The sequence below is a fragment of the Cyprinus carpio genome, chromosome A16 (assembly GCF_018340385.1).
Source record: "Cyprinus carpio isolate SPL01 chromosome A16, ASM1834038v1, whole genome shotgun sequence".
NCBI classification, from domain to species: Eukaryota; Metazoa; Chordata; class Actinopteri; order Cypriniformes; family Cyprinidae; genus Cyprinus; species Cyprinus carpio.
In genome coordinates, this window is record NC_056587.1 from 14,373,441 (window position 1) to 14,445,529 (window position 72,089).

A 72,089-nucleotide genomic window follows, 5' to 3' on the forward strand; every position below is an offset into this window, starting at 1 on the left:
TATGTATAGCTTACTTGTTTGCAAAATAAATATATAAATGCACTCTGTGTATGTACTGTATATATAGAATACATTAATTTAACATAAATATGTGCAACTAAGCCATATTTGATCATGTATAGCTTACTTGTATGCAAATATAAATAAATAAAATAAGTAATTAATAAAATAAATACAAATAAAATAAATTATTCTGTTCTATTCTATTCTATTCTATTCTAACTTGTTTGCAAAAAATAATAAATAGAAAAAAATAGGAGGGTCAGGCTCTCACAAACCCCCCAAAATCTCTGCTTAATACCAAACAGTCAGCAACATGTGTGGGAAGCAACACATGTGTAGGAAGTATGTTTATGGTTATGAAAAGCCTGCTAATGAACTCATTTATACTCACTTAAATGTTGTTTAAAATAGCTTTTATGATACCCTCTGCCCCCAGTGATAACAGCTAAAAAAATGTCCATGGCAGGGGGTTTCTCAGCTCCCTTTGTGTCTTTGTGCAAGACACAGAGACCCTAGGCAGGGCGAGGCATCTAAGCACCATCTGCTCCCCCTTGCTCTGGGCAGCTTACAAAATGTCTCCCTCAAACAGGATGAATGAGATCCTGGGTGGGGCAGGAGGAGACTGGCAGAGCATGATACAAGCACTTTTGGACAGAGATAAGGCCTATACAGGAAAATATTAGAGAGATATTTAACTTAGGAGCAAAATATATCAAATAAGCGTATTTAATGCAAATGCATGCCAGTAATTGTTGTATTCTCCTCATTTGAAAGTCACTTTGGAAAAGAGCATCTGCTAAATTAATGAATGCAGTGAGTGTAATATGAATGCATTAATGTATTTAAAATAGTCAAAACAACTGATTCCCACATTTGCTTTTCTCAAGCAGAGACCAAGACCATTTAATGGCATGGAAACAAAAACCAGCAGTAAAAACCAGTCAGCTTGATCACATGGCTGCGACTGTCAGCTCTGCCATTTAGCTAAAGTTCATGCACTGACAGAGGATTCACTGAGGCATTGGAAGAATTAATTGCCATATTGCTTTGCTCCAAAAAAATTTAAAGCAGGTCACAGACATGTCGCTGCTTTGTTATAAGAATTTATTGGGCTGTACTGTTTAGTCTAGGCCACTTGTTGTGACATGACTAACAAAGGGGTGACGTCAGGACTCGCTTGTTCCATTACAGCCTCATCTTAAGTTGTCATCACAAGTATATCTGGTCAGTATATATCATTTATTTAATAATAAAAATTCTTATTTTCAATTAAAAAGAAGAATAAAAATGGCGTCTGAAATAATAGGCTAGTCGAATTGTCCATTTATAATTTATAATTTATTTTGAGAAATAACCATTTAACACTTTTAATGTGAATGCAGTCATATATTTTATGCAAATAATTTAAAAGTAAATCACATAATTTCTATTGAAATTATAGCGTACTACATATCCCAGAATTTTCTATTCGACGATCATTGGTCACATTCAAATGTGACGTAACACGATTTGGTCCTCCTTTGCGCGAACAGTTGATGCTGAGGCAGAGAGGGATCTGCGCGCGGTCAAACCCAGCTCTGATTTCCACTGCATCCAAAGGTGGGTGTGTTTTTTGTTATAGTTATTGTCAAAAATTCATATTTTTGCCCTACATCTCAACCGTTTCTGACGTGACAGAAGGAGGAGGCATCTAAAGTATAAAAATTCAAAGATTTATGCATATAAGGGCATCAGAAATAGAGTTAACGTTCCGTTACCATAAATAAATAAGTCCATGAATTTAAAATTAGCACTCGCAGCAATCTAACTGCTCGTCGTTGCGCGAACATTAAGGTTTTGTGTTTATCGTCGTTTAATCGGGAGAGAATTGTTCAAACCGTCGAGCTCATCATTAGCCGTCTGGCTCTCGTTTAACTTAGTTGAAATCTGCTTGTTGATTTAGCCGTTTTGCTAGTGCAAAATCTATTCTATTGTCAGCCATAGACTTCAACAGTTTTCTGTTTTACCTAAAATCTTAACAACAATCCCAGTATATTATACAGCCCACAGTACAGTGATGGGTGATCTAATGGGTCTCGACGTCTTTTGTCTTTGTTATTTGTGTGCATTTACCAACCGTGCTTTCAAATAATATTATTTACCTTATAATACATCAATAACATCGATTAATAAACATATGGAATTAGGCATTTTGCATGTCAAGACTGAGATTATTCTGTACAATGGGCAGTGCAGTTGTGTCTGGTATGAAATGGGAGAGATTAGGGTGTGATCTGGTTTGCTGTAAACGGGGATACGCCAATACCTTTATTTGTAAATGTTGCATTCCATATTTGCATGTTTCTTGAACATTATTAGGGTCTTATTGATACGTAATTTAGTATAGTTTGTGGTATTATGGATTTTTGAAGGCTGTTATAATGGGGGTTCAGGGTGTATCTCGGCCATCTATTGTCTCCAGATGGTTTCCTGCATCCCATCGGATAGACACTGGGGCTGGAGGTTTATTTTCAGCCATCAAGAGATGATATGTGGTCAGGTCATTTTTAAGATGACACGTTTGTCTTATACTTAATATTTGACGAACCACTTCAGCGAATTAGGCTGTCTTTGTTCGTTTCTTACACAATATCCCCTTTGTTTTAATCTCTCAGTGGCCAGTTGGATCTCATTACATTATGCATGATGCTGATTTGTTTGTCTCTACATTTCACCCGAGTGTACACCCTGCATTATATATTTTAATTAAACTGTTATTGTTTAATTAGACGATGATGACAGCACGTCTGAATAGATGGCTTCTTGTGCTGGCAGTGACTCGTCCTCTTCTTGGCTTCCAGCATAAAGAAGGATATATTGCTATTTAATAGACTTGTTCCCTTGTTTGACCTTATGTATTCCAGCTTGTTTCCTTCCCATAATATCATTCACTTATTATGCATGTCTATTGTGGCGACACCACTCCTTTAAGTAGTGTATTTTAATTATATATTTATTTATTAGTTATATGTATTATTTCTTGTATATTCCACAATAGGCACACACCACACAAAAATATTTCACAAAAAACAAAAAAACAACCACCAAGAATATTTTTTTTTTTTTCAGTGACAGAAAAGATGCGTTTTTGAGACTTGTTTTCAATATGTGGGGAGGGACAGATAGTTAAGAGAAAAGATTGTGTAAGCATGATTAAATCAATGTTAGTAACAAAACCTTTGCATTTTTTGATATTATTATATGTATTCATTTGGCAGGTGTGTGACACTGTTGAGGTTGGAAGTGCAATGGCGTCCTCTGGAGGTAAGATGTGAAAATATGAGCAGCTAAGCTCCAGTATCGCAATCAATATGCTTCACTATAAGGTAGTTTAAATGAAAACATTCTGCAAAGAAAATCAAGCATGGATTATTAAATGCAATGGCGTATGGTTCACAGACATTCAGGTTAAGGAACTGGACAAGCGTGCCTCAGGACAGGCTTTTGAAGTCATCCTGAGTCCTACGGCTCCAGATGCCAAAGGAGAATTCCCACTTTCCACCCCCAAGAAGAAGGAGGTATCTCTGGACGAGATCCAGAAAAAACTGGAGGCGGCAGAGGAAAGACGCAAGGTAAGTGGTCATTTAAGGATCCGTTGCATAGTGACTGTGCATTCTGTTCCTCATTTGTTTACCTTCTCATATAAGAACCACGAGGCAGAGGTCCTGAAGCACTTAGCTGAGAAACGAGAGCATGAGAAGGAAGTCCTTCAGAAAGCAATGGAGGAGAACAACAACTTTAGCAAGATGGCAGAGGAGAAACTAAACCAGAAAATGGAAGCCAACAAAGAAAACCGCACAGCACGCATGGCAGCTCTGAATGAGAAATTCAAAGAGAAGGTTTGTAAATTGATGAATACATACGCATTATATGTTACTTTGTAAAGTTTCAGATCTATTGAATTTCCATTATGTTAATGGATGTATATTTCTTTATTTTAGGACAAGAAGCTCGAAGAGGTACGAAAGAACAAAGAAACAAAAGATGGGGCAGAGGGTGAAAACTAAGTTTCCGCTCTCATTTTCCTTTTCATTTAGGGTATAGCATTGTTTTTTTTTAATGCATCCAAAGATTTCTTTTTTGTTCCATTAAATTGGCCAGTTTTCCGTGTTTGGATCCATGTACTTGCCACTTTTTTATTAAGGGGTTTTGGGGAAAGCTGATGCACAACATTTGATCAGTTTATGTGTATTCAGTTCTGTCTTTCATCATCCCCACTAACCTGTAGATTTGTCCAGTTGCAGCTCTATAGCGTTTAAAATGAGCAGTGTTTTACTGATAGGGAAGCATGCCTGTGTTATGCATAGGTCTATTATATACTTGGTATACTGCATTGTGCAAGTCCACCTGTTCCCTTGTATGTCAGTACTGCCATCCTATGAGCTTAATAAAGTTGCACAGTTGTTTGTTATTGTACCAGTTTTGCCACTGCCTCTTTGTTGAACTGTCAGTCAGCCGGATTGTAATGTGGAGTAAAAGAACTTCTTAAAATGTGTACACTATGAAGATAAATGGCAGTTTCTGTAATCTATATGAAAAATATGTTTTGCCAAAACAATAATCAGATCTTTTTGGACACTTTTTGATGTACTCTTTATAATCTGCATGAGATTCCTAGTGTGAAAACTAAACATTTCATTATCCACACGCCTTACTTTACTAGATCATACTTTTATAGTAATTCATACTCAATATGCACTAATAAAAAAAATAAATGCATTCCAGTAAGTACTTGCAAAGGTTTGAGTGTTAAAAAAATAATAAAATCTGTTGCTTGAGAATGTATTTCAACCATACTGGCATCTAGTGGTTTTGAATTTGTCGAACAGATATTAGACAAGGCTTTTTTGAAAAATGGTCTTAAAATGATTTGAGCAAAAAAAAATTAAAAAAAATAAATAAAAATCCTGATGTTGACAATGACAACTATTAGTGATTTATCCTTTGTTGCCAAAACAGAGTTAGAAGCATGAACATTTATAGCAGTTGTAAGCAGCTTTGCAGTGATGAATGGCTTGTTGTCCAGATCACTTTTTTTAAAAATAAATGATAGCTTATTTCCAAATTCTGAACTCCCTTAGTAGAAGCAATTACATGCATCCAAAAAAAATTATCATGTCCAGTAATATGTTGTGTAAATAAATGTTTTTTTTTTTTTTTTTTTTTTTTTTTAATTGAATAAAAAAAAAAATAAATGAAATCATTTACTTGTGTGTTGTAGGAAGGGGCAAAAATTTCAAATGTCAAAATGACCTTCAAAGCACCCACACATTGTTATGACCCAGTATGAATCATTCAATCACTCATTCAATCAGAGTATTATTGATGGAGAAGCCTATTAATATGAAAAAAAAAAATTAAATTTGCCACTAAAAGGACAAGTACAACAAGAATTCTTTAAATATTTTCTTGTTGACAACTTTATTGTTGTACAAGACTGCAAAGTGCATGGGAATTTGTTATTATTACTTGTCTGATGAAGTAATATTTTGCCTTCCTGTGTCTAAATTCACAACGTGGACCTTTGTTTCCACTGTTAACATCGAGTTTGACAAGGACACATTGTCAGCAGAGTGCCTGTGTGGGTGATGAGATAAGCTGTCACATAGCTTAGCATAATAAAAGAACAACAGTACACTCACATTGTGCACATATTAGACAATGAGTACATTTAAACTGACTATTCAGTAAATTGCATTTTTTTATATATATATATATCTTTTGTGTTATACCACATTGGCATTAACTTCGTCCTTTATTAAAGAGGGCATGTAGGCGGTATTAATAAGAAGAGGGTAGTTTCACATTTCGCAGCCCATACATTTTAGAGGGTGTTGCCACCTTTAAGGTTGTTTCCTATTGGCGAGTTACTCTAGACGGAGGCGGGGACAATGGTCTTCGGCTTTTCTGATTGGACAGTGTGCCTGCCCATCAGGCATCTTTAGATTACGGCCATCTGACAGCGCTACTGCAGGGAGCTGACAGGAGCCTCTCCCGCTCAACAATTTTCGACGTAATATTTTTTCTGTAAATAAAGTTTCTTGGTTTAATTACGTTTCCTCAAGACGCATGTGAAGGCGCGGTTAAATGCAGTTCACTGACTGAGGGGATTGTCCTCTAAAAAGGTAAACCAGTTCATTTACCGATCGTAGGTTTAAGGCAAGATGAAAGCCAAAAAATTAAATGCCCATATGCACTGTATATGCTTTTAGATGAAGTTTCAGAAACAGATATAGCCTTTGTGTAGCGCGTACGCTGAGAAGAAACTGGGAGAAGGAAAGATCAGTATAACCTAAAATAGATTATCGACATTTGTTAAAACGTGTAACGTTACAGAACAGGAGACAAGGAAGAAAACGTTTTGAGTTGGTGCTTTCATCTGTTAGACGTTTAATTTCCTCAAGACATTTCGTTGTTGCGCTTCCGGGGTGTCACGTTTCTTTTTGGGATTTTACCATAGACTGTACGAGAGAAACAGCTTGAGGGTGTGGGAAGGGTCTGTCTTCTGGGATGCCATCACTAAAATTGTCCACAGCCTTTCCCCCCAAATCTCTTCGTTTCAAGAGATGCATTATACCTCTCTTCGTTTCAAGAGATGCATTATACCCCCCCCCCCCCCAGACCTTATGTATCCCAGACATTATGATCGATAATTTTAGTTTCATCAGATTCGTCCTTATTAATACATGTGCTCTTTACGCAGAGAGCTGATGTTACGTAAGCGGTAATGTCTATTCATTGTCCAAGAAGAAACGCCCCGTTTTACATCACGTACCTTAATTTCAGGATAAACCAGTTTTGGGTCTTTGCAATACTTTTGCATCCATAACATGTTTTTACACAAAATAAGGTTTTCAGGATGCTTCTGTTTGAACACGTATCATTTTGCATACATCGATTAGATTGTGGCGTCGTTTGCATGCATTCATAAAGAATGGAAATAAGACAAAAAAACTAGGCCACGATTTTAAAGAGCAGGTCATATGGTATTTTAAAGTGTCCTAATATTGTATTGGAATCTCATACAACAGGTTTAAATGCATCTAAAGTCAGAAAACATTGTAATTTTCTAAAAATATACATTTGATATTAGAGTCATTTGCCAATGATTTCGAAACTATTCATTCCAAGCAAGTTCGGAGCAAACCCCTCCCTTCCAAAAGCCTATTCTGTTTTGATTGGTCAGCTGGCAAAGCCTGTTGTTCAAGATTCAAGATTTTTATTCGTCACATACACGATTATATAGAGCATATATAACCAGCAGTGAAATGTGAGTGAGAGAAAGCAAAAGTTAGTAAAAAAGTAAATAAAAACACAATTTAAGTGGAGCGACCTGGACGGCGTCTGAACTCGGCGGCGCCATCTTGGATTAGCTTGGCACAGAGAGGAGTCCTTGAGCCAGTTAGCCAGCGCTACCATTGACAAAGCACCTTTACATAAAACAATAATATAGTGCTCCAATCCGTTCTTATAACAATGACATAAAATACAAAAACAGTTATGCAAGCGAATAGTGGCCACTAGTGATGTGCGGGTCGTCTCATAACCCACGGACCCCATGGGTAACCCGCGGGTCGGGTTGGGGCGGGTAAAGAAATTGGCACTTTATTTGCAGGGCAGGTTGGGGCGGGTCATTAAAAACAAAATTGCGTGCAATTCCCTATAGCCTTTATTAAATATTTGGAAAATATATTTTCATATTTTATTAGGTTCTTTGATAAGGTTACAATATGATGGTCTACGTAGCAACGTAACTTGTGTGATGTCCCCGATGTGCGGGTTGTCTCATAGCCCACGGACCCCGCAGGGCAGGGCGGGTAAAGAAATTTTACTTTATTTGAGGGGTGGGCTGGGGCGGGCCAAATAATTTCATAAAAGTGGGACCCGCGGGTTGGAAAAAAATCCGACCCACGCATCACTAGTGCCCACAGCTAAAGGTTAGCTGCTAAACTGTAAACACTTTTTGTGGATATGTTAGCCGAGTGCTAACGTGACTAACTGATGAAACAATACAGTTTGTAAACCAAAATATGTCTACTGTAATGTTTGAAGAACGACAGACAAAAGACGCTCTGTCTTAAAGGTGCTGTATGTAAGTTTTTGACTCTACTAAAGCATAAAAATACCATTATATGTTTGCAGATATTTAAGAAACATGCTAAGTTAACATACTTGTTTTTCTGAAAAACAATGCTAGAGTCAGTTATTCTCCTTTGAAAAATGTGTGTTCCGGGCCAGAATGTCTGTCTTGTTTTGGTTTGTGAAACCCTCCCACTGCAAGTTTACCCAATTATATCTCGGCACACCGGGTTGCCGGTTGCCGGTAAACACAGCATATTTCATTTCAAGTGTGCTTGTTCCTGTTGGTGTCGTCAATCTGGCAACCTGTGTGTGCATCAAGTCTGAGGAGGAGGGGCCGGGTGAAAAAAACCCTCTCCAATATTTTGAATTCGGACTGCAATACCTAGTTCAACCACTCGGTGTCAATCCTACATACAGCACCTTTAACTTTTAGTCAGAACACAGGACACAGGTGTACCAGCCTCGCTTGTCTCTCCCGCATTAACCCTATAACTGCCATGGCAGTAAAATAAACAGCAATTTCACAATGATTTTAAAGTCTGTTCGCTACACTACATTCTTTATTTTTAAACGAAGTAATTAGAACAACGTCAGTCTACAATAATCGACACATTCTTAGGTTCAGAACGAATTATCAGAACTACGTAAGTAAGACAGTAATATATTGCTTTACCTGGAAACCTAAAGCTGCACTAGGTATACTGTACATCACATATTGGCACAAAAACTTTAATATTTTGTGCACTTAATTGAAAATGTACACATAACGTATCGATCGTACTTACAGGTTGTGGTTTGGAGACGCTTGTTAGTCCAAATTAAGAAGATTAGAAGCCAATGAAGATAAAAAGCCAGATTAGAGAAGCAGTCCTCGGTAAAATGACAAGCACACAACAAAAGGTTCGAATTGTATTTCTGTGGTATCCTTGAACACAGCTACTAGCAGAAGTGTTTGTAGGCAGGTCAGACTCTGTTCGTATTTCGCGGGCAGGCAGGGATTATGCAAATGTGTTACCCAGTGACGTATTCCAGTAACAGGCAAAAGATTCGAAAATATGATGACTTGTTAAGTCGATTCAGAACCGACTCTTTTGAGAGACAATATCTTTATTTATCATGCACTTTTTTGATTAACAGCTTTGCAGATTGTTTTCATTTAAGGATAACTATGCAAAAAAAAAAAATATTTTTTCAAAAACCCATATGAACTGCTATTTAAAATGCACTCTTTAAAGCACAGATGTTTAAAAATATAAGGATTTTGCAACTTCTGCCACTTTCATGTCCTAGGGGTTGATTTTTATTTAAACTAACAGGTTTCAACTATAAGTTTACATTTCAATTTCTTGGAAACTTTTTAATACGCCTTCATGATTTTTTTTAAATGTGTATTTTTTTTTCAGTGCATACTTTAAACCTTAAACTATAATTTTTTTTTTTGATGTTCAAAACTATGAAGACCTAAAATATTTGAAAACCTTTTCAATATTCTTTAAAAATGTATTTCTGTAAGTTTTATTCTTTCTTTAAGTAATTTCTACCATAAGCAGTTCTGCCCCAAATAAAGTTATTGTGAGTTAAAGTTCTATATTGTGAGTCATTTACAATCAATCTTTAATTTTGTTACATTAGACATTTGTTACAATGCAAGGGTAATATATATAACTGTTGAATACTTTTCCCAAACAGATCTCACAGAAGACTGACGCTTAATTAGTCCTCACCATGGCGACAGTTGTGATGGAGCAGATTGGGAGGCTGTTCATCAACGCACAGCAGCTTCGCCAGATCCCCCGTTTCCTGGAGTCAGCCTTCCCTAAACTGCCTTGTACTGTGATGGTGAGCGATGTGCCGTGGGTTTTCCGTGAGTCACACATAGTCACGGGCTACAGGCCGCCTGACCAGAACTGGCGCTACTACTTCCTCACTCTGTTCCAGAGGCATAATGAATCTGTAAATGTGTGGACACACCTGCTGGCCTCCCTCATTATTTTAGTCAAGTTTCAGGAGCTGTCTGAAACTGTGGACTTCCTGCGGGACCCACACGCCCAGCCGCTGTTCATCCTGCTCCTAGCCGCGTTCACCTACCTGGGCTGCAGCGCGCTTGCCCACTTGCTCTCGGCCAAGTCTGAGCTTTCCCACTACACCTTTTATTTTTTGGACTACGTTGGCGTAGCCGTATACCAGTATGGCAGCGCCCTGGCCCACTTCTATTACGTCATTGCAGAAGAATGGCACGCTCAAGTGCGAAGCTTTTTCTTGCCAGCCGCGGCCTTCCTGGCCTGGCTGTCCTGTACGGGCTGCTGCTACGGCAAGTACGCCAGCCCAAACTTGCCCAAATTCATTCACAAGCTATTCCAAGTGGTTCCCTCGGGCCTGGCCTACTGTTTAGACATCAGCCCAGTGTTCCATCGCATCTATAAATGCTACAGCTCTGAACAAGTCTGTGCCGACCAGGCGGTGGTGTACCACTGCTACCAGGTTCTCTTCTTTTTGATCAGCGCCTACTTCTTCTCATACCCCCATCCTGAGCGCTGGTTCCCAGGACGTTGTGACTTCATCGGGCAGGGCCATCAGATCTTCCACGTGTTCCTTGTGCTCTGCACTCTAGTGCAGATTGAAGCAGTGCGACTGGATTTCAGCGAGAGGAGATCTTTCTACGAAAGTCTCCATGGAGACTTGGCTCATGATGCAGTGGCTCTTTTTATATTCACAGCGTGTTGCAGCGCTCTCACTGCATTCTATGTGCGCAAACGGGTGAAGATGTATCTAGAAGAGAAGCAGGAATAGATATCATGGCAGGGACACTTGGCTTGCACATGTAGGAAGGATTGAACTGGTCTACAACAACTGAAGCAACTAACAATGAAGGTCCTTCTTGTTATCTTTTCAGTGTATGTTATATGTGTCGTTAATGGTTTTATGTGGCCTGGTAATGCATTTTGAACCAACCGCTTTCAGTTCACCAAACTAGTGATATGCTTTAAAACCACATTACATTTGAAGAATGGATTGCCCACTGAAAGGTGCTGATTTGTTTGACGAGTGCCATTACAACCTATTAAACCTGGTTTACATGAGGTCTGTAAAGGGATGTCAGCATTTTTGCTGACAGGTTAGTTTGCATACAGGATAGTTTAGGTAGACTGGATCACTGGAAATGTTCATACTTGCATTGTGCCTCTAAATCCAACTTCATTTTGGTGCCATGTGCTGCTCTTAACTATGTTACGCACATGGTATTTATGCATTTGCCAGACATATATTGCATTCAATATATGTAGTAAATCTAAATAGACTTTTTTCCTTTGTTCCCTGGGAATCAAACCCATGACCTTGGGGTTGCTAGCACCATGTGCTACGGTTTGAATTACAGGAATGCACACAGTAAGTAAAATGTCAGTAAATAAAGTTCCCATGCGATTAGACCAGTGCAATTAGCAAAATGTGGAGCTCAGATGAACTCACAGGTTAAATTCACAGGTCTTTTAAAATGATGACTGAAATATTGCAAACTTAATAAGGAATACCTTACTGAGAGGTAACTGATTAATATATATATGATTATTAATATATATATATATTAAATTAATCATATCAAATTTTCCACTTTGCAGTGCTTTTTAGACTCCAATTTTCTGTGTTGGCTACTATTATCTCAGTAAACCAGTGCAAATTAGTGTCAAACTGACTTCTGACTTGCCTTACAGAGTGTCCGACCCATCCAGTGCCACGTTGAGGTTAGTTTATAATTACCTGCGAATTGCAATCCATTGGTTTTGCACTGCCAGTGCACACTTCCCTAATGTATAACCTGTGAAGAGGCCTGAAATACTGGATGTTGTGGAAAGGACAGTAGGATGTGATGTCACTGGATTGCAGTATCAGATCGATACTGATTTCAGATGCAGCCCTGGCTGATTAATACTTTAAAACAAAAAGGAAAACGCTGCGTGTTCTGCTCATCTTTATGCTTCAAATTTATTAGAAAGTCAACACTCTTTGTTTGGAAAATTTTAAAAGGTCAGTTCATTCAAAAATGAAAACCCATCATTTAGTTTCTTTCTTGTTGTTCCAAATCTCAATGATATTTTGAAGAATGCTTCAACTGTTGCCCATACTATGAAAGTCACTGGGGTTCAAAAATATCTTTTGATTCCTTCATTTAAATTTAATCAAAAATATATTTTTATAAATAATGGCAGAATATTCATTTTTGGGTGAACTATCCCAGCCAAAGTGGCTTTTGAGAAACTGATGAATTATGTCCATTACAGCTATGATGTCTCCCGTTTGTCATGAAAATGTTCCTTTTGTACACAAGGGCTATAACTATGGCCTTTACCTTTACTCATGCCCTGATATGAATGCCTTTGTGTGTTCTGTGCATATGTGGATTTTTCTATTCGAAGTTCAGCACTTTATTTACAAGAAGAGTCTGAGCATCAAAACTAATCTGTGTTAAATGTATATTCTAATGTGCCTGACTACATGCATGCGTCCTTGAGTGAGTATGCATACAGGTGCTTGTCGTGAGTGTGTGTGCATTTTTGAATGTTTATGTATACCTGTGTGAGATGGCTACTGAAGAGAAAGGACCTGTCTGACCTTTTAATGACCATGAAATGCATCTAGCTGTTGTATCATGAATTGTGCAGCTCCCCTTGTCTTAGCCCTTGTTCATAAACCAACACAGATCCATCAGATAGAAGGTAGAAGGATGATCTATTTTCCCATTGAAGTGATTCATATTCCCTTGAGATGAATATTGTGTCACTAGGCTGTTGCTGCATTAACCAGGAAAGGTTCTGTGCAATGTAGCGTAAAAGCTGGTTTATGATCCGGTCCCAGTAAAAGAAGTAGCGTTTGTGAAGTAGCAAAAACGCAAAGTCATGATAAATGGTGACCAGCATTTATTTTTGCAAAGAGGAACATGTGGAGAACAAAAAGGGGCCATTCACACAGAATGCATTTCTGCATTTGAAAATGCTAGACACGAGGTAATTGAATGAAAAAAAAGAGATAGGTTTAGAGATGCTTTTTTTTTTTTAAAAAAAGCATAACTTATTTTAGCACTGTGTTTTTAAAATGCTGTGTTGAGCTTAACACTACAGAAGACTCAAGAAAGATAATCTTCTTTTAGCTTAAGCACTGCATTTTTAGAAAGTTAGTTCATGTACGATGTTGCAGAAGATGCGAGATGCAAGCAGAACGGTCAAAGACACGCATCTGTCACATCTTTATAAAAGAAAACCAATGAAAAGCAATACAGTGGAATACAGAATACAAAGAGAGCAAGGTGTTGAGATTTTTAAATTGCACTTAACATGACACAGCCTTTTAAAAACATGGTGCTCATGCACGAGACACTGCAGAAGACACAAATGCAGCGCATGTTTACATAGCACAATAATGTACAAGTGTATTTTTGCATTTGAAAATACAAGACGCAGGGCAAGGTCTGTGGCATTTTTTAAAAGTTGAATTTCTTTTAACTTGAGCGCTGTATAATTAGAATGCTGTGTCATGTGTGAGATGCTGATAAAGACGTGAGATGTAGTGCATATTTACAAAGAAAAACAATGGAAAAGCTGCACAGTTGTATGTAAAAATGTGTTCTATGTGAATGGCCCTTTAGTGTAACAGCACCAGCAGACAACAATGATGTCACAGACTGATGATGTCATCAAAGACTGGAACTTATGACTGGCATGTTGTCAGTTGGCTCATAATGATGATTTACAAGGCAAATATCTCAGAAAATGATCGCATGGTGGGTGCTTTATTTAATGAAAGACCATAATTATAGGAAATTGTTTTATAATATTAATTACATACTGTAGATATTAAATGTAAACTGTTAACAGATATGTTGTATTTACTGCTGTACCACTGTTTAAGAAATTAACATACCATTTGAAATCACATAGTAGAGTGAACAGGGAGCCTCCAAGAGATGATGTCACTGAGAAAGACAATAGATGAGGTCATTTCCTGGCATCACCGGGATTTGACCTAAAGCACCAGTTCCCATGATGCTCAAGTGGAATTATACGGAACTCTCTAAATGATTTCTGCTAAACTGCGAAGTGTCTCTTTTTTAAACTGTACTAATCTACTCACCACTTACAGAATCTCAAAAGACTTTTCTATCTGAAACATGACCATGTTTAGAGTTTGTTTTAACGATTGTTTTTGTTTTTGTATTGCACTTATGTAAAGAGGAAGAACTGTTCAGAAAGTTACTTTAGAACCTCTTGAATTTCTTTCATCACTTGGACTCTTTTTTTTTTTTTTTGCACGGAGCTGAACTAACACTCATGTTCTGCTACAGTGCAGAACAGGAACAATAAAGACTGGTGATAACCTACCTATAATGTTGTGTGTGGAAATGCCTGTGTTGATGTACTGTTGTATTTAAGTGAATAAACAACTGTAAGTCCCACCTTCCACTTAATTTCCTCGTGTTTCCTGTCTAGACAGAAAAGTATACAAAACATTGTATAGAGTTCTTCATACATGGGAGTAACAAAACACCAGTTTGATATATGCAGACAATAACAAGTGAGTAACTTGTTCATTATTATGAACAATAAAGCTATTGTAATCTATTCAATGCACAACTACAGCAACTGTCATGGTGTCAAATGAAGTGAAAAAAACAACAATGTCAGATTACTTCAAAGGATAGTTCACCCAAAAAATGAAAAATCTCTCATTATTCACTTAGTACAACATGACAGTGAGTGTTTTTTGTTGTTGTTGTTTTTTTTTTTTGGTCTGTATATGAATTAACAGTTCACAAGCCAGTAAATTAGTCAAATAGAAGCTTATTCCATTAAATCATCACTCTGATAATGTTTTGAAGCAATAAATCCATACCTTTTAGGATGGCATATATGCCAATTATATTTTTATCTAATTTTCTAATCATTTCTAGACAACAGCTTTATTTAACAAATTTCCATAATATATCTGACTTCAACTGTGGTCTATGTCCAACCAATACCACCATATCCCAGAAAAAGTTAGTGTACATTTTTTTTATTTGTTTAATGAAGCATTGTACCATGCTATGACAGTTTAAAAACACTGCAATGAAGTAGTTAACAAGGCAAACACTTCCAAATGATTTTATTCTTGATTTTTTTAATTTTTTTTTTAAGTGACGTTAACAATAAGACATTTCATTTATTCAAGACATTCATGAGAGAAATTCTCTCATTCTTAGATTTTTCAAGCTGTTAAGCCAGTAACAGTGTTCAATAGAGCTTGGTGTTACACTGTGTATTTGAAGTGTTGAAAATTTAGAATTATATAGTCAGGAACAGATATTGGGTAGCATCATCATCTGTGAAAATGGGCAATGCTAAATTTTAAATCAGTTATGTTTTGCACTGTATTCGATCATTTTCCAGTAATATATATTATGAAACAGCTATGGCACCACAAAACCAGTCATAAGGGTCAATTTTTCGAAATTGAAATTTATACATCATCTGAAAGCTAAATAAATAAGCTTTCCATTAATGTATGGTTTGTTAGCATAGGACAATATTTGGCCGAGATACAACTATTTGAAAGGTTAAATGGTTCATCATCTTGTTCATCATCATCATCATCTTAATGCCACTCAACACTTTATTAATGTGAAACTGAACTCTGTAAAAGCACATGCATCTGCCACAAGATGGTAGTGTTGTCAAAGACAACACTGAACAAAAATAATGTTTTTGCAAGCTGAATGATGGAACACAAACCTTTTCAGCTGTTTATTATCACAACACACTTATCTAAAACAGCATCTCTATATTACTTCAAAAGATTGATTGTGTCACCTACAAACCAAGGTTTTCACCTGCTTGTGCTATTTTAACATGCATATATTCCTATTTGAGTGGTTTGCTATTCTCTTTCTTGTGGAAATGTTGGATATGAGTAACATCTTAACATCAGACCTCTCTAGAAAAGTGCATGGCCTGATGCGCAGCATTCAAGGCTCTGATCACATACAACTGGGCTCCGAGGTCCATTCAAGTCCAGGAAGGCTGTTAACAGTCTAAAGCATGTCACATGAAACAAGGGCTTTATCTCACACATCATATCTTTTTTAAATTTAATATATGCTTTATAAAGAATGGTTTGTTTCTTTCCACTCAGTTTCTGTTGTTCTCTCGCCCCCCTCTTTCTTTCACTCGGTCCTGAAGACAAACGCCTGCTTGTTTACCCAGTGCATAATATTTCAAAACACTGATTCTTAGCTGTCAATTTGCCTTAACGCTGCAAAACATAATCAAATAACAAAATAAACTGATTAAAAATCTCTCTGTGACGCTATAATCTGTAAATCTGTCTGAAACAGAATTGTGTCATTTCATTTTAACATGTCATTCTTGCATCAGAATTTTGGTGGACAGGAAAAGCTTTCATCTTCAAGGCTCAAAAAATATCTTTCTCAACCATGACCAGTTCAGCAGTATAAACTGATTCTGGGCTCCTTTATCATCTTATACATCCCGAGTCTCCGTTGATTAACTTCCCGATAGGTTACACAGGGGTTTGATTAATGCTCTGATGACTGAGGGATTGTGGGAGTGATGTTCAGAGGTCAGTCAAAGTGGGCTGACTCATGTTGACGAGGAGTTGGCTTTTCTGCACTGTAAAAATACTGTGCAACCCGCTAAAATTTAAAACCTACGTTTTTAAGTGGTGTCAAAGCTACAACCTGTACTGATGTGTTTAGTACACTTCTTAAAACCACTTTGAATTTAACTACTGATGAAGGAAATAAAGCTCTGAAAACTTAAAAATCAGTTAAAAACACTTAAAACAGGTAGAAATGACAAATAATTTTGTCTAATTAAATAAATGGAAACAAATTAATTCATAACATGATATACAGTATATATAAATAGACTCCGCTTACACCATGAAGCTGAGCCCAAATGCAGTTTATTTCATGATTCAAAAAGTGTACAAACAAAACGAAAACTTGAAAATAAACATGACTTTAACCTAACTAGATAAAGCATGGAAGATGAATCTCACAACAGTGGACTACAGCATCAAAAGAGGACAAAGCTAGACAACAATCCATGGCAAAATCAGGGCTATAAATACAATCTACGAATGAGAAAATGTGCACCACTTAAATATAATGAAACCAATGAGAATGAAACGCAATTGAAAACAAAAGCACATGGCATAAACACAAGGGAAACTAAAAGTTATTTATTTTATTTATTTCAATTTTCATTATTCTGTTTTTACAATTTATTAATTACAATATTTGTTGGTCAAAACAATGGTGTTTATGAATGTTACATTTTTGCTTTTTCATTAATTATTATCTTTTGTTTGAAAATAGCAAATTTAGCTGCAACCACCAAGTCTCTAATAGGTTAGGTTTATTTGTGACAACTTGCCCCATATATGTGTGACAACATGCACCAGTGTAGTAGTAAAGTAGTTATTTATTCATATTCATTTCATTTATTTTTTGTTTTTTGGGAATTTTGTTACATGCTTTTGCCATTTTATTTGTATTTTATTTCTATTTAGCTTCACTTTTATTTCTGTTTTTTTTTTAATCAATTTTAGTGCTTCAACAGACTTATTTTATTTAGTTGGCAAGGCAACATTTTATTTTTTTTCCATCTAATATTTTACATTTTATTTCAATGAACAATTTTTAAAACAGATTAAGTTACTACTATTAATGCATGTTCAATATTTTATTTTAGAAACCTCACACTGAAAAATAATCACTAGAGTAAAAAATATAACAATTAGGATGACTTATACAGTATATAACCTGCCTTATATATATAAAACAGTTTAAAAACTTATTCCAATGACAAATATATAAAAAAGTTGATAAATAATACATTCAGACATTGATGTGTAGACAGCACTGAATTCATAAACACACACCCAAGCACACACACACTGTAGTTAGACTTTTCAATTACGGGAAAAGGTGGCTATAACAGAATCCCTGGAGAGAGATAATGAAAAGGTAAAAAGGTAAGAGCAATTACAACTTTGTCATGTTCTCCTACACAAATTAGCCAATTGGACCAGTGCTGCTGAAAAACATTGGATTGGCATCCATGGTACCAGCATTATGTGTTTGTTCATGTGTCATCACTTCCTTTTTACTCACATAGCAGCTGTACGTAATGCAATATGAGAACCAGTAGGAGTGAGAGTGTATTCACAGAGGAGCCATATTTTCCAGCAAATCCATCCGAGGAAATCACTGAAACTTAAAGTGTAAATTGGCTCTTGCCATATATCTGTGCACTGATTAATTCTCTCTGTTGTATTATATGGTCAGAGGGCTCTAAATCATACAAGTGAGATGGGTATAATCGCCTTGCCGGCTGCCTCCTGTCTTCTAACTATCAATTCCCTCCCTTGTCTCCATCAATTTTACTCTTGAAATGTCCTCTTACTTCACTACCTTCCTCTGTCCAAGGAACCTTGGCTATCTGCACATTCACAGCTCCTTTTCTAAATGTTCCATTTGGTCTGTCAGACAAATAATTTAACCAAGGTTGGCAAGGTAATATGAAGAGGTTTGCATCTCCTATCATGTGGCGTAATTAAAGATCACGCTAGGTCTTTGTTCAAAGTTATTAAATTGCAGGACCCTTCAATGTGACAGTCACCTTACCTCTGGCTTTTCTGCCAGGCGGGCTGCATCTTGCCTTAGATTAGACCTCTTCCTCCCTTTGTTGTTACTGTGTTTCCATCATGTCCCACCTTTTCATGTTCTCACTGAGAAAAGCACAAAAGCAGAAATCAATACATTCTTCAAAACTAATCTGCTCATGCCAAGATGATATAAGAAACCTGGAGAGACGTTTAGGAATGCAGCTTACAGACGTCGTGAGAGGCCCTCTGGCTCAACATGATACAAAACTTGTGCTTTCATAACACTTAAATGTGCCCGAGGCTAGTGTTTGATCCACAGGGTATTTGGCTATAATGATAAACCGCCAGAGGTTTAGGAGGTCTTAAAAGTTTTAGAGACCACCAGACTTGAGGTATGATTGAGCTTACTTACATTAATAAGGCATTGAAAGGTTTAATTTAATGGGACTCATTCAATAACGTGCATAAAACCTGTGTGAGAACATTCTGAGCAAAAATCATGATTCATCAATAACATTGCTCCTAAATTAGGTCAAAGCACTAACTAATGCAAGTTATTTTTTTCTCAAGAAATTAATACTTTTATTGATATGCATAAAAGACACATTAAACTGATCAAAAGTGACAGTAAAGTAATTTATAACATTGAAAATAATTTATATAAATAATCAAATAAACGCTGTTCTTTTGAACTTTCGATTTGAAGAATCCTTAAAAAGTGCATCAACGTTTCCGCAAAAATATTAAGCAGCACGACTGTTTTTAACATTAATAATAAAAGGAATGTTTCTGAAGTAGCAAATCTGCATATTAGAATGATTTCTTAAGAAACGTGAAATCATGTAACAAGTTTATATAGAATTTATCGAAAATATATTAAAATAATAAAAAAGTTATTTTAAATTGTAAGAATATTTCACAATACTACTGTTTTACTGTATTGATCAAATAAATCTATAGCCTTGGTGAGCATAAGAGACTTCTTTCAAAAATATTAGAGAATCCAACCCAATCTCATGAAGCAATGATTTTGTATGAATTCATGTGATTTGTATGAAAAAAAAAAAAAATAGCACAAAGATTCAAACTTGAAACTCATACGAAATCATATGGAAATGTTCAAATCATTAAAAATTTCATAAAAATTAGCCACCAATTTGCCAAAACGTAAAACAGTTACAAATTCCCATTAGAGTGCATTGACAAAATCTTAACGATCCCAAAGTTTATACTTACATACTTTAATATTCTAGATTTAAATATAATACATTCCATATTTTTTATGTAATAAAATATATTTTCAATATATAAATATAAAGCATATATTAATCATGTGCATTATAACTCTGGGATAGGTCCTACATAAAAATATGTGTAGTCTAGAATGGCATTCATTTAGAATAATTAGGACTCATGTGTGATAACCTATTCTGTGGCCATTTGTATGTCATTTATAAGCAATTATTTACTGACTGCAGACCACAAGGAAGTGGAAACATTATTCAGTTGTACAGAATGAATCACTAGAAAAGGTGAAGAAAATGTGTTAACGCTCAAGACTTGGGGGGAATCATGTAATGCAGTTTTCACCCATTTAACAGTTGGAGGAGATTTAGGATCCATGGCAGAATCAATGCAGAGAGGATAAAGTGCTTTCGTTGACCACACAGCCTGAAGATCAGTGTAAACATTACGGGCATTTAGCTGTCTAATGATTGTGCGAGGGGGTGTATTTCAGCTCGTCGCTGAGAGGTGCTCTGTCTTGTTTGACTTAAATGACATGGATGGCCTCATTAAGACAGAGGGCATATGCTGAGATGTTATTCTTTCCAATTATTGCTTTTAGTAACACAAAACTTTAAAATGAACATTCCTGTCCGAAAACAGGCACAGGTTAGAGCAAGCATTTCCCTCACCGTTTCATTTCTGGAGGTAATCAAAAGGCAGACTGACTTTGTGAAGCGGTGAGCGGATATGATCAATACCAGAATATGAGGTCACTTGTCTCCAGTGGACTAATGATGCATCCAGCACCTACTCCAGAACCTACTGTACATGCTATTTTAACAAACAAAACAAATGATAACAATGCGTCATGAAAAGGTGTTGACTACACTGTAACATGAATAATTACTGTGGAATATAATGCAAGGAAAATGTATTCTTTGATCTTCTGAGCTGAACAAAAAAGGCCTGCATGTAGGTAATTAATTAATTATTTTTTTTTTTTAACCAAGCTTGAATTTCATACTAAAGATTTTATTTTGAATCTCACAGAATGTCAGGCCTGAAATATAGGCCTATATATATACTGACATATTAGGCAATTATGGCATATTGACTATATATTATATAGGTTTTAATGGTTTATTGTACATTAATTATTCCAGTTCAAGTTTGGAAAAATAATGTTTTTTTTTAGTTTTTTTTTTTTACTCTTTTGCTTAGCAAGGTTGTGTTTAATTGTTCAAAAAATACAGTAAAATAGATTGTATTAATATTGTATCAATCATGTAAGAATGATTTCTGAAGGATCATGTGACACTGAAGATCAGAGTATAATGGCTGCTGAAACTTCAGCAATACATAACATTTTTAAGTATATTACAAAAGAAATTATAATTTTTTTAAATGACACAAATATCATTATTTTTAAATGATAATTATATTTTAAAATATTACTGTTTTTTTCTGCATTTTTGATCAAAAATAAATACAGCTTAGGAGAGCGTAAGAGACTACTTATTCCAAACTTTTGACAGGTAGTTTAAATTACTTTTACACTCAATTTATTTTACATAACGATTACATTTTTTTTTTTTTTAAATAGTATATGGTATTTATTGGTGGTTTAATATAATTAATATGTATACTAAATCACAAAAATGCTAAAACTTGCTACTTATTTGTGACAATTATTGACATTTCAACTTGTCATGTCCCTCTTTTGGTGAATCATTGGTCATTATTTAAGCCCAAACTCTGCGTTTAGTCACTGGATCTTTACAACGGAATTTGGAGTTACCTATAAACTGATGACAAACAAAAAAGCAGGTCCAATATGTCTCAGACAAAAGTTTGAGACTATGAGATTAATGGGATGATAGGAGATACATATCCATTTACGAATCAAATATTCCAAACCACAAGACAGCCCAGTAGAGGGATACCACTACGGTTTCTGTTAGTTTGGACTCATCACCTTTTGCCTTAGTTTGTTTGTTGTCACGGACATGCATTGTGTTCAGCTGTGCACTAATTAATCACCTTAATTAGTGCACAGCTCATTTCAGTTCACTCTGTTTCAGTTCATTTGGTCTGGTCTCGTCAACTCTACCCTTACCAAAAAGTAGTATACTTCAAGTTTATTTTATTAAGTATACTTAAGTAAAGTTCAAGTATATTTTTAAGTATACTTTATGTAGCAAGTATACAAATATCAGTGTTCTAGAAGTATACTTGTAAGTGTACTGTTTCAGCACTCCTTGGGACTAAATTGGCCCACTTTCTCGTATATAAAAGTTTACTTTTAAGTATACTTTAAGTATAACAGTAGCAAACTCTGAGTACACAACTAGTTTACCTCTATGTTTGTAGTTTGTACTGCAATCATACTAATAGTGAACTTATAGGTATACTGATAGTTTATTAGTTAAATACTTAGTACACTTTGAAGTATAATCTCAGTTAACTACTAGTTTAGTAGATTTATACTACAAGTTTTCTTTAAGTGAACTTTACATCATACTTTAAGTATACTATTTTGTTATATGAATATCTGAAAATACAAAACATCCAAAGAAAGTGACGTGACATACAGCCAAGTATGTTGACCCATACTCAGAATTCATGCTCTGCATTTAACCCATCCAAAGTGCACACACACAGCAGTGAACACACACCTGGAGCAGTGGGCAGCCATTTATGCTGCAGTGCCTGGGGAGCAGTTGGAGATTCAGTGCCTTGCTCAAGGGCACCACAGTCGTGGTATTGCTGGCCCGAGACTCGAACCCACAACCTTAGCGTAAGGAGTCAAACTCTCTAACCACTAGGCCACGACTTACCCCTAAAGAACAGGGTATCTGCTTGTACACAAAAACATTTTATTCTAGCTTCATGCATTCTTTTTTTAACACTTAAAAAGCTGAAAAAAGACTAAATTGGATTCAGAATGACAATCAAAACGTAGATGGAGTCGATCAACACCCCAAAGCTTGACTGTAATTATTATCTCTTCATCGGTCGAAATTTTATTCTATAACGTTACAGTTTTGATGCTGTTTCATGTAAGATGATCTTGTTAGATTACATGTGTTAGTATCTGCTGTTTCTATTTCTTCTTCACTTGTGTACTAGTGCCTTCTACCATATAACAATGAAAACATGGATTCTAGGAGCACAAGTATAGCTCAAATATATTTACACTTTTTGTATGTACAGTATAAGTCAAGTATACTTAAATGTAATTTTAAGTATATTTCTGAGGAGTACATAAAGCCCATTTCTGAGAAGTACATAAAAAGTAAACTAAAAGCATACTTTCCTATTTTTAGTTTAAAAGAAGTATACTAATAGCACACTTGAATAAACTTCTTTTTCGTAAGGGTACCTTGTGTTTAAGGATTACCCGTTTGTTGGATTAAAGACTTTCTAAACCTTCATCTTCATGTGTTTATTGACAGCGTAGTGTAACAGGTATATTAAACATCAGATTCAAAGAAACTACAAATTCCAACTTCCATCTCTCCCCACCACAAAGCAACACGAGTGAATGTTGTCTTGCCTTTAACTCAATATTAATTAAAACACTTATGTAGGACACCGGCCCACTGAAGATATATTTGCCAATTTTTCCAAACAACATTAAAATACATTTTTAGGCTAAACTTAAATGAAACCAATAGATTGGGTAGAAGGATTGCAGGAGGATTTAGAGAATTACCATACTAAACAGAACCTCGGGGAACTTTTGCTCTTGGGTCACTTTTATTTATGCATGGCTTCATGTAAGAAGTGCTCTGAGGTAAGCTGACAGGAACTGATATCTGTTTTTAAGGCCCACGGCATATTGCAGGCTGTTTCATCTGTGTTTACATGGCACACATATCGAATATCTCCTATTCATTTTGACAAGATGGCACAGATTGCAAAAAGGCACTTGAAACTGCTCAAAATTATGCTTACATAAAACAACAAATAAGCACTGGGAAAAATCTGAGTAAACAGACCCATGAAAGGTCCTGTTCACAGCACAGACTGCACTTATATATATTTTAGTTTGTGCTCTTCCACACCTTTGCTTGCTTGGCTATTCCACCAGCTCAGCTAATCAGCCATTCTGCCTCCTGATCAGGCCAATTCATCATGGGAAAGATGAGAGCTGGCCTGGAAAAGGTTTGGAAGAGGAGGTGAGACACACAATTCTATTTGAAGGTCGCCGACCTGCCAAACATCTAAACAGAAAAAGGAAAATTAATTTGCTGCCACAAAATCCTTTCTTGTGAAAATAAGCAAATGCATTTTTAAAACAACAGCGACAAGTGAAAATAGTTTCTGTTTTCCCAATCCACTTCAGACTGATATTTGAGAATATTTTTTTTATATGAAACATTTATTGTGGTTGCTAGCTCTTCTAATTTGATTGGCTGAGTGCCGTGCTGACATTTAACATTCAAAATCACTGCTTTTATTGTAGTACTACAGCACTCTTGCTCCGGTAATATTTCTTAATTGACCTCAAAGGCTTGTCCTCATGATTCTTGAAGGTCTAATTTTGTTGAGATGTTTTTAATGGAGTTTTGTTTATCTAGTAATCAAAAACACATTAACCGTCAGGAAGAGCTCAGTTGTTTGGATTTCTTGTGATTCAGATACTTATTTCCATTCATCTAAGATGCTTCAACAACTATCAGGAAGCAAGCACATAGTGGCACATTCAGTAAATGCTTGTACCGCTTTTGCACAGAGCATATCAGTACAAAAACCTGCATTTTATTTACTCAATACTCATAATTACATAAAAACAGGTGCATATAACTATATTTAAATGAATGTCATTCTTTTCTGCATAAACATGCACACTTTTGTGTAAATTAAGCTCAGTGTAAATCAAACTTAATTCCTAAATCTCAATTAGCATCAAGCTATTACTGTACAAACAATAGTGAATGATACTGACAGTGGCAGAATCGATACAAGGACTTTGCTTGTAAGCAAACACACATCAGAAAAAAATACACACATGGACACACAATGTTTAGACGCATTATAATTAACCACAACTAAGTATCAGACCTTCAACAGAAAAAAATCATAAAACTCTCATAAAACATTCATTAAAACATTCATAAAACAGCAATTCAGATCTGACTAACCCTGACAAAACAAAGAATTCAACACCGCTATAAACAAAACTGAAAAAAAAACACTGTACAATTAAAAGTGAGGGAATTATGAATAACCTCATTGCATTACATAACACACACTATATGACACATGCACAAAATACATCATGCATATTTTGTTTTGCTTAAAAGAAATACTGTAGAAAGAGTACCAACTATGCTATAAATGGCACAAAACACTCTCTACTTATTTACACCAGATCAATCCTAGAAGTACATATATGTCAACAAATTATAAAGCACAAACCAAAGTGTAACCTAACTAACTGTGTCATAGCAAATTAACTGTAGCATTAATTACAATAGCAACTATATTTTGACATTGTCTGAAGATGCCACTGTGTTGTAGATGGTTGCCAGTTTGCAACTGTATCACATTTATATTGCACTTGTTTTTTATGCTTGCTCAAACTTAATAGTCAGGGCTCCCGTTTGCGAATAAAATGGCCGCAAAAAGTAAAAATTTGTGACAATAACATCTACTGTATATGCAGTTTAGATTGTAAGGAAAACTTAGTTTGGGTAACATCTTGGAACCACAATCAACATAGCATTTTAGCTATATGCACTCAATGAACTTCTAATCAACAGTCTTTATGCAGAAATTCTGTAATTTTCCAACTAAAAAGTAATTTGGCTCCCTCATTAATCTGAAAGTCAAGAATTGTACAGAATCTCTGTTAAAACACACAATTGACTACTAGTGAGAAGTTTTCAGGTTACACAATCCTCAGGTTACAAAGACATTTAAAACAATAACAAACATGAATGAGGAAATCACAAATGCGTTTTCCTGCAGCCCTCACTCAGTGGGGACTGAAACTAAATGAAGGGATGTTAATTTGCCGGATGTGAGCTTGTTTCCTGTGAAGTCAAAGCCTTGCAGCCTTTCAAGTGATTCAATTTTGTAGCTAGTGAAGTGGACTGTTATGATACTCAGAAAGTACTGTAAATCAGGTTAATGATTCTGAAATACAGTAACAATAGTGGTTTCATACAGAGTAAAATGTGATCTCATCAGCGACCCTCTTCAGAGTACTACATTCTCCCATTACCTGATGTTATCACAAAAAGAAAAGGGAGGGGGAAAAAAGACTGAATCGTTTTGTAATCTCTGAGAAACAAAGCACATAATGTGTTGAATGTATCTTGACAAAATCTAAATGAAAGTGTCTGTGAGAAAACAAGGAAACTGAGGGGTCTAGCTGCTGAAGTTTGAAATCAGCTCGGTGGATTGACAGAGGGATAGATGGATCGAGCCAGAGCTGACACCTTCACAACAGAGCACAAATCAAGAGAAGCAGGACTCAAAGATATTGATAACAATTGAGTTGCATAGTTCACTGCTGATTTTGAAAGCCATATTCCCGTCTTTCTGTTCGCTCACCTATAAATGTCAATATGCCAAATGCAAAAAATATTTCTAAAATGGCAACCAAGTTTCTGCTATTGTAATAGGGTCACCAGCAAGCAAGCCCTGCTCTTTCAAAGAATGGCATGCCCTGAATTTGACATAAAATAAAAATATGAAGTTACATTGCACATTAGAACAGCAGAACAATGTTTCTGTTTCCAACACGACACGTGCTACTTATTTTCATGCTTGCCATTTCATTAGCAGTAAAGTCAACATTAATTGCAACAGTTAGACATATTTGTGATTGAAACTAGATAATCATGCAGAAATAAACTGGATTTTGAAAAGCGGATGTGCCATACAGTATCAGAATGGAGCCAGATTGAACTCTGTAGATTCAATCTCTATTGATAGCTATTGGTTAATATTATCCAACTGCATGCATGGAAAGTGCAGAACAAGTTAGGATGTGTTTACACTTGACAGGTCCAAACTCTGGAATGGTTCATGATGTATGATTGTAAAACGAACCAAAGACGAACCAAAACAAGGACATGATGATAGACCCTTAAGGACAAAATGATAAAGCATACCTGGTTCTTCTCGTCTTAGGAACTATTTTGCTTGTTACAGTTTGGTACGGGTTTTGTAATTGCTGTCTCCTTGCAGCAAATCTCCTGCCACTGTTTTGACTCCTTTACACATCACTTCATGCGTTATAAGCTGGCAAAAATACCACCGTATGTACACAGATCTAGCACATTTACCCCTACACACAGCATTCTTTTGTATGTTCGGTAAGTTTACATTTACATTTACATTTAGTCATTTAGCAGACGCTTTTATCCAAAGCGACTTACAAATGAGGACAATGGAAGCAATCAAAATTTTGCTAAAGTTTGCTAAATATATGTCATAAAAGCTGTTCACAAGATGAGCATGCATTAACAAAAAGTAAAAACATCAAATTGGATGTCAAGTTGAATGTATGGATCTTTTCTTAAAGTGCCTCTGACATTTTCCTGCACGATACCATAAAAGTACCTTAATGCCAATGAGACATCTCAACTCTTTATGTGGGCTTAAAGCCAGAAAAAGACACTCTATCTTCAACATTATGATTTCTGTCTCTCAAGGGCCCTCTAGATTGCAATTAGGCTGCTTTTCCCTATGCTTTCTACACTAAAAGCCAATTTCTATTCATTCTTTTTAGATGAAAGTGTTGAACGCAGACAACCTATTTGAAAGCTCCGTCTGCTGGCGTGATTCGCTTTCAGTTCACTCAAGCCTAAATAAACTCATTAAAAAGGGGTTGCAGAATATGCTAGAGGGAATATTTGTAGTATTAATCAGTGTCGTGTTGAAGTAGACTTGATGGCTTGCTACACACTCCTCCAATGTTGTTTAAAGGACCTCGGCTTTGTGTTAGTATTCCTCAAGTCCGGCGAGCCTGGCTGTAAATATTTACTGAGAAGACTGGCAGAGGGCGATAAGGAGTTTGGGACTATTGATGATAACACTGAGGAATTTGAAAGAGTATTTAATGAAATGCTATGTGTATCTGGCGCCATTAAAGTTACAGAATGTAAAGGGACCATTTGTTATGTCTTTTACACTCAGTGGTGACATGCCAACAAATTTGTACCAGTACTGGTCATAAAAATCACTAACGTATTAGGTTATCTTGATGGAGTTTCATTACGTCAGTGTTATATTAGTATAATTTATTTACTAATATATATTTATTAATGTTTGAATTAGCTTTTATTTTTAAATTTTCTGTTTTAGTAATTTTATGTTATGTTATACGTTTTATATAAATTTTTTATATAATATGCAATTTTCATTTGGAATTTTGAATTAGTTTTTCGTTTTAGTCATTTTTTGTATTTTTATGTCTATATAGTTTTATTTCAGTTTTAGTTTTTGTTATTTTAGTACAAGTTAAACTAATTGAAAATGAGAAATGTTTCCTTGGTAATTAGCTGAAAAAATATTTTATTTCATTTCAAATAAGTTTTTTTTTAATGGTTTCGTTTTAGTTTTAGTTTCAGTAAAGTATAATAACCCAGGTGCAGACTCAGTCAATATTATATCTATTAATATAATATTTCTATTCATCTGCAGTGAAATATTTTAGAAGCAATGATTCCATGCTAATAGACTACACAGTGCTACAGAAGATTACAACCAAATGGCTTCAGGACTGAGCATGTACATTTAAAAAATTAATAAATAAAAACCAACCAAAAACAATATATACATTATGTTGCTTAGACAAATTATTTAGTTAGAATACACAGAACGGCCATTAATGGAGAAAGAACATCTTTTCAGCCAGATGGTGTAGTTCCAAAAATTACCAGCAGGTGCTACAGTAATTGTGTCATGATAATCAGCCAAATTTTGACCTCTTGGTTCCAGTAACGTTACATATACTACAAAGAAAGCTACTGCTTACAACCTTAGATAAACAAATTATTGTCTAATTACTCATATTTTATCACAGTAATTAAGAGTTGTTTTCCAACAGTGCCCTTGCCATGATGCTCCTGAGAACATGAGAAGAGCATTCCCACCATAAAAACTTCTGCTCTGTGACCTAACTTCTCACTATCCATCCGTGTTCTGAAGAAAACTGGAGGAACAGCTTGTTTCTCTTCACCCCCTGACGTGCTCCTTCTTACCTTGTCCTCCCTTGGCAATTTCTCAGCCCTGCAAATCAGACATATGGAATGGGGGAAGGCTTGCCAAGAAAGATGCACTAGCAGAGACTGGTGGGTCTCGAGGTTCCTGACAGACATTGCGAGAGAAACGGGGCCTTTCTGCCTCTCTGGCAGATGGCTGGAGGAAGTGGAACAGGCACAAGAGAGATACAGGAAAAGCTTGAAAAGACAGCTCCAACAAAAGCCAGGTGTTAAGAGATGAACCTCCTTACAAACTCTTGATCTAAAGCATCACAAGCAGAGATTAAACAAACATTTCTGCTAAAGATCAAATATTAAACGCTAGCCCTAAGTAAATATTACACATTAATAAATATGGGGGGCGATCATATTGAGATTACACGACCACTTTCGTTTGTGGAATTAATTATAATTGCTGACAGCAAATAAAGCATTTCTACAATTTTGTGTAATGCATCATCCACACCACTAGGCATCAGTATAAGCCCAAGACGACTTAGTTTCCACCTTTAATTTCTCTTTTCCTATGATGGATTACAAAAATGGGACTAGTGCAGATTGATAGACCTGGTTCTGCCTCATCAACTCTCGCTTTCATTAACATGCCTTCTAGTATGAATCATAGTAATGCATTCTTGCTTATTCTGAATGAAGAGAGAAAAACACCAGCAAATGAAAATGCAGTGGTGTTCAAAAACATACTTATTTCTCAATTTATTCAATTTTTGCATTTCCTCTGGAAAGTGTATAAACTGGTCCAACCAATTTTATAACAAGCATGACAAATTTGTAAGAATATGAAATATACTATGAAGTATGGATAAAGCAATCTAATAATAATAATATATAGATTTTTTTTTTTTTTAAATAACTCAATGACTGTTTTTATTTTGTGTCTAATGGATATAATCTGTTAAGCTTTCTTAAGTAGCATGTGTGTGTGATATCATACAAATGTTTAAAAAGGGAATTGGACTGTAAAACATTTCAATCCTGTAACTCCGTCATTCTTCTTGGTTCTGGAAAAATCAATTTAATACCGCTTCACGGCATGGATTTGTCACATGGGCCTCTACGTAATGGCTTTTATTGATTGTCATTTTACAGATTTTCCTCGCCAGTGAGGGCATATGCACAGGACAAATCTCTGTGATCAAAGGTGTGATGAAGCAATCATGCATTTAGGACCGTACGCATGATTCCATCACACCATCATTGACTTTGTGTCCAGTTGTCCAGCTGTCTTTGGTTGTCTATAGCTGCTTGAAATAAGGCTTAGGACTCATCAGTTGTTCAAACAAGGTCTAATCTCACTTATCCTCTGTTTACTTGCCCTTGAGGCAGGTAATTAGTCTTAATGACAGTATCAGATAATAGCCTTTAACTGAATCTGCTTTAAAAGAGGTTTTAGGGGACATGAACTATCTTCAGACTTGACTGTAACTTCTCTCTGCACAGTTTGTTAGTAAATATGTGAATATTAATAGTAAATATTACCAATCATGCACTTGACTCAAGCTTGAAAAGTAAGACCCGTTCACTATGTTGTGAATGCTGTAGGCCTGGCCGACCTCTTTTCAATCCTAGGCTGCAAGGATATTCATTCACTTATCAAGTTAGTGTCCAAGTAAGGCTATGAGATTTTTATCTGCCTAATTGCCCACAAGATATTGGACAGTGAAAAGGCGGGCTAAGCAACAACTGGGGCAAACATTTAATAAGTTTCTTGAATCCAGCAGGGTCAGAACTACAAGTGACAGTGGTTGAGAATGGAAGACTGATTTCCCCTCAGAGTGAAATATAAAAAGGGTAATTGTGAGATAAAGTTTAAAGTCACAGCTGTGGGAAATAAGTATAAAGTCGCATTGTGAAACATATACAGTCATAATTGGTAGAAACAGTTGCATTTGTGAAATTTGAAGGTGCAGTTATGAGAATAAAGTTGAAAAAAAAAATAAGTATGAAGTCACAATGTGAGATATAGACAAAATTATAAGAAATATTTCCATGTGCAGCACATCACCAGAAGTTGCAATTTTGAGATATAAAATTGCTATTGATATTAAGTTGCAATTGGGAAAAACTCAGTTGTGACCTTTTTTGAAAGTCAGTCTCAGAAATATGAGATATAAAATTACAATTATGATAAAGTCACATTGTTAAAATAATGTCACCTTTGTGAACCTGCAACTGAGAAATACATTTTTTTTTGCAGTTGTTAGAATGTAAAGTAAGAGTTCTGAGAAATAAAACTGAGATATAAAGTCACATTTTGAAATATCACAATTGTGAGTACCAGTCACATTTTTTAGATAATATAAAGACAAAATAAGAAATAGTTCAAATTCAATAATAAATGTAGAAGCAATTATGAGATATAAAATCACAATTACAAAAAATAAAGTTGTAATTGTGGAAAAGTCACAGTGGTGAGATATAAAATCAAAATTATGATAAAGTTGCATTGAGACATGAAGTCACATTTGTAAAGTGGAAATTGAGAGATAAAAAGTCGCAATTGTTAGAATGTAAAGTTACAGTTACGAGAAATGAAGTTGCGATAGTCTAGTCTTGTAAGGTTACAATGTGAGACATAAAGTCACATTTTGTGATATAACTATAATCACAATTGTAAGAAGCATTTGTTAGACATGAGGTCGCAGTTTTGACATATATAATGTCGCAATTGTGAAAAATAAAGTATGAATTCATCTTGGTGAGATATATTTATAGCCACAATTGTGAGATCTAAAGACAAACTTAAAAGAAATAGTTCCAAAAGCAATATATGATATATGCAGAAGCAATTTATTTTTCTCTGAGACAGAAATAAGCTTCCTTTCTTAAGAAAGTTTTTCCAAAATAATGTAGCCTTCTGCCAGTTACCAGTTTTTCATTGAGGTTATCTTAGTTGTTTGTTCTTATATAATGCACTGACTGTGACTGATGAAGCTGTCCTACAGACATTAAGATGTATGTGACAATTGTTTAGGCTCATCTTCTATTGCCGCTTCCTGCTTTTGGTTGTACAGATTGCTGGTGTGTCAGCGGACGATGCTATTAAATGTTGACAAATGCTCTCGTCGACAAGCAGCATAGGTTAAGCTGTCCCTTAACATTCAGCAGGAATAATGAGGCAGGTGCCATGGACAGAGACAAATCACTAGCATACAACTTATCTTAAGCAGTAGAGAGAAGAGATTGGCCTGAGCCTGGACAGAGAATGAGAAGGAGTGAGAGAGAGAGAGCTGAAGAGATTACCATCTGTCTTTTAAACACTTAAATCAGTCCTTCTGCTGCTTCAGAAGCAGTTTTAAAAAAAAAGATTAACAGCCCTCCTTACAGGTCTCTGGTGTACTGAAGGAATCGATCACAAGTGAAGAGGAGGAACCAAATTGCATCCTAGAAGACAAACCCAAAACCACAAGAAGCCAAAGAAACCCATGATGCTTGTGACACAACTTGTTCAGCTTTGTTTTAGAAGTAAATGGCATTGAACAACTAAACCCTAAATGTAATGCTGCTAAAATGAGTTGTGTTCTATCATCACTGTCTGCAGAGTTAAATGTGTATATGATGAAGACAAAAAAAACATAGAAATAAAAATAATTATATTTTCTATCTTGATATAAAATGAAACAGAAGAGATTAAAGATACAGAGAATGTTAAATTTAACTCAAAGATGATAGTTTCATGATTCATTTTTATATTTTTCACTTCATATGAGGTGTAGGCTATATTGTGGGCGTTAAATCGATCAGAACACATGGGAAAATGAATCGTGAAATATGACATTTTGGGTGGAGAACAGCAGTATTGCAGAGGATGCCACCCTGTAGAGTGATGTTGAATTCAACAAGGAATTGCAAAACAGCCTGCAAAAGAGCTCTCCAGATGTCATCAGCCTAGCCCACAAGCCACTTCAGAATCATGATGATAGTTAAGAGATCTAGCCCAGCTGTTGTTAAGTAAAACATTAAATATGTATATATATATATATATATACATATATATATATATATATATATATATATATAAACTATATATATAAATATATATATATATATATATATAACATATATGATATAAGATTATAAACTTAAAAAAACTAAATAGACTAAAACTTAAACTGAAATAATATAAATATTTAAAGAAAAAAAAATACAAAAATTAAAATGAAAATATAAAAAAATTAAAACTCTTTCAAAATATAAATAAACACTGCAAAACACAGTAACAATACTCTAGGCATGTCCCTCTGATCATGAAGTGAATCAGTTGCAAAAAAATAATGATTTCATTTAAAGTTTACTATCTTTCACAATTACAATAATATCTCATTTACAACTTCAATATCAGCAGAAAAGCACTAGATTATTATTTAATCTGACTGCTAAATATGTAATTTCACAATAACCACATATATCGAATGTATGCAAATAAATGCAAAATTTTCAGTCTATACTGTCTCCCTTTTTTTTTTTTTTTTACAGCATTCACCAGATCATCAAAGAAACCACCCATTAACACTACAAATAACAACAAAGTCAACTGACACAAAGCAACATCTTATTTTCTTGAGAATTAAGGACAAACTAACAGATTGTTTGAATGAGCAACACAAACACCATTCACCATAAAATTTTGAAATTTCACTGTTTTTTAACTGTTTTTTTCTGGAGTCTAAGGGGTATGTCAGCGCAGGACAAAGGCGCAGACAGCACTCGTGTTTGTTATCTTATTTTATAATTGACTAATCATATCAGCAGCACATAATCCTGACACAAAATGACCAGTTAACATTAATTGACTAATCATATCAGCAGCACATGTGAAAGTGTGAATGAGTACTAGTCAGGTGAAATCAAGAGTGATAAAGAATCTCAATACATTGAAATTTTGGATCCGTGGCAACTCCCCGAATCTCAGTCCCATAGAGAACCTGTGGTCAGGTCTCAAGAGGCGAATGGACAAGAAAAAGCCCACAAATTCTGAGCAACTCCGAGAACTAATAAGACAAGAATGGCTCGCCATCACTCAGGATTTGGCCCAGAAGCTAGTATCCAGCATGCCAGAGCAAACTGCAGAGGTTATGAAGCACAAGGGTCAACCCTGTAAAAAAAAAAAAAAAAAAAAAAAAAAAAAAAAAAAAATAAATTATATATATATATATATATATATATATATATATATAATATATATATATATATATATATATATATATATATATTTATTTATTTGCCAATAAAAGCCTTTAAAATGTATGATATGCTTATCACTGTTTTTTAGTATACCATAAAAACAAGGAAAAATAACCTACAAATACTGAAGCAGCAAACTTTGCAAAACACAAAATTTGTCACTGCCAAAACTTTTGTCCATAACTGTACAGTGTTTCTACTTTTTGATATCTTCCTGATCATCTATATAATACACATTTAACCCATAGCTCTTGTTTTTATTTTTTGTTTGATGATATTTTTACTGATGTTTTGTGCATTGACTGAAAAACTGAAACATTCATTTTGGAAAACATGACTATGACACATGATTGGCTCATTTGATGTCAACCAAACTGAACACCAGAATATTCCATTCAGTCAGGCTCTGTTAGGCATTAAAAACTTATTTCTTCTCATAAACTCTATTTGGAAGCTTTCATTATGAAAAAGCGATCAGGCTCTGCAGTAACCCTTTGCTTTCCCTTTAATTTACAACTTTAATCATGAAGAACTGTGAACAATGGGCCATTAGCATATTCATAACACATCAGTCCCCCGTATCACTAGACTCAAACAGACATTAGTCCTTGTAATGACTGGGTGAAAACAGCAATATGTCATGGTTTTGGGCATTTTGTTTCTGTGTAAGTGTATCAGTACTTGTCTCTGCTATTGTGGCATACATAATCATGTTTATCTAATTATGGCCTGACCTCAGTAAAATATACTCAGCAAATAAAGAGAAGAGAGTACAGGATGTATATAAATAATATTTTTCAAATATTACAAAAAAAAAAAAAAAAAAAGTCACAGATATGTATCTTATATCATATGACACATTATCAGGACAACTTAATATGTGTCAGATGTTGATTCAATTCAGTGAAGGATTCAACCAACTGAAATAAATATTCAAGTCAGGTGATTTCAGAAGGCCAGGCATTGCATTGCATTTTAGCACTGGTGTCTGTGATTAAAGTTTTAACAATTGCGGCTCTTTTATGGATGTTAGCTTTGTGAGGTTCTCTGTTGCCAGTGGAAACAGAGTCTTCAAGGTAGATACTGAGGTTTGCCGTCACTTTTGCTGCAGTAGTTCTGTGTTGTTTGGACACAATCCTCCTTAATATTTCTCTTACAGTTTTTACCCAGTATTCTTGTACACTAATGAAATCTTGCCATGGTTTGTGCATTCATAATCATAAAGACTGTTGATTCCAGCAAGATGATAGTGGCTTGGTATTGTAATTTGGGCTGTAGTTCTGTGGGTGAGCTCTGTGAGTTGTTTTACTGATCATGTGTCATTCTGTAGGTGTACAGTACATCACCTGTGTTGTCCACAACCCCCACATGTCCACAGAACAAGGCTGGCTCCTTTATAAATGGGTATATTTGTTTTATTTTCCCCCATTTTCTTTTGTCTAGTATCATGAGGTGTTCAAAATGGGTAACCAGTTTTTTATATATAAAGTGTACTTCAACTTCTCACCTTGTCACTTTGTTTTCAGGCCTAGTATCAGAAGGGAAAGCAACCATTGGCCCCATTGTAATAACTCACTGATGTATTGTGAAGGACGAGAAGTGCCAATAAAAGAGTTCATATTAGCAAGTTGTTTTTATTTTTTTTCTAAACCTGGGGTCAATTAACAATGTTCATCCCTCCAAAACAGAAAACATATTTCACAAACATCTACATGTATGTTTCTTTTAAAGTTTAGTGTATATGAGTTGTATTTATAAGGGTTTTTATAGAACAATTCTTAACCACACCCCAGACCCCAAATTTTCAAACTTGTCTTTTCACATTTTCAAGACATTGACTTGACTTTCCTGGAAATCTGACAGTCACCTAGAACACAGACTACTTGTACTAACCACAGCTGAACACAATTTATACTACACTCATATACAGTACAAACTAGAGAATACAGACAAAAAAAAAAAAAAAAAAAATAATTGCAATGTTTGTTTTTTCACTGTAGCCTACATAAATTAAATGAACCCCTATAATAATGGGTGTTCACAATATTTTAACCCCTTTTTATACACATAAGGAAGAAGCAAATTTACATAAGAACAAGAATACCCTTTTGTTATAAAAAACCTTCTCCAGAAGAAGAGCTAAGACACCTGGGGCAGGTTTTGGTCCAGTTCCACCATGCTGAGCTGGTGCATGAGAAGTTTGAAAATCACCCACATTTTGTGATGGTGTAGTTACTTCTCTGTTTCTGTATCTAGTTGTATAGTTCTCCTCGTGGAGATGGAAAATGTTCAATCACAACTTCCATGAAAATTAAAAAAAAGTGGCCTATAGAGATACTGCGATGCATGAGTACCAGGCTCGGATTCTACATTCACACTTTTCCTTCTTTGAATCCATATGTGATGTGGATTAAATTCTCTGTCCAGACAGAAATGAGACGGTCTGTGAATATGTACAGTACATTTACAAAAATGTAAAGTATACTCACAGATTTTTTTATTATGGAACTTTATGATAAACATGGTTTTATAGTAGTATATCTACAGCTGAATTTGTGATCAACAGAAAAAAAAATTAAAAACTTTGAGAAACTTGCTAATAAAAATGTAAGAGGACTGATTCTCGCAAAAATAAAAAAAAGTTATGATCTGAAACAGTGTAAATGCACAGTCAGAGCAAACATCAAAACCACAACTCCACTGAAATGGTTTCAAGTAAACAGGTCACATTTTATTTTTAAAGCTTTCATTATCAATTCAGTATAAAGACGTGGGAGTCCACCTCCAATTACTTTCTGTTGCAATGCAAACCCAAATATGAAGAGTCATGGAGTGCATAAACAGAGCAGATGTTTCATAAACAAAATATGAGATATTGATGCTGCAAAGCAGACAGTAGAACATATAGCATTGACAAATGCCGGATTCCTTCACGCTGCGGTCAATTAAATATGAATGATTTTAATCATCAAGTCACACATTCATGTGCAAGTAGCATTTGTTTAGTTTCTCTTCAAGTCCCTGGCAATATTTTATATTTTGTAGCTATAAATGTAACATAACTGATAATACATACAAGGTCATAGCAAAGGGAAAATTGAATTAAGATAAGATATTTCCCAAAGGAGACTGGGTAATGTGCCTGGATGTAAATGCCAATTACAGGTCTAATTATCATTCCCTTCAGTCCAATAAATCCTAGGAGTTAAAAAAAAAAGTCCTGCATGCCACCGGATGACTAATATGTAGGCAACATTAAAAAGGCAACATTTACAAAAGTGACTCAATGACACGCTATAAATACAAAATAAGTTTTCAAAGTACACATACAGGCCCATGGTAATATTTCATCCTCTGCCACCCAATCATGACCAATAATACAATCACAAATATCTCTGCTTTTATAGCATTCCCCCTTCCTGAAATACCATGCAGCTTCTAATTTATGTAAGCAAGCCTGCTATTCCATCTAATCCAATAATAACGTCATCCTGGCTTTTCTGCACCCCTGTTTGTTGTGGAATTTCATGGGACATATTTCACAGTCCATCCCCAGAGACACTTTAACCACTCTGGGGTGTAATGCAGACCCTGCATTTACATAATAAAGTCCTCTGTTTATTATAAACTTGTGCATTCGGTTCACACAAGGCCATTAAACAAGCACAAAATAGGAAAGAACAGGAAATTCGCTGTGCTGAATAGCATATTAAAATGCAAATGTGACTTAATCTTGATCCGTGGCTCTCCATGGGCCAGCGTAACATGAGCCAAACAGGTAATGCATCCTCCAGCTTTGGCCTCCCTCCACAATGCTGCACAGTGCAATGTGGAGAAGGCGCGTGAGATGGAGATGATATCTGTTTTATTGTGCAGTTGGCTGGGGCTTTTGTGTGTTCTGGGGGTGTTACGGGAATTGCGAATGTTAGAAAGGGGCAGAGGAGGAGAGTAAACATATCACTCGAGATTACATGTTGTTAGAGGATAAAAGCTAATCATAAACATGGACAAAATTAGACTTGTTTGATATGGGAATGAATTTGTAGCTGTTTTTTTATTTCATGTGCATAATAAAAAGGCTTCGGAATTACTTTAGTTACCGCTTTGAGCAAATCGGTAGTAAAGGCCTTGTTTAATCAAGTCTTGTATTCAAACTTCCAACTAACAAGCTCACCTAACTTTTAAGCATACTCATTAAAGGAAACTCATTACAGAAAACAAAATGTTACATAATGTGACTGCATTTCTTTTCAATAGTTTATTCTTAAGCATCTTGATTTAAGCAAGCACAATTAGTCAGGAGAGCTCCATTTGCCAACCCCTTCAACCTTGGTTTCAACAAGAAAACAAAAGGGCTGAGATGAATGTGGAATTAATGCTGACAGCTGCTGACTCAGGTGGTTATAAATGGATGTGAGAGTAAACTTTGAAATGGCAATTACATTACAGCCCTCAGGAGAACCTTCTCTATTCTCCTAGATTTGTTGCTGGCTGGGCAAGAAGCCATATCTGTTGTTCGGCTGTGGAGAAGGAAATACATGTAGTCAACATGACAACAAAACACTTTTGTCTTCCATATACAGAGAAAACAGGGAACAGGAACAAAAGCTAAGCTGAAACAATTGTCTTGTGGTTGTTGTGATGTCAGTTTGTTAATATCAACAGCATATTTTATTTATTTAAATCACAAGATAATATGCTAACAAATGTGACATCCACTACTGTGTAGGTACGGTGCATAAAAGTAATAATCAAATAGATTATCTTATAATAGTGGATTACAATCCAGGTGAAAATATAACCACCAGACCAATGAATCATTCTTAAAGGGACAGTTCACTCAAAATAAAATTTCTGTCATTATTTAGACTTTTTGAAAAATGTTGGTAACCAAACTGTTTTAGTTACCACTGACTTCCAGAGTTTGGAGGGAAAAAAAAAAACACATTCAAAAATTGGTCAGCAATTATGATTGCTTCCATCAGTCTGAATCACTGTGTAACAAGAACTTATATTTCTATTTTAAGTTTATATTACATTATATTTTCATATATATATATATATATATATATATATATATATATATATATATATACTAGAATATATTGTTATATCAATAAGTCTAATAATGTTTTTGTTTTTGCTAGTCAATGAGCAAATTCGCCAGATCTGATTAATACATCACATGGATTATTTATGTACAGTATTAGTAAATATCAAGTACATTCTAATAATTATTCATGATCTAAGCCATTACTATATTGATGTCACAACCAGCCATCCATCCCAATGGTCCTCACTAATGTGAATAATTAAGCATCCATCACTGCATTGGATATGGAAATGATCCAGAGCAGAGCCGTGTTGGTAGACACTTCTAATTCTCATATACACAGTGCCTGAAATCATGCCAGTGGGTGTTCAGTGTCTGAGGCTGAGGGAAAGTTTGCTATATACCTGCAGGTAGAACTGACACATGATGATGAGCTGTTGTTCTTATCTCCATGAAAGAGCCATACCTCAGGAAACCCTTTATCCCTGTCCTCTATATTTTATGAGCTGAGATCATCACATGCAATGAGAGTTTCTCATTTCCTGTGAGGGGGTAAAGCTAAACTTGTAATAATGAAAGCCAAAATGTGCTGACCAACCCCAGCTGCAGTTCTTGTCCATTATTAGAGCCGAGACGAGACTCTGGAAAAATGACTGCTGGGTTAAACAGACTCTGGTGCTGGGGACAATATGGGTATATCATGCATAATCAAATCACTTCATTTTGCAGTAAACTGAGTTTTTTTTTTTTTTTTTTTTTTGTAGCAACAGTTATATATGCTGCAACGTTATGCCATATATTACACAACTAACACAAATAAGCACATAACTCTCCCAATGGACCAGTTTGTTCTGTCATCTGGAAGTCATCATACAGCACATAAAAGCATTAAAATATGCTGTCAAACAGAAGTCTTGAATTCTGTGGGAAGCTGTTGACAGAGTGAGATACTGTCACTGGTTTAATGGAGCAAATTATTTCTGTTCCACAGTATTTTCTTAAGTATTTTTTTGTCTTGTTTTGCTGTATAATTATTAAAGCATTCTTTACTTGGGAAGCAAAATTGCATGATATTTTTCTTACCCCATTGGCAAATTGTTTTTATTTGTCTCAAGCATAAATCTACTAAAATATATTTGTCATAAGCAAAAATCTCTAAAATTTAATGAGGTTTATAAAGACAAAAAAATGAAAGAAAATGCCAATGGGGGTAAGAAAAACATATATAATTTAATTATATATGAAGCCATTCAAATTTTAAGCAATCTGTATCTCTACTGTCATATAAAGATGATTATGCAATCTAGAGGATTGAAAAACATATATAGCGCCTTGCTCAATGTGATGTCTTTACTAGCTTCGATGGTTCCATTAAGAACTTTTAACACCCATGAACCCTTTCTATTGCACGGATTTTTAGTGCTTTATAGTGGATAAACATTCAGATGTTCTTCACACTAAGAAAAAAATGTTCTTTGGGGAACCCAAAAATGATTCCTCTATGAAACAATAGTTCAAAGATAGTTTTGTTGGTTACACTAATTAAGCAGCCTGTTGGGGACAACCCATCATACCAGCATTTAATTCACAAAATGAAGAAATGAATGATAATATTTAGTGTGCTTGTCTCTTTACTATAAGTAGAATCAGAGCAATGTTCCCTGACCTTGAATTGTGCTCCTCACAAGCTTATTTCATCAGTGACCGTTTCCTTTAAGATCCTCTCTTTCATCTACATTCATTTCATCTCTCTCTCTCTGTCCATCTTTTACTTCTCTTCTTACGCTATCACTTTCTGAGCAGAGCAGCTCAGCTTCGGCATAAGCTCATTGAAGCGAAAGTCACAGTGTGCCAAACAAAGAGACAAAGTAGTCAGCGCTGCCAAGCCACACACCCACACACTGAACAATGGCCTCAATGCTCACTTCCCCCAGCATGAGCCCTGTAATGCTAAGAATTCCATGAACATTGATTGTGTAGTGGGCAGACACAAAGCTGTGCCATCGGTAAGTAGGTGGTACTTATGTCGATCATATTGTTTCATCTCTGTAGGATGAGAAAAGCGGTAACAGGCATTTATTGTAGTGAAGGAGGCAACAAAGCTTTGCAACAGGTAGAGGAAAAGGTCTTAGGTCTGGCACTTTTGGTCCCTGATAATGCTATATGCAATAAAAGGCTTGCAAAGCTTGATTTGTAAATGCTGTTTCTTTTATCGTCATAAGATCCAAGCCAGAGTAGAGCTGGAATGAGGACAGTAGGTCATAACATGGATCATTTAAGAGGAAAATGGGAAATGACCATGTCTTACGATCAGACAGAGCCTGTCTTAGCTCTCTCTCTCTCTCTCTCTCTCTCTCTCTCTCTCTCTCTCTCTCTCTCTCTCTCTCTCTCATTCTTTCTTAAGCTTGCTGCCTCTCTGTGCTTCTGTTGTATCATTCTTTTCCCCATGCTTTGCAGAACATAACCAGACATTAACAATCTTCCATTAGCAAATACATAAAGTTAATGAATCTAAAATGTATATATTTCCTTCACAATATTATTTCTTGCACATTTGCGACAGAGCTTCATGCAATAGGCCACTTTGTCTTGCTTTAACGATAATAGCTTATTTTACGACTGCCATCAATTTCCCTCCTGAAATCAAAAGGTTCCTTAACTTTATCTGAAAATCTGCTGTTTTCACTCAGCGGCAGTACATGTAACTTTCAGCAGGGGGAGCAAGAGAGCCAGAAATCAAGTTTACGTGGTCCTGCTTTTATCTGACCACTACAGCACATGCAGAGGTTCATCCCTGCTATTCCCTAGGGCTTTAGTGAAAGACCTATCCACTCCGCTGGAGCATTTTGGGGCTGTTTTGCAGCTAATGCCCTTTTAAAGGCCACAGTCAAGTGACACAGATGAATCGTATAGCGAATTAAAACAATGAAGCAGGGACGAGGTCTGTTTCAGCCACTATGTAAGTAAAGCATGTTTTTATGTGTTTTTCTAGATGACTGTACAGGTGGAGATTTCAGCATAAAAGACTAGATTACACAGTAGTGAACAACACACTTGCCAAGCATAGCGCATTCTCTAAAGACTACTCAAGACTGCTGCAGAACCACTTACTCTTAAAAATAAAGGTTTCAAAGGGGAATTTTTGAATAGAAGAAACATTTTGGGTTCCCGAAAGAATCTTTCAGTGAACAGTTCTTAAAAGACAAATTTTCCCTTTCATGTGAATTATCTTAAGAAACTTTTTCCATGCTAAAGAACATTTTGTGCAATGGAAGGGTTCCGTGGATGTTGAAGGTTCTTCACAGAACTATAAATGGCTATAAAGAACCTTTAGTTTTAAAAGTGTAAATCAGATTCATTGTCGGCACAATTTCTTGCAGCATGAGGTCTGTTTACAAGACCCTAAGAACAGCAGGTTGTTAACAAGCCTTTCAGGGAATGACTGTTTCACAAATATAAAAAAATATAATGTTGAACAGTTAATACTATTATTCATATATACGGCAACCATAAGTCATAAAAATGAACTCTCAACCAAATAAGGTATCTATTAATAAATAAATATATGAGCAAAAGCACAAACATGGAGCAGTCCACAGAATGTGTTGCTATGGGATCTGACTTACTGAACAGATATAGCGTTATGCTAACTTTCATTTTGATTTATGAAAAGTTTTGTTGTACTTTACATCTTAGCTAGAATATATTAGCGGATTTCATGTGTCATTAAAAGCCAACGTCCTCCTTCAAATCTACGTCTATGCTGTGAGCGATTCTCAGAGAAAGAAACTGTCTTAGAGAAAGAAAGCCCATGAGAGAGAACGGATTAAGAACCTTACCTACCTTGACAGCCGGGGAAAAATACACATTTCACACTTAGGTTGGCATCTGATATCCCTTTACCTCACCATGAATGTCAAAAGAAATGTTTTTATTACTTATGATCCCTTTAATATCAGTCATATTTGCACCAAATGCAAGATAGTCTCTCACCTCGCATTGAGATTACTAACTGCTCACCTATTATAAATGCAGGAATGTAATTTGCACATGCTCTCAATATATCAGATCTCAAAGTCTGTTAACACATACAGATTTGGCTGTGAATAAATCATATGTAAATATGTAAGTTTACAAAGCATCTGATGATGATGTTGAGAGTTGTTTGAAAAGTGAAACAAAACTGTGTGACAGAATGTGTTCGGGGCTTGATCTTGTCTTGTTCTGGTAAATTGGTCCCTGATATAATGTTGTTGAATGATTAGGTGCTGTTGAATAAATTAATTCAAGTTGTTTTGACAACAACACACCTAGGCTAATATTCTCAGTGACACGCAATTTGGTTACACAATGCACTAATACTTTGATGTGAACTGTTGTACTACTTTTAGTCAAGGTCACTGAAGTTTATTGAAACACATCTGACCACGATTGAGTAATTTATTGCGCAGTCACCTATCAAAAATTATTCATAAGGAGCTTCTCATTTAGGTACACTTCTGTTCAAATGCATTTGAAAGAAGTGTTTAATGTTCAACAAGGGTGCATTCATAGGATCAAAATACTGATTTCTATTTTAATATATTTCAATGTATTTTCAGCAGCCATTACTCTAGTTTTCAGTGTCACATGATCCTTCAGAAATCATTCTAATATGCTGATTTGGTGCTCAAGAATCATTTGTCATTATAATATAACATTTGTCAATGTTGAAAACAGTTGTGTTACTTTATATATATATTTTTTTTTTGGAAAACGTTGTATTATTATTATGTTTTCTTTTTTTAGGATTCTTTAAATAGAAAGTTCAAAAGAACAGCATTTGAAATTTATTTTTTCTTAAAAAAAAAAAAAGAAGAAAAAAAAATTGTTCTTATCCCAAACCTTTGACCGGTACTGTGCATAGATATGTACAGTACCGGTCAAAGGTTTGGGATAAGAACAATTTTTTTGAATGCTAGTGTATGTATCTCACTTCAAGTTCATGCATTTAGAGTATTATCATACTAGGACCATACAGCAATTAAAAATACTTTCTCAAAATGTTTCTCAAAAATGCAACTGTAATTTCTTCTTTTAAACCTGATCTCACACAATTTTGAATTTTTTTTTTTTTTTTTTACCATGAACACATTGTCACATGACTGTGGTTGTCCATATCGACTGTCTTATTTTGGCCTCTACATGCTACTCATGGTGTAATGTAGGCGATTTGATTATAAAACACTAAGAGCATTAGCAGCACGCAGTCGCCCATGACACTGCCCCACATACTGTACACCTCTCCAAAAGACAATCACTGCAAACTACTCAAAGAACATGTAAGCAGTTGAGATACTGGAGGGTATTGCAAGTCCCTTCCTGCACCCTGCCACACGTGTTAAATATTTTCACAAGTTCCAAACTCTCTCCTGCATTTTCTCGGAAGATTCGAGAATGAGAAAGATAGCTATCATTAACGAGCATGTTTCATTAAAGGGAGGCTAATGGATAATCTTTGAAGCTTCGCCAATGGCTCTCTCGTCAGAGATCACTGCACTACACTGATTGCTACAGCCGCTTCAGCATCACTTACCGTCACATTAACACACCAGCATGTGCTGCCTCCTCTGAACAGGGCCTGATAGGGGTGCGTCAAATTAATGAAGTAGAAAAGATCTGCTCTCTTTTCCGTAGACTTGAAAAGCTCATTTAGCCCTTTATGACTTGGATGTCTCCCTCTGTATCTCTGGCTCGTGTTCAAGGGGAGGGGGTTAATTTTTGCTTTACAGGACTGCCGCTAATAGCTAAAAGCCAGCTGTTACCTGTTTGGTAATCTTTTATACTGCTGTCGAATTGCTTAACATAAGTTATCTCAAAGCAAAACTATGCTTGCAACACTGAATTGCAAATCACACCAATTCAGTCGAGCATCTGGCACTCGTGGAGTCGTTTTTGTGCCTTTTTAATGCAGTTATGTTGTTCTATCTTTAGCTTCTCCAACAGGTAACACTGATATTCAGATGGTGTCACAGCAAGCAGTGCTTAATGTTAACAATTTGCACTCAATAACACCCACCAAGAATAAAATTAGTTTCCTGGGACTGGGTAAGCAGTCTCAGATGGTTTACTTGTGCAGAAAACCTTCTTCAAAGAAGCACCTTTGGCTAGGGAGTATGTCTCTTATGTACCCCTCTTATATGCCTGTAAATAATCTTGTCATGCTGACTAACATGAACCTCCTGAATTTACTTCACATCCCCAAATACAACCAGATAGCTGTGACAGTACAGGAAAAGATATATTATGTAATCGAATATGAAGTCATTTTGTCCAGACACTATCTGGATAAGATCAGACAGATTGAATTCACTTGTCTGATTGGTAGAAAACAAAATGGACTACTAAAAAGACCATCTTAAACCAGCTTTTCTTACAGTTTATGTTGGTCGGTGAGTTTGTGATAGTCTGGCTGCTTCATGAGCATTGAGCACCATGCAAAAAAGAACTGGGAATTCCTGAATTTGAATAACATTTGAATTGATTTGAATGTAATAAATTACAAAAATGAACTGAATTTTTTGACTCATTTGCAACTAAACTATTTTGCGCGAATGTTAGCTTATAACACCTTTTATTGTTGTTTTTTTCTTTTCTTTTTTTCATTTTGAGAAAAATAAAATGAACATAAAAAAAAAAAAAAACATTGGCAGCCAATCAGAATCTATGTTGTTTTTCAGAGCACATGCACTTAAAGCCACAGATGACATTACTGCAGTGCATGCTTATAATAATCAGAATGTTATTGTGATTGGTGTGGATGCTCATATAGTGATCATTATAGTTATCTTTATAGTTCTTGGTGTGAATAGGCCTTTACAGCAAGATAGATAGAGGGATGTCAATTAAAATTTCTATTTTACACTAATTCATTAAAAGGGAGCCAACTGACCCTGTCATCCAGTGTGGCAGTGCTGACTTATCAGGGAAGTACTGCAAGTTAAGTCAAACCCTTGGGGACACCAATATCTAAAACACAATGTGATGAGCTACATGCATGCTGATCTTCTCAGCAGGCTCAAACTGCATCACTATATAGTTCAGAAAAGTTCAAAGCACCATTAAAGTAAAATAGCTTAAAATTATTTCACTGCATGAATCACTGTAGTAATCACACAGCTCCAGAGCCGAAGAATAATGTCCATTATGAATTGATTTCCTTAATGACGAGTCAATAGTCCAACTAAACGTACAGTTTCAGAGAGCTTAGCAAAGTCTCAAAGAAAGAAGTGAGCCATCAAATCTGGTGAACACTCAAAAAGCACTCTCCTAAATGATCCAAATACATTAGTCATCAATGGGAATTGTGCACCTATTGAATCTACAGTAAGTGCTGTTGCTAGTGGTTATTCATATGGGGACTGAGATGAGTATCCATCATTACCTTTTCAAAAAGAAAAACGCATTTGGCAAGGAGGTAGCAGAACAGACAAGATGACTGCACTCAAAACCCCCTTTTAAATTGTCAATTTGGAATTGAGTATCCCAAAGCTGTAAAATCTCTATTACGGTCAATTCTGTGTTATACATCAAAGTTCGGATCAAAAGTTATTTTTAGCCTGTTATTTCCACATGAATAAATACAATTTTACCTCAAATATTTGTATGTTAATGTCCTTTCTTTGCGCTGTAAGGTTGAAATGTTCTGCAAATTGAGAGGAAAACTTCTCAGAGAAACTTTAATGGATTGCTAGCTGGAATAATTACAACTCTTAAAATGTAAAACAGCAGCTACTCAACCAGAGTCTCTATTCAAGGTGAATATTAGTTCCACCAAAAAGTCATCAAATGCTAACCTAATAACTTAATATCTATTTATGCCCATCACAAAAGTCAAGCAAACCTCTTTGCGTGCAAGCACAATGCATTTGCTTGGTCTGATCAGTCAAGTCTCTTTCAGTTTTAGATTAATATAACTTTGTAATTTCAAGTCAGTGCAGGATCTTGAACATGAAGTGGGGACCACTGAAGTGGGTCCCTGATCAATTGCGCCAATAAGGTCTGTGTTAAGACCCATGGCCTTATTACTAAGGTTTAAGCTCTGCTAAAATGAGACCAAGTGAGGGATTAATAACTACAACTAAAGAGACTTCAGGCACATTCGTCTCCGCCAGAAATCCAAGCGTCATGCTGACGGTGACAAATGTCTGTTCTCCTGTGCGGGTAGTGTAAGTAATTATATACAAATGAACTTGTCAGAGACTGCGGGGGAGACTATTGCCAGCTCTTGTTCCCTCCCCACTTGGCTTCTCTCCTGTGAAATTCCCACACCGCCTCCTCTGGAGACAAACGAGCTTGCACATGCTAATACAAAGATGCATGTATTCATATATATCCATTCTGAAGCAGCTTGTCTCCTGCATGTACGCCTTATCTCATGAGGCATGTTACACACATGCACGCCAGTGAGAGAGCAATGCATGCTTACTGTAAATATAAACATGAGTGCAGATGAGAAAGTGTTGGGGTGTGGGAAACATTTTTCACTCTTACCAATAAGATGCATTCTGTAAAGGGGTGGGGAGGAATTGCTGAAATGGAAAATACATGCAAGATTCACTAGCTAGGACCATGCCACAAACAAGCTATGAAACTGTTAGTTGAACAGAGAGTTGGGGAAGAGTAGAAAGAGGATAAAGAGGATGAAGTGGTCGAAGGAATGGGATGATGGTCAGGTTGATCAGGGCATCTAAAATTGATGGCTCAGCGAGACTCACGGTGGGGGTACCGTCTATAGCATATATTTAGGCCGGACAATCAGGACCCCCCGATACAACCTGAAAGAAAGATAATGTGGGATAAGGTTGGCTGAATGGATGAGAAAGGGAGGGAATGGTGGGTTCTAGAGAACGAGACTTGCAGTACGGTATAAGGTGACCCGATATATATGGAGGTTTCAGGAAGTCAGGTGATTGTTTGGGGCGTGCCCCTGCTCCTGAACATCTGTTAACCAATTAACTCCATTTGTTGGTGTTTTATGTATTAGCTGACTTTATCTATATTGAGTTGTCAATGTGTTGCCTAGTGAGTTCATATGCATAAAGCAAAATGGTGAAAGCATGATGTATGTTATTATTATATGGGTTATACCTATATTTAAATAACCATAACTGAAAACCAAACATGAGTTCCTTTTGTTTGAATTATTCAATAAGAGATCTGACTCAAAAGAGTCACTTGTTCGTAAATGAGATTACACTGGCTGCGAGGTATATTTTTGATTCACTAAAAAGAGTCATTTGCTCATGAATTTGACTACAAAAGTTGTGCTGGATTTGTTTTTGTTTGTGTGCAGCCTGCAAAGTCAACTCAGTGCAAAGACTTTTTTCTTACTGTGGTTTTGTGGAACACAGTCTTTTATCCTACTGCATTTAATTCAGAGAGCAAGGTCACAACTCGGTAAACTGTAATCCTTTTCGCCATCCATGGCATTGCAGATTCAAGCAACATCGAATAACTATACGCATGTGAAGTAGGACAGTTAACTTTTGGCACAAAACTGGGCTGAGCAAGAGGTCAAGAGCAGTGCATTTGCTTGTGTGCTGTTCAGAAAAATGGAATTTCTCTTTTGATTGCCAGGATATATACAGTATATACAAACCCGATTCCAAAAAAGTTGGGACACTGTACAAATTGTGAATAAAAACAGAATGCAATGTGGAAGTTTCAAATTTCAATATTTTATTCAGAATACAACAAAGATGACATATCAAATGTTTAAACTGAGAAAATTTATAATTTTAAGGGAAAAATAAGTTGATTTTAAATTTCATGGCATCAACATATCTCAAAAAAGTTGGGACAAGGCCATGTTTACCACTGTGTGGTATCCCCTCTTCTTTTTATAACAGTCTGCAAACGTCTGGGGACTGAGGAGACAAGTTGCTCAAGTTTAGGAATAGGAATGTTGTCCCATTCTTGTCTAATACAGGCTTCAATTTGCTCAACTGTCTTAGGTCTTCTTTGCCGCATCTTCCTCTTTATGATGCGCCAAATGTTTTCTATGGATGAAAGATCTGGACTGCAGGCTGGCCATTTCAGTACCCGGATCCTTCTTCTACACAGCCATGATGTTGTAATTGATTCAGTATGTGGTCTGACATTGTCATGTTGGAAAATGCAAGGTCTTCCCTGAAAGAGACGATGTCTGGATGGGAGCATATGTTGTTCTTCTGAACTGAGCGCTGATAACAACTTGGGTTGTCCTTGTCCTCTTTAGTCCGGATGACATGGCGTCCCAGTTTTCCAAAAAGAACTTCAAATTTTGACCACAGAACAGTTTTCCACTTTGCCACAAATGAGCCTTGGCCCAGAGAAAACGCCTGCGCATCTGGATCATGTTTAGATATGGCTTCTTTTTTGAACTATGGAATTTTAGCCGGCAACGGCGAATGGCAAGGTGGATTGTGTTCACCGACAATGTTTTCTGGAAGTATTCCTGAGCCCATTTTGTGATTTCCATTACAGTAGCATTCCTGTATGTGATGCAGTGCCGTCTAAGGGCCCGAAGATCACAGGCATCCAATATGGTTTTTGGCCTTGACCCTTAGGCACAGAGATTGTTCCAGATTCTCTGAATCTTTGGATGATATTATGCACTGTAGATGATGATAACTTCAAACTCTTTGCAATTTTTCTCTGAGAAACTAACTATTTTTCGCCGCAGCATTGGGGGAATTGGTGATCCTCTGCCCATCTTGACTTCTGAGAGACACTGCCACTCTGAGAGGCTCTTATTATACCCATTCATGTTGCCAGTTGACCTAATAAGTTGCAAATTGGTCCTCCAGCTGTTCCTTATATGCACATTTAACTTTTCTGGCCTCTTATTGCTACCTGTCCCAACTTTTTTGGAATGTGTAGCTCTCATGAAATCTAAAATGAGCCAATATTTGGCATGACATTTCAGAATGTCTCATTTTCAACATTTGATATGTTATCTATATTCTATTGTGAATAAAATATAAGTTTATGAGATTTGTAAATTATTTCATTCCTTTTTTACTCACAATTTGTATAGTGTCCCAACTTTTTTGGAATCGGGTTTGTATTTTCAGGACTCACAACCACATTCTCTGGAAAAACCCATGCTCTGTGAACAGCACAGGACTGGACAAATAGTTGTCTGTCACATCAAACAGTGTGAGAGAGAGATCATCTGCTGCACAAATGCATGTCTAGCCTGTGTTGTGGGTTTTCAGGTGTGGTTTTGTAAACTTACAGAGACGCAGATATGAGCTGTGTGTCATCTGGAGGTTCAGATCCTGTCACTGTTCTCTACTGGAGCTGCTTCCGTCAGTTTTGTGTTCTATGGGTGACACAAATGCTCCGCTCTTCACCCAAACATAAAAGCTGCTGTCAGATAATGAAGACTTGACAGATGAACTCGCAGCTCGACTGAACTCTTGTCATGTCAAAAAGTGATAAGACTCTTCAGTTTTATGTGCATCGCCATCTTTGATATTACTTTGGTCACTGCTGTCGCTATGGTTACTGGTAAGGATTACGGGCTTGACTCCCATTGCACGTTCATACAGTTTTTGAGACACTACTGTAAGGCACTGTGTGAATGGGACATTTTGAGACTCACACCTATAAGTAAAAGCAGCTGACAATCCCCCAAACTGACTGAACGCAGCCAAAGTGTTCTGTAAATGGGTCAGACTCCACATGAAATTTGTGTCCACAGAACCCTGCAGATTTAAGCAGTAGCAACACTGTTATTATGGTAAGTTCTCTACATATCTTCTGCCTCATCCATATGCATTTTATTTCTTTTTTTAATATTTTGGATAATTTGCTCTCAGATTGTCCATCTGGTTAGGACACAGTATTATGTGGCTTCAATAAGTAACAGAGTGTTGTCCTCTTAGCTCCATTTAACACATTTTACTACCCTATAATCCGTTCTACAGAATCCTGTATTTTCCCCCAAAGTCAGAGCATAAAATGTGAAAAGTCTGCAGATTCCATCTGGGCCTACAGCTAAGCTTGTTTTCCACTTATGTATGGAACAAAAACAGATTCAGAAAGATTTCAAAACACCTTTACTTTCAGGAACATAAATAGGAGCTATACTTATGCCAATGTTTTGTCTGTCATATATAGAACAGAGAGAGATTCAGAAAGATTTTGGCACACAGCAAATCATAAACTCAAATATGCACTATCCATCATATTTTTGGGCAGTGACTGGAGGCATTTCGAATGAGTAGCACAAACAATGCTTATTATTTGTTCCCTTTTAGACAGCTGGGTCTTTGATGGTCTGGCCACAGCGAGACCACTAATGATGTGTTAACTGTCAAAAAATCCAACATCAGACTGTCACCACCAGAATGCACAGATAAAAATCCACAAATGTGCACATCTCAGAGATGTAGATGCAAACAATGTGTCATATTTAAAAAAGAGAAATAAAGCAGGTTTAAGAAGTCATATCTCGTATATGAGTCATATCTAAATATACACTTTCTACCAGCAAACATTATATTTGAGCACTCAAATCCTTTTATTGACAATCAAGTTTTGTTTATAGAAAAGAGATGTTCATTCCAGAATTTATTTTCTTCATTTCAGATCATAGTGATATCTACAGTAAACACAGCACACTGAATGTTGCTCTTCGGAAAAGCAAACATAATCTTGGAACCATGGCACTGATATCAGAATCCCATCATCACCCCCCGGGGCTACGAAGCCAACTCGCTTGGATCCTGTCAGTTTGGGCTGGGATGCTACATTTGACCATCCCTCTGTCATAAAACATCTGTTAAAAGTGAGTAGCAAGCATTTCTCAACAATAACAGATTTTGCGCCCTGGTCCCCTCATGTGTTCCTGGATCGATGCTTGTGCCCTGTAGTTCCATGCCAATCACAGCCACCATGTGTTTCTGTCTTTACTTCTCATGCTAAACACGCCATTTATATCACTTTGTGTCACTTCATTAAAACATCCCATTACTTTCCATCATGGCTGACGTCCACTAATGTTTCTCTGGCTCTCAGGGTGAGATTAAAGCCTTAATGTTCATTCCCTACTCTCATTAGGACGCAGGCTTAGATAGCCTCCTCATCGCTACCTGTCACGCTCGGAGACTCTTCTGCTGCGCAGATGAAGATGAAGGACTGCTTTGGGGAGTTTTGTTGTTGTGCTTTCTAAAATGACTTCTACCTCTAACTGAATTCCCAGTCTCCATTCTGAGCAAGATCTAATATCACTTTATTAGCCATTTCACTTGGCTCCATTTTCTGCATTGCTGTTTTGTTGTTGGACCCTTTGATAGTTCTCATGGGGTATTTCAAGTCTCATTAAGACAACTGCTTCTGTATACTGTGCTTTTAATGGCATGCTAGATCTGAAAACTGTTTTTTTATTTGTTGAGACTTGTGTGGGATTTAACTGATTAACAAAATAGTCTCCACTTTTTTTAGTGCTGTTCTTGACTTTGAGTTGTCCAGCTGGCATAGTTTCAGGATTTCTAGGTTAGTAGAATTGGAATCATTTGCACAATCCATTCAATTTCTTGGTCCGGTTACCTTAAATAAAACAGAATGGTCTGACAGAGCTAGAAAACATCTTAGCATAAAGTAACATGCGCTGCAGCTGTCGCAGCTTTCTTAAAAATATGTGGTGGCAAAATGTAAATGCATATTTCAGTGCTAATTAAAAAGTATGTTCTGGGTTGTAAATTGAAAGAATAGTTCACTCATGTCATTTCAATGATCTCAATTATCTGACCACAAATCAAGAGGTCAATGAATTGGGAGTTTATCTCTGAACAACATCTTAAATTTCAGTCTGTTTCTTAGACAAATATGTAGCTTAAAACATAAGAAAACTATTTAAATTTGAATTTTAAAAATTGACAAGTGCCATTTAACAAAACTAAAAAAAATGAAAAATATAACACATTTAACATAGTTTTGAATTAGATTTTTTTTTTTTTACTTGAATATTGAACATTTGAAATTTAACACAATAAAAAAAAATTATGGCAGTGGATCATTTACTAAAAAGATGACTTCTGACCTACTTTCTGTGTGATCTGAATTTCTGCGTTTTGAATTTTAGAATATTGAATTTGATGTTGAATTTCTTCACTTTGAAAACTTGAAGCAGTATTTTTTTAAAATGGGATATTTGCAGTCTAAGAATTCAGAACAAAAAAAATCAGCTGTTTGAAAATACATGTCTATATTTTTTTTTTAAATTGTGTTAACTTTCAAATGTTCAATATTCAAGAAAAATAAAAATCTAATTCAAAACTGTTAAATGCCACATAATATTCAGTTTTGTTAAATAACACTTGTCAATAATTAAAATTTACACAATTCAAATTCATATAGTTTTGTCATATTTTAAGCGCCATAGACAAATATATCATGCAGCTTCAGAATATGTGTGACTTGTATGATAGTTTTATACTTTTTGTGTCCTTTTTTAAAGCTTGAAAGCTTGAGCACAGAAAATGATGACTTTTGTGTTCTGCAAAAATAATCATACAGATTTGGAGTAAATGATAATGGGATTTCAACATCAGGTCAAACGATTCTTTAAATCTCTATCAACAGCATTTGTGGCATGTTTTTAAACCACAGAAAAATGTAAAGCAGTCAGTTGTTCTCGTAAAAGTGAAACTCATGGTTACAGTAACACCTACAAAGCAAGTAAATCAGATCAGATCAGTGTTCAGGAGGGTTTACAAGCAAAAATATGAAGCTTGAATTTTGTTAAAGCAATTACACATTATTATAATTATTCAGTAAAACCTTGTCAACATTAAGAGAGGTAATGTTTTGTCACCTCTTAGGTAGTTGAACTTGTGGGTGGGCCACAGAAACAAGGCTTTACAGAAAGACATGAAGACATGTCCTCACAGATGCTCTCTCAGTGGAGTTTGCCTTGTATTGAACCCATTACATTACAAAGAATAACAAACTATAGACACATTGAATTAATCACCAATGCAACTGTGGGCTTATTTAAAGCTTGCTACTTTGTTGTTTGTTTCTTCTGGGGCCAGTTTGGGAAAATGCTCTTTTTTTAGTGTGAAAGAAGAGAAATAAACCCTACAAAAGAAGATAAAGTTGCATTCTTTCTTTCTATGAGAAATGTTTGGCTTTCTGTCCTCATTCTTGTCCTGAATATTTCTTTTATCATTGCCATGTTCTTATTTTATAATGAATGGGGAAACCTGGGGAGGAGTGTCAAACAAGCATTTTTACTCTGTCTCATTACAATGTGGCAAAGCCTTTGTAAATGACTTTGCGGCATGAGGCAGTGTGCCTGTTTAAAAATGCATGGGATTAAGGAGGAGCGGAACGTAAGCATATCAGCCGAGCTCAACCGAGTGTGCTAGCGAAGGAGCAAGGACAAGAAAATTGACACTTGATGATTTCACCTGCTGATGTGAAGGAATGTTCAATCACATTTAAAAAGCTCTTTTTTTACACTCTCTCACTCCCCATATCTGTCACTCTTTGACAAGTTGCAAGGTACACCTACAGAAACGCCTCGCAGCTCTTTGGCTTTGCTTCAGAAAGATTACTGTTCCTGCCTGGACTTAAAGTTAAAGTGCATTTCAGTCTCCAGAAAGTTCAAACCAGACACTATATTGACAGCACTTATTTTCTGCTCTCAATGGGGTCAGTTTCTGAGATCATAGTTCCCCAGTGCACTGTGACGTTGATGGCTTGATTTAAAAAAACTTAATACTTAAAAGTAACATAAAAGTAACTATTGCTCTATATTCCAAGCCATATTAAAACATACAATAGATCTGTGTGGGAAACAGACTGAATTTACAAAATTTCATTATTCACAACACAAGCAACACCTTTTATGAGATTTTTATAGATCTCTTTATAGTCAAAATAAAGTGCTGCATTTCATTGTGACATTCAAATCTTTTTATTTTATTTTATTATTATTTTTATAGAAAAACTTAATACAATATCTTCTGTTTCTTCATATTTCATGTGGTCTGGCTGTGATACTCTAAAATTATCCAAATAATAATAATAAAAAAAGCTAATTTAAAGTATCACTAAAGTAATTTGTGCACTATATACTAACTTATATTAAGATATACAATAGGTTTGTGTGAGAAACAGGCTGAATATACAGTATGTCATGATTCACACTTAATCTGCCCATTTCACTATCATTATATAGAAAAGAAAACTCTTTTTGTGTTCCACTGAGGAAATTTGGAAGGAAATAACAGAATAACCAAAATTCTTTAATAAACATTTGTTCAGTTATTTTCAGGAAATGTTTCTACAATAGTATGCAGATTCTTTTCTGATTTTTTTCATTGTATTGACTATACTCTACTAATCCTGTTGTTCAGGGGGTATTATTTATGTATTTCATATAAAAATTTAACCAATTATGTGAAAAGATAAGGTCTTCTACCAGTCCTTGATGAATTATTCACACTGTGTTGTAAAGGCCTGTCATTGCCTGACCATGAAAATTCAACAGAGCTTTAAGATAGAGGGAGAGTAATGTTAGATGGTACTGCAAATATTAACACAATATAAGCTCAATATAAACTGGGGGAAAAAAAATAAAACACCCCAAGCATCCCAAAATCAATAACACAAGACCCCAAGTGAGAGTTCTAGATGCAGAGCAAAATTCAGCAGAGCAATACGTAACAAAGGATGTGATTTGTGGGAGTTGGTCAAATTGTCTCTAAGTAATTGGTTACTGGAGCAGTAGAGAAATGCGGGATAAGATAGCAGAACATGAGCGTACATAAATGATCCATGGGGGAAGCTCTGCCTTTGCATGATAAGAGAAGAAACAGTCTTTCCCTTCCTCTACCATCTTCAGAAGATTATAGAATATAAACAATATGAACAGGGATCTCTGATAGAAATGTATCTTATCACAGTTTACTGACATGCAACGTTGCAGAAAGTTTTCCCTTTTCATTTAGACCTCATTATTTTCTTCACTTTGGATCAATATCTCGTCATTATTATCACTTGAAATCTTTCTTTTTATTTTAAAAGAATTATAGACATTTCAAATCCATTTTTATGGCCATAGGGGCCATGAAATCACTTGACAAGTGCTGTTTTCTTTGCTGAGGATGTATTTTGTGTCCATATTGTTCTAGGGGACAAAAATTAAAATAGTGGCATTAATTTTTTAGTCCTTATTCATCATTTCACTCATGTTTATCTTCTAATGGTTAATTTTGTCCAATTATTACAGTACATTAGCATATAGAAGCAAACTCCCATTTTGATTTCAAGTGGTTCTTAAAAAGTGCTGAAATTGTTTTATGTGAAAGTACCTTAATAACTTAGTTGATTTTGGTGTTTTTGAAGGAAGTAAAAAGATCTGATATTTTTTAAAGGACAAACCACTTGTCAAACTTTTAAAAAGATCTAAATCCATGGAGCCATTAGGTGTTCAGTGAATACTTCTCATTGCTTTGTGTTGCTGTATTGCACCTCGGCCTCAGCAGAAGCAGCTGGAGATATTAAATGCTTCTCATGTTTTTAGTACAGACAGATGGCACTAAACCTGTGTAATTTCAGCATTCAGGTTTATTTGGAATTTCCTGTTTATTCTGGCTATGCATGTGCTATCTCAAACATCTTTAATAAGTAAGATGTCTTCTGCAGCTGTTTTCTTCGAAACTGTCTGAAATTCCAAGTTACTGTTTTGTAAAAGAAAAGTTTGGCCCTTCAATGTTCTTCTCAGCTGGGACCTTTCATCTATTCCTACATTTCCTTTACATGTATCTAGCAGTCACTATTATCTTATCTAAGAGACTTACAGCAATGGCAGATTTTCTTTTCAGATCAAAATCTTAATGAAAATGTGAACAGAAACCGCAAATTTAACAAAAGATTCAATTAATCCTGAATTCATGCTGCTTTTCTTCTTCTTCTTCTTTTCTGTTAATATAAATGACTATGAATGATATTTTATCATTCAAAAGTTTGAGGTCAGTAATATGTAATGAAATTAATACTTATAATTAATATATAAGTGACCCTGCCTGTGAAAACCTAGCTAAACTAATTTTTTTGTGATTTACTGTTTTATACATAAAAAGATGTAGAACATTCTGTGAAAATATAACCTTTGTATCTTTAATATTGACTGTAATATCGGCCATATCAAAGATTAAAATCATAGTGAAATTAATGGTTGAAATCAAACTTTGATGCTTATCTCCTCATAATTCGATTTTGAGCCTGGATTTCACAGACAGGGTCACATATTATTCAGCAAGGATGCTATAAAAGTAAAGACATGTATAATGTTACAAAAGATTTCTATATCAAATGAACCCTGTTCTTTTTAACTTTCTACTAATCAAAGAATCCTGAAAAAAAGTATCATAGTTTCCACAAAAATATTAAGAAGCACAACTGTTTTCAACATTGATAATAATAATAAGAAATGTCTCTTGAGCACCAAATCAGCATAATAGAATGATTTCTGAAGGATCATGTGATAATGAAGACTGAAGTAATGGCTGCTGAAAATTTAGCTTTTTCATTACAGGAATAAGTTACATTTTAAAATATGTTGTTTTGTCTGCTGTTTAGAGGGGGAAAAAAACTTCTTTAAAATTGTAATATTTTACAACAGTGGGGTTTTACTGTATTTTTGATCAAATAAGTAAAGTTTTTAAACGGTAGTGTACAATGTCAAGCCCAGTTGTGTTTACAGTTGATGTTCACCTTTATGTATATGTGGCGAGACACTTACAGAGAAACTGTACAATATTATAAAGTTGTTTGAGTCTACATGTTATTGTAATAGTTTTCCATAGAAGGTGAAGGGGGAACAAGTGAAACACGTGCGGACACACCATGCTGTTGGCATCCCATCTCTCACATCAACTTCCTGGACATTATTCTTATTTCCACTCTTTCTAACATTTTTGTAAAATTAAGTCCTCTCCAAGGCATTTCTCCTTACCCCACATATCAGTGATCCATACACCTGAGAGAAAATACAACAGAAAACCACTGAAATCAAAGGATTTGAAATTATAAAGAAAGAGTAAGGGGTAAATTGTCTCTAATAACCTTACTCAACAATTCAGTTGTTTTCTCTGCTATGCCAATTTTCCCAAAAGATGATCTAAATAGATTTTTTTTTTCAACTCAAAAAAAAAAAAAAAAAAAAAAAGAGAGAAAAAAAAAAAAACTCTTATAGTAATAGACACAATGGGTGTGGGTCAGGGCCTTGGAAAGGCATTTATTTGAAATAAAGTGAGCATAAAATATAAAAAGAATGGGAAAATGTTGTTTCCAAAAGGAGTATGTTTAAGAACTGAAAGAGTCTGTTGTGCAGTCGCTTTGATTTGGATGAGGGGAATTGATCGTTAATGCAAGCAGACAGCTTTCTGCAGATATTATAGACGTCTGGTTGGTACTAGAGGATGGCAGAGCCTTTCACTGGCATAGCGAACACAGATTCTCATTACTGAATATGAACATTTCACAATTATCACTACAGCTTTCCTAAACTCCCACAGTGACCTTCTGCATCTGCTGTTTGGCCAGCTTTGAAATTTGACAGACGCCTTCATCCATAGCCAGCTGTTCTGATGAGCAGATCCGAGCCCTGGTTTCCTGTTAAGGTCTGTTGGAGAGAGCTATAAAGAAACCACATCTGCTTCACTCTCCCATCTGGAGCGTGGATATTTTCAGCTGGAGGAATTTCAGGGTGAAGCATGTTGCAGTCTGATGCACCTCTGATAAGCCTGCTGCCATTTGTGTGATTTCACATTTTGATGTTTATCGATCATCAATGTCTACTTTATGGTGGTTTAACTCAGTAAAACATTTTTATGTCATGTCATTCTCTCTCTTTCAGGTTTCACCCCTTTTCTCTCCTACTGTAGTTCTTTTCATTTTTTCTCCCCCTGCTGCTTTTGTTCAGCTTCTAAAGTATAATCATCATTAGTGTCGTAACTAACAATAATCAAATTACTCACTAATCAAATTAATGTCATTAATTTGTCACTGCCAACAATTTGCTCTTGAAACCTGCTGTAATTTAAATGCAATCATTCTAGGTATTTCAAGGTAATTTATTAACATTCTGCATAAATTGCAGAGAATTATTTGTTAATCATAAAATAATTCAGGAACTGTCTTAGGAATTCTCAGGGCTTCTCTTTGATCTTGTTTTCTTACTATATATATTAAAGGCATGACCAACCAGGCGGGTCCATAGTACATTTCTCTGTTGTCTGGCATCTTTCATGAATGAAAAGGCACTTTTATGCATGAATATATGACATTTCACATTCCTATGACATGCATTTATCATTTTTATGATTTATGACATTTGCTTTAGTGGTGCCATGTTGTTTCCTTTAGGTTGTCATTTGGTGGTGTTAAATGGATAGTTCACCCCAAAAATGAAAGTTATGTCTATTACTCACCCTCATGTTGTTCCAAACCTGAATGATTTTCTTGATGTTTAATCCAATTGTTACAGTAATTTGGATATTAAACAATTCTGGGTGGTAGCAAATTCTCACACCAGATTAAGTTGGATTCTGGTTGTAGTTGGATCTGGTCAGCCTGGTTTTAAAGGGTTTCAGGCACTTTTCAGATGGTCAGACTGGAAGACTAGTTTAAAGGTAAAATGCTACACATTTGATCCAAACTGGTTTTTGTAGACAATGACTGTTCTCAACTAAGCTGTGAAATATGCTATTAGATCAATTAGAATTCAGTCATAAAAGTTTGAAGTCATTTTTCTCAGTTTCAGTGTTGACACTGTTGCTGCATTTTACATATGTAAAGCAGTTACAGCTTTGAAGTTGCTTTCCCGACACTTCATGTGTGCCACCTGATCTCAAACTGGAGCTGATGGAAACTCAAACTATAATGCAAATATGGTAAATGAGCCATATAAAAACACTAGAAGGATTAATTTGTGAACTTCAAAATGAAAGCGTTTTAAGTTATGTAGTTTCCGCATAAAAATGAATCTGTGCAGAGGTAATAGGTAGGAGTGGCTGGAGGGGGGCAGCGACAACTCATTATGAATAATTCATTTTCAGCACTAGATGAAAGTCACAGTTTTTGCCTTTGATCTGCAGGCCACCAGACTGGTGTTGAGTTCACAGCAGCCCGGGGCGGACCACCTCTGCACTGCATCGCCTTTTGTTTATTGACTCGTCTGCACTGCTTGGACTAGTTCCTTTAGTGAAAGACTATTTGCCAGATTGAGTAAAGATCCCTGTGGTCATTTCCAAAGAAACTCTCTACACTTCTATTCAGCTTACATATCATGGTAAAAAATACTAAGAGGTGGGTTGCTGTGTTTTACAGTTCAATGTCTGATGTCAGCAAAGTAAAATGGAGTTTGTCTGGTTCTTTCATAGCAGGAGAAATAACTTTTTATAGTTTCTATGCTTTCAGAATAGGAAAGACAACTAGTATGTGAAATCTGATTTGGCCTCAACCAACCTCCAATGGGGCCTTATAGAGATAGTTCTCTCAAAAATGAAAACAATGTTGTTTGGACTCCAGAATTCTTCAAAATATTATTTTCTGTGTCCTGCAGAAGAAGAAGAAAAAAGTTAAGCAGGTTTGGAACAACATGAGGGCAAGTAAAGGATAGAATTTTCAATTTTGGGTGTACTGCCATTTTAAGATGACTGTTAGAAACTGTTCCCCCTCCCTCATGATGTGAGATGCTATCCTGTATGTACTGGTTTTATAAATTTTAGAACATCCTTGTTTAAGAAACATGCAGGCCACATAATCCAGCGGTGAGCAATAGGAATCCATTTCCCCTCCCTCATGGTGAGAGCTGCTGTTGTAGGGTTAAAGGGTTAGTTCACCTGAAAAATTAAAATTATGTCATTAATGACTCACCCTCATGTCGTTCCAAACCCGTAAGACCTCCGTTCATCTTCAGAACACAGTTTAAGATATTTTAGATTTAGTTCGAGAGCTTTCTGTCCCTCCATTGAAAATGTATGTACGCAATACTGTCCATGTCCAGAAAGGTAATAAAAACATCATCAAAGTGGTACATGTGACATCAGAGGGTCAGTTAGAACTTGTTGAAGCATCAAAAATACATTTTGGTCCAAAAATTACGACTTTATTCAGCATTGTCTTCTCTTCCAGGTTTGTTGTGAGCGTGTTCACAACGCTGTTGACGTATGACGCTGCTGACGTGTTTTCTAGTGCGCCCAATAACAAAGATAACATGTCAGCAGCGTCGTACGTCAACTGTCACAGCAGTCGCACTCACAACAGACAGAAAGCTCTCGGACTAAATCTAAAATATATTAAACTGTGTTCCGAAGATGAACGGAGGTCTTACGGGTTTGGAACGACATGAGGGTGAGTCATTAATGACATAATTTTCATTTTTCGGTGAAATAACTTTTTGATATCTTGTATAGGGATAGCCTAGATCTTAACCAGTATCAGCATGATCAATATTAGAACCTCCTTATATAAGAAACACTGGGAAACAGAATCAGATGGCAGCCAATCCTCACTAATCTGATTTGGGTTTCAAATCCGTTCTTTAGGAGTTCACACTGATGAAATTTGATATATATTTTTTTAAATTTTGTAATCTATATCTGGTTTATCCAGCTCCAGACAATAAAGCACATGTTGTGTAACATCACATTTCTTATGTCTGATCTGTTCTGCAGATGCGTTCCAAAAAATCTGTTTTTACTTGGATTTCAAACCACATATGGATATAGTTTGGATTGTACTGATTAAGGCTGATTTGATGTTTGCTGAACAAAGCCTCAGCATTAAAACGTTCAATGAATAGTTTAAACCCTCTTAGTTACTTATAGTGGATTTAAAACAGTTCATCATTAGTCTCTTGCTTTCCACAAGGTCTGGTTTGTTTTAAAGCAGACCAGATCACACCAAAACATTTGAACAAATGAGTTTTGGGACATTTTGGTATGTTTAGTCAAATAAGTCTAATGCTCACATATATTTGTAATGTAAATTTAATCACTATAAGTTCTTCTCATATTATTTTGGATCATGTGGACCTCTGGTGAAAATATAGGCATGCTAATTATAAACGTGGACAGCTGTTGACAGCTTACATATTTAATAATGGTAAAATGTATAGAGAGCATGTATATAGAAAGGTGCATAATGATTGTAGCTAACCTGATTATCTTTCTGTAGCAGGCTGTTTAAGAAGATAACTGGCTTAATGAGTCAGTCCAGAGACAAATATAAAGCAATATAATAAAATCGCTATGTGAAGGCTTCTCCCATGGGCAGTTTCACAATTGGAAATCTGTTCCACCCCCAAGCCCCCGTCGTGTCTTCCCTGCCATGCTTTCTTTCAATTACACACCTGCAGCATGAGGTAGTCACAGATCTCTCCGGTATGTTTTTACAGACCGCTTGTAGCCTGTTCTTCAATAAAAACCTTTGTAGGTAAAAGATTAGAGACTCTGGCTGACCAACACTTTAAATTCACTTTTTGTGGTCCCATCTTATCATCACTGCATATCTCTGTGGTAGAGTTTTTAAGTGTGTTTACATGCATAATAAAATGCTGAAAACTATCAAACACGACAGAGATTTTTAAATCCTTATTTTTCTTCAAAATGTACACAGACATGCACAAGGTGTGCACTGACATTGAATATGCCAACAGAATAGTGGTAAATATGTTTACACAAAATCTGGGTAATAGGCAAAAATATACTTGTCCAACAAGTTCTCCTTAACCACTTTTGACATTCACAATAAAGACACACCATTTAAAGGGAAAGCTCACCAAAACATGAAAATAATGTGTTTCATAATCAGTGTAACATTAGACCAAAAACCAAGAAGTTGTCCTTGTAATTGTGCTTATCTTCAAAAGCATGTGTTCACACACACTATCCACTCTTAAAATGCTCTGAAAATTGGTTTTATTGTCAGCATGTGGCTGGTCCAGCACATTTTGAGCTCTCAACGTAATATTGAGCAATTCTGTGTGCACTACTGTGGGTGAAAAAATTAGCTTTGAAAAAGCATAACAGATGCAGATGCAGGAAAAAAAACTTTGTAGAAAGTAGAACAGTACCATCCTTAATGCAATAGGACTTATTTGTCTCTTTATTAGGGGAAATAAGCTGAGAACTGAAAACCCATATTTAAAAACCCACTTAAATCCCATTAACAGATTCTGTGGAGCACCATGCACAGCCTGATGTTTTTTAAGCAACCTGGTTTGTCATACACATATAGTTCAATAATTAATGTTTAACGTTAATCCATACATTTTGATGCATTTGTGGACCAGTTTGGACCATCTTAAATTCCAGGATACAGTAGTTTAAGATCCCAATAGGTTTTAGGTTTCAGATGCACAATAGAAAAAATAAGTAAAGAAAAAATTGCATTACTTAATCATAACCCCTTTTCTGGTCATTCTGCATGACTAAAATTGTTTCCTACTGACCAATATTTGATGCATATCCAGTTCTAGAGAAAAAGAAAAGGGAAGTTCAGCATAATGTTAGCAATTCCAAAATCCTGGATTTAACTCCTAGTGAACTGTTAAAATATTTTGCATGCACTGCAAGTTGCTTTGGATAAGCGGGCATGCCAAATTAATAAAAGTAGAGAAAAAGTGCGGCAGTGTGGAAGATGAGAACCGTAGAATTTTTTTGCTTCAGTGGTAAAATGCCAGGCAGCTTTATTATTGTCACTTATTCCAGTGTGACCAGCTCACAGCCAACAAAATCTTAGAACTAATGAACTTGTTAGCAAAGATGAATCAAAAGAACTGTAAATGCTGCTCCAGCTATCATACAACAAACAAGTGTTAAAAGGGAAAAACTAAAGAAAAAAAAAGCTGTGGCTTCTGTTCACTCCAGGGAACGCTAAACTTGTAGTTTGTGATAGCCAGAGAACTGTGGAAGGAGGGAAAACATTGATCTCTTTTTGTCTCACACAACTCCATTTTCTCATAATGATTTATTACTAGCCCATGGCTCTTCAAACAACCCCCTCCACGAAATGACAAGTGATGCAATACATCTTTTTGAGTTTACTGACCCATTTTGTTTCTTAAACAAAGTGTCTTTCTGTGGTATTTCCATTTATATTTGTTTCATTGCATGTCCTATTACCTGTCATTTGGTTTAATAGCGAACAGACAGCCGTCTGGAGACTTTATTATTTGCTGAATTGATGTACAAATGAATCCGCTAGTGAGTGAACAACATACGGTTAATCACCAAAATGAATGACGCCTCAAAATTTGGACATCTGCCTCTTTTTGGGCTCTCCTTTGCCAGAGGTGTGGGGGCATGTTTTCAGGGCACCACAAGTTGCTTTGGTTCACCACCGCAAGGGATCTAAAGCACGATCCTAAACGCAATGGCACATGACTTTGTGCCTGACGCTTTGGACAGGTGCACGCTGGGTGATTTATGCCTGCGTCATCTCCCAGGTCCCCAGGAGCCAATAGTGACTGTTTTTTTTTTTTCTTCTCTGCTGAAGGCAAATTGGAGGCAGCGATTTCTTTATTTTGGGAGCCAGTACAAATGGAACCTGCAAAGATGCAAACACTCCTGACAGGGAGCATTTTTCTCCAACCAAATGCCTGCTCTCAGAAAAAGTTTAATAGGTTACTATATTGATTTGTTATCCCTCTGCAGGCTTTTGTGGGTTTTTTTGCTAGTTGAACATTCTCACACAGCAGGTGCTCTCAGATTCTGTTACGGGTCATTCTTTTGGGAATGCCTACGTTTGCATCACGAGATTGATGGCCTACCGGGATAATATCAGCACCGACCACCTGCCTAGCTACACAGCAGTGCTAATTCGATCATATTTTTAATGGATTGCATGTCACTGTGTAGCAATGCTCACACGGCTTGTGAGATTTCGATAATTCAGCTTCTTTGTCTTTATACATTTGCTCATTAGACATTAGATATAAGTTAAAAATGACATTGTACCACTTTTAAGAGAATGAAAATGAAAATTCTGTCATAATTGACTAACCCTCACGTTGGTCCAAACCTGATGTCTTAATTTCCTCTGTGGGACAAAATAGAAAAATGTATGAAGAATGTCCTGGTTGCATTTTTTGCAAGAGTCCGTCAAACTCCAAAAATGACAAAAATGCAACAGCAAAAGCATTGTGAAAGTGACGTCCAAATCAAAATTATTTCAGAATATGCTGTGTTGGACATTAATTAAATATTTTTACTTAAAATGTTCACATATCTGTACTTTTACAGAGTATTTGTATTTTGAAAAAAAACGCAGAGCATGATACCTTATTTTATTCTTGTACATTTCATAAAAACATATTGTTCCTTATAATTTCGATAGCGGTGTCTGATTTGTGAGTGATTCACTCTTTTGAGCTGATTCATTTGAATGAACTCATTGAATCAGTTCACAAATCATTTTGAATGATTCATTAGTATATTGGACTGATCTGATTGCAGCTGTTCGTGAGTCAACAACTTTCTGATTAATTAATTCATTCGAAGCGACTTTCTCGAGCTAAAGACTCAAGCCGAGGTTTTGACTGATGACACAAAAAGAAAGAAACTAATGGCAAATTTTTTTGTTTATAAGTTTACTGTACATGAAAATCACATTAAGGTTATATACAGGGCCTAAAGCTAACATTTTGCCACACCTGCCAAAGGTGACGTTAGAAAATTTACCAGTCACATCTAATTGAAATTTGTATTATTATTAATAATAATATTTTATATTTTTATATTTATTATTAATAATATTTTAATAAATTATATTAAAAAAAATCAATAAAGAAATATCCCTACAATACTAATGAACTGCAAAGAATTTCATAATAATAATACTTATTATTTTACACATTAACAGTACAATTAAAATACTAATATTTAGTAAGTGTTTTCTAAACCATATATTACGTTCTCAGGCATGGTTAGAATTAACAGTTTCATACTGTTTCTTGCCAATTTTCTGCATGAGAGGGCAGTTTTGTATTGTATATTTTTTAGTTTTGTATAATGCTTTTTGTTTTGTTTTTCTGAAGATTGACAAACCCAGTTTCCATCTATGTCCAGTATTTCCCAAAAGGAAAGCACACCAGGGTGAGTAAATGCTGATTGAATTTTCTAAACTATTAATTTAACTTGAATAGCGACCATTGAATTCAGCAATTATAGAGACAGTTTAATGTGATAAAGATTTCAATGTAAAGCTATCCGCCTCCTCTGTGGAATGTTTCCTGTGTCCTCTTACAGGCAAGTGTGCCTCTGTTCCATCACATAATTGCATTAGGTATTATCAGACACAGATACAAGAGCTCGCTGGAGCATAGCAGGCAACTGCAGCTCAGGGGGGCAGTCTGAGGCATGGCCTGCATTGACATCACCCTCCCTTAAGGAAGTAATAGACTGTGGATTATGCATTATTGAATAATAAGGAAGAGAGAGGAGCCAAGGCTGATTCAATTTCTCCTATAAATATTTTATTTTTCATTCACCTCTCACCAGATTGTTCCTTTCTCTCCTCATTTCAGTCTCTTAATATCTTAGTCTGGTCACAGATGGCTGCAGGGGTGTCTTGTATAGATTGTGCGTTGTTGGCAAAGGTCCTGGATACAAGAGCATCTGTTGAGAGGATGAGCCTCTGACATGTGGATCCTGGGTGGAAAGCAGTAGAAGCGCATCGGTGTAACACTACATGCAGAGCATATGTGGTGCTCAGTCAGCCTTAAACTCAAAGCCTGTGTCAAGATGTTATATGTACAGACACAAGAGGCCATAGGTTTTGTTATGTATATTAAAAAGTGAAAGAAAGTGACGTGACATACAGCCAAGTATGGTGACCCATACTCAGAATTCATGCACTGCATTTAACCCATCCAAAGTGCACATACACAGCAGTGAACACACACACACCGTGAACACACACCCGCAGCAGTGGGCAGCCATTTATGCTGCGGCACCTGGGGAGCAGTTGGGGGTTCGGTGACTTGCTCAAGGGCCCCTCAGTCATGGTATTGCCGGCCCGAGACTCGAACCCACAACCTTAGGGTTAGGAATCAAATTCTCTAACCAATAGGCCACGACTTCCTTAAGAATGAAGTTAGACAATGCCATGAATCAGCATAAGGACCGTAAGAAATGATTCATTAACATATACCAGGGATTTTGCTCAAGATCCTCAAATAAATACTATTGTGAAGGTATGCCTTACTAAAATATAAAGGCAGCTGTATATTTTTGTTTTTACTCTTACCCTTTATACTGTGTGTGAAAAATATTAAGAGTGATATTGACATGTTTTTAATAAATTAAATATTTGTTTTGTATAGAAGTATTATGCCAGCATTATCATCTTTGGAATATTTTAGAAACTATTTATGATAACATATATTTTACCTACCCATTCTTGATGTTATGAAGGGGTGGGCGATATGACCAAAATCTTATATCACAATATGAGAAATTTTATATCACAATAACAATATTTATCTTGATATAGTTGTTTTTTCTTTTAATAAGGTTTTTTGTGCTATTAAGATCTTTGGTGACAAGGATTATAAAAATTCTATGGTATCAATGTCAATATCAAACTAATACAAGAAAAAAGAAAAAACCACTCAAGCTCACTAGGGATAAATAAACAGTCAGTGATGAAAAAAGAAAAAGAAACTAATTACAAGCAATAGGACAAAAAACTACAATAAATAAGAAATACATTGTGTAAATGATTTAGTCTTCACTGTGTTAGTTATATCCATCTATATATATATATATATATATATATATATATATATATATATATATATATATATATGCATAATTATCATCATTATCATTATTTATTTATTTTCTTCTTATTCTAGTTACAAAAGTGATTTAGTCAAGAGCAGTGAGAGATTTTCTCTTACTGTTGTTTGATTAACATGAATGGCAGACAGGACGAATATTGGACAGCTTCCTCTTTAAGACCGAAGTCCGGATCCAGTATACTGTTACATATGCTTTCACAACTGTTTACATTCCCTTAAGACTTAAATGACTGAGTTTATGAGGATACTTGCAAAGCAGGCATTTGGACGCATATAAGTGTTTATGCAATCGTTCAAAGACAATAAAGTGGCCAAAATGCTCACGAGCTCTATTAGCAGCTGATGCGCGGCTTACGCACTCCTCTCACACAGAAACAGAGACAGTGCACACATATAGCTCTGTTGTTTGTGTTTCAATGGCCTAAAATAAGTTGTTTTAAACTGCAGTGCTTAAAAACGCATGCAAACATTAAGTTTTCATGACCACACGCACTGCAACATGACATGAGCGCGCGCATGCTGTTATTCACGCCTCTGCCTGCATCCCCGTGTAATGCACGTAAGACTGCCGTCATTCAAATTATGAAAAAGTATTGCCGTAAACAATGTATTTTGCGGCACCACGAAGTAAACAACAGAGCATAATATGAAATTATAGACTTTTAATTTCGTCCATCCGATATACAGGTGCTGGTCATATAATTAGAATATCATCAAAAAGTTGATTTCACTAATTCTATTCAAAAAGTGAAACTTGTATATTATATTCATTCATTACACACAGACTGATATATTTCAAATGTTTATTTCTTTTAATTTTGATGATTATAACTGAGGAACTAAGGAAAATCCCAAATTCAGTATCTCAGAAAATTAGAATATTACTTAAGACCAATACAAAAAATAGGATTTTTAGAAATCTTGGCCAACTGAAAAGTATGAACATGAAAAGTATGAGCATGTACAGCACTCAATACTTAGTTGGGGCTCCTTTTGCCTGAATTACTGCAGCAATGTGGCGTGGGATGGAGTCGATCAGTCTGTGCTCAGGTGTTATGAGAGCCCAGGTTTCTCTGATAGGGGTCTTCAGCTCTTCTGCATTCTTGGGTCTGGCATATCGCATCTTCCTCTTCACAATACCCCATAGATTTTCTATGGGGTTAAGGTCAGGCGAGTTTGCTGGCCAATTAAGAACAGGGATACCATGGTCCTTAAACCAGGTACTGGTAGCTTTGGCACTGTATGCAGGTGCCAAGTCCTGTTGGAAAATTAAATCTGCATCTCCATAAAGTTGTTCAGCAGCAGGAAGCATTAAGTGCTCTAAAACTTCCTGGTATACGGCTGCGTTGACCTTGGACCTCAGAAAACAGTGGACCAACACCAGCAGATGACATGGCACCCCAAACCATCACTCACTGTGGAAACTTTACACTGGACCTCAAGCAACATGGATTGTGTGCCTCTCCTCTCTTCCTCCAGACTCTGGGACCCTGATTTCCAAAGGAAATGCAAAATTTACTTTCATCAGAGAACATAACTTTGGACCACTCAGCAGCAGTCCAGTCCTTTTTGAAGCGAGACGCTTCTGACACTGTCTGTTGTTCAAGAGTGGCTTGACACAAGGAATGCGACAGCTGAAACCTATGTCTTGCATACGTCTGTGTGTAGTGGTTCTTGAAGCACTGACTCCAGCTGCAGTCCACTCTTTGTGAATCTCCCCCACATTTTTGAATGGGTTTTGTTTCACAATTCTCTCCAGGGTGCGGTTATCCCTATTGCTTGTACATTTTTTTTCTACCACATCTTTTCCTTCCCTTCGCCTCTCTATTAAAGTGCTTGGACACAGAGCTCTGTGAACAGCCAGCCTCTTTTGCAATGACCTTTTGTGTCTTACCCTCCTTTTGCAAGGTGTCAATGGTCATCTTTTGGACAACTGTCAAGTCAGCAGTCTTCCCCATGATTGTGTAGCTTACAGAACTAGACTGAGAGACCATTTAAAGGCCTTTGCAGGTGTTTTGAGTTAATTAGCTGATTAGAGTGTTGCACCAGGTGTCTTCAATATTGAACCTTTTCACAATGTTCTAATTTCCTGAGATACTAAATTTGGCATTTTCCTTAGTTGTCAGTTATAATCATCAAAATTAAAAGAAACAAACGTTTGAAATATATCAGTCTGTGTGTAATGAATGAATATAATCTACAAGTTTCACTTTTTGAATGAAATTAGTGACATAAATCAACTTTTTGATGATATTCTAATTATATGACCAGCACCTTTATACCGTCATATCGCCCATCCCTAATGTTATGTGTTTAAAACTTTAAATAAACAATTTTATATCTTACTGTTAAAAACTAAGAGTTTTAATCTCAGGGTCTCATGACTTCCATATAATTTTGGAAATCAGTGAGTATAATATTTGATGATCAATATTTCCAAATATGATGATCCACTTGTGAAGGTCAGCCTTAGTACTAAGTCTGACCTTCACAAGTTGATCATCATATATATTAATATATATCAATTATCATTTCATTTTGCTTTCCAAAAAATATAAAGCATAATGAAATAAAATATATACAGTATATATATATATATATATATATATATATATATATATATATATATATATATATATATATATAATACATGTGTTTAAAACAGTATTTAATGTATTCAGCATTAAAAAAAATTGTAATAATAATTATGATGATGATGATTATTATTATATTTTTATTATTTTATATTAATATTTTTTAATGATTTCTTGCTTGCATGTGGACCCTTGTGGGACCTGGACCCTGTTTTGAAAACCCCTGACATATACTTCAAAAATAATTGAGAGGGTCTAAAGAGTGTTGATTGGTGGTATTTGATTGTAGATTAATCTCTATCACCAGCTGAAGAAAAAATCATCATGAAAGTAACACGGAGACAATTATTTGTTATCTAGTGCCTTTGAATCAGGCAGGCCCATTACTATGCACTTGGAGAGCACTCTTATTATAGCTGGTTGCTGTTAAATCTCTCAAACACATCCCAGACTAAAGCTATCTACAACTTTGTTCTCCTTGCCTTTGAGCTATCTGAAGGTCAGGTTTGTTTGACAGATTCCGTTTGCCTGGGCGCTTGAGAGCCCCACTTCCCCCTGTGCACCGCTTTTCTGTTGGCTTTGCGTGATTGGGTCATCTTTTTGATCCTGCATTGATATTCAAAATACCTTTTGAACGTGAAGCAATATGCGGCCTTCTGCAGCCACCATTTTATCCCCTTAAAGGTGAGATGCTATCAGAGCTTTCATCAGCAGCAGTCGAGCGAGGTCGACTACACGCGTTCACAGGCTCTCAAGGGAACACAGCTCTCATAAAGACATTTTTATAGCATACAGTTTCAGGCTCAGGAAGCTTTATGGAAAATAAATAGTCAGAGTTGAGGCTTGAACATGAGACTTGCTAGTGTTGAAAAACTGACTTGAGGAAGGTGACAGCTTTGAATTGTCACCATCTTGATTGCATGTTAAGTCTATTAATACAAAACCATAGCATTGATTTCTGTCCCTTTAATGCAGAGCACTTATACACTGTATTGAGTTTTCGATTGATCCTTTTGGGGTTTTCAATTAACATCAAGTCATGAAATTCTGTGCTAGAGTTTAATATGGTTTAGCAATGTAAAAATATACTATAAGAATAAACATACTGTGTGCATATATATATATATATATATATATATATATATATATATATATAC

General features: G+C 35.8%; 2 protein-coding genes and 1 long non-coding RNA gene across 3 annotated transcripts in view; all 3 read left to right on the forward strand.

The window, feature by feature from the left end:
- The first annotated feature begins 1,485 nt into the window (after positions 1-1,485).
- Positions 1,486-4,458, forward strand: LOC109086882 (stathmin-like). Its single transcript, XM_019101155.2, has 5 exons — positions 1,486-1,602; positions 3,261-3,306; positions 3,442-3,614; positions 3,690-3,881; positions 3,984-4,458. Exons 2-5 carry the CDS (start codon positions 3,291-3,293, stop codon positions 4,047-4,049), a joined length of 447 nt encoding a protein of 148 aa, XP_018956700.1. The 5' UTR covers positions 1,486-1,602; positions 3,261-3,290; the 3' UTR covers positions 4,050-4,458.
- Positions 4,459-5,971: 1,513 nt separating this feature from the next.
- On the forward strand, positions 5,972-14,581 carry LOC109086879 (membrane progestin receptor alpha-B). Its single transcript, XM_019101152.2, has 2 exons — positions 5,972-6,167; positions 9,814-14,581. The coding sequence occupies exon 2, from the start codon at positions 9,850-9,852 to the stop codon at positions 10,912-10,914; it is 1,065 nt and encodes a 354-aa protein (XP_018956697.1). The 5' UTR covers positions 5,972-6,167; positions 9,814-9,849; the 3' UTR covers positions 10,915-14,581.
- Positions 14,582-66,585: 52,004 nt separating this feature from the next.
- LOC122148071 overlaps positions 66,586-72,089 on the forward strand; it is a 14,907-nt gene continuing 9,403 nt past the window's right edge. The window contains exon 1 of the long non-coding RNA XR_006162067.1: positions 66,586-66,629. This is a non-coding gene — a long non-coding RNA (uncharacterized LOC122148071). The remainder of the gene's footprint in view (positions 66,630-72,089) is intronic.

Excerpts from the sequence above, each read along its gene's own strand:
- LOC109086882 (XM_019101155.2), top strand. Across the intron at positions 3,615-3,689 it reads CGGCAGAGGAAAGACGCAAG|AACCACGAGGCAGAGGTCCT; the intron begins GTAAGTGGTCAT and ends TTCTCATATAAG. Across the intron at positions 3,882-3,983 it reads ATGAGAAATTCAAAGAGAAG|GACAAGAAGCTCGAAGAGGT; the intron begins GTTTGTAAATTG and ends TCTTTATTTTAG.
- LOC109086879 (XM_019101152.2), top strand. The coding sequence starts at position 9,850 with ATGGCGACAGTTGTGATGGAGCAGATTGGGAGGCTGTTCATCAACGCA.